The following is a 72089-nucleotide window of genomic DNA, read 5'->3' as shown; positions in this document are numbered from 1 at the left end:
TAAATGTTTCCAACATGTTAAGCAATCAAACTTGTTAAGACTTGATTAATTGAAATATGTTTCATATAGACAATTGACCACCCAAGTTGATCGGTGATTCACGAACGTTAAAACTTGTAAAAACTATATGATGACATATATATGGATATATATATATATATAGTTAACATGATACTATGATAAGAAAACATATCATAAAGTATATTAACAATGAACTACATATGTAAAAACAAGACTACTAACTTAATAATTTTTAAACGAGACATATATGTAACGATTATCGTTGTAAAGACATTTAATGTATATATATCTTATTAAGAGATATTCATACATGATAATATCATGATAATATAATAATTTAAAATCTCATTTGATATTATAAACATTGGGTTAACAACATTTAACAAGATCGTTAACCTAAAGGTTTCAAAACAACACTTACATGTAACGACTAACGATGACTTAACGACTCAGTTAAAATGTATATACATGTAGTATTTTAATATGTATTTATACACTTTTGAAAGACTTCAATACACTTATCAAAATACTTCTACTTAACAAAAATACTTACAATTACATCCTCGTTCAGTTTCATCAACAATTCTACTCGTATGCACCCGTATTCATACTCGTACAATACACAGCTTTTAGATGTATGTACTATTGGTATATACACTCCAATGATTAGCTCTTAGCAGCCCATGTGATTCACCTAACACATGTGGGAACCATCATTTGGCAACTAGCATGAAATATCTCATAAAATTACAAAAATATGAGTAATCATTCATGACTTATTTACATGAAAACAAAATTACATATCCTTTATATCTAATCCATACACCAACGACCAAAAACACCTACAAACACTTTCATTCTTCAATTTTCTTCATCTAATTGATCTCTCTCAAGTTCTATCTTCAAGTTCTAAGTGTTCTTCATAAATTCCAAAAGTTCTAGTTTCATAAAATCAAGAATACTTTCAAGTTTGCTAGCTCACTTCCAATCTTGTAAGGTGATCATCCAACCTCAAGAAATCTTTGTTTCTTACAGTAGGTTATCATTCTAATACAAGGTAATAATCATATTCAAACTTTGGTTCAATTTCTATAACTATAACAATCTTATTTCAAGTGATGATCTTACTTGAACTTGTTTTCGTGTCATGATTCTGCTTCAAGAACTTCGAGCCATCCAAGGATCCATTGAAGCTAGATCCATTTTTATCTTTTCCAGTAGGTTTATCCAAGGAAATTAAGGTAGTAATGATGTTCATAACATCATTCAATTCATACATATAAAGCTATCTTATTCGAAGGTTTAAACTTGTAATCACTAGAACATAGTTTAGTTAATTCTAAACTTGTTCGCAAACAAAAGTTAATCCTTCTAACTTGACTTTTAAAATCAACTAAACACATGTTCTATATCTATATGATATGCTAACTTAATGATTTAAAACCTGGAAACACGAAAAACACCGTAAAACCAGATTTACGCCGTCGTAGTAACACCGCGGGCTGTTTTGGGTTAGTTAATTAAAAACTATGATAAACTTTGATTTAAAAGTTGTTATTCTGAGAAAATGATTTTTATTATGAACATGAAACTATATCCAAAAATTATGGTTAAACTCAAAGTGGAAGTATGTTTTCTAAAATGGTTATCTAGACGTCGTTCTTTCGACTGAAATGACTACCTTTACAAAAACGACTTGTAACTTATTTTTCTGACTATAAACCTGTACTTTTTCTGTTTAGATTCATAAATAGAGTTCAATATGAAACCATAGCAATTTGATTCACTCAAAACGGATTTAAAATGAAGAAGTTATGGGTAAAACAAGATTGGATAATTTTTCTCATTTTAGCTACGTGAAAATTGGTAACAAATCTATTCCAACCATAACTTAATCAACTTGTATTGTATGTTATGTAATCTTGAGATACCATAGACACGTATACAATGTTTCGACCTATCATGTCGACACATCTATATATATTTCGGAACAACCATAGACACTCTATATGTGAATGTTGGAGTTAGCTATACAGGGTTGAGGTTGATTCCAAAATATATATATAGTTTGAGTTGTGATCAATACTGAGATACGTATACACTGGGTCGTGGATTGATTCAAGATAATATTTATCGATTTATTTCTGTACATCTAACTGTGGACAACTAGTTGTAGGTTACTAACGAGGACAACTGACTTAATAAACTTAAAACATCAAAATATATTAAAAGTGTTGTAAATATATTTTGAACATACTTTGATATATATTGTTATAGGTTCGTGAATCAACCAGTGGCCAAGTCTTACTTCCCGACGAAGTAAAAATCTGTGAAAGTGAGTTATAGTCCCACTTTTAAAATCTAATATTTTTGGGATGAGAATACATGCAGGTTTTATAAATGATTTACAAAATAGACACAAGTACGTGAAACTACATTCTATGGTTGAATTATCGAAATCGAATATGCCCCTTTTTATTAAGTCTGGTAATCTAAGAATTAGGGAACAGACACCCTAATTGACGCGAATCCTAAAGATAGATCTATTGGGCCTAACAAACCCCATCCAAAGTACCGGATGCTTTAGTACTTCGAAATTTATATCATATCCGAAGGGTGTCCCGGAATGATGGGGATATTCTTATATATGCATCTTGTTATTGTCGGTTACCAGGTGTTCACCATATGAATGATTTTTATCTCTATGTATGGGATGTGTATTGAAATATGAAATCTTGTGGTCTATTGTTACGATTTGATATATATAGGTTAAACCTATAACTCACCAACATTTTTGTTGACGTTTAAAGCATGTTTATTCTCAGGTGAATATTAAGAGCTTCCGCTGTTGCATACTAAAATAAGGACAAGATTTGGAGTCCATGTTTGTATGATATTGTGTAAAAACTGCATTCAAGAAACTGATTTCGATGTAACATATTTGTATTGTAAACCATTATGTAATGGTCGTGTGTAAACAGGATATTTTAGATTATCATTATTTGATAATCTATGTAAAGCTTTTTAAACCTTTATTTATGAAATAAAGGTTATGGTTTGTTTTAAAAATGAATGCAGTCTTTGAAAAACGTCTCATATAGAGGTCAAAACCTCGCAACGAAATCAATTAATATGGAACGTTTTTAATCAATAAGAACGGGACATTTCAGTTGGTATCCGAGCGTTGGTCTTAGAGAACCAGAAAATTTGCATTAGTGTGTCTTATCGAGTTTGTTAGGATGCATTAGTGAGTCTGGACTTCGACCGTGTTTTCTTTAAAAATGATTGCTTAACATTTTTGTTGGAAACTATATATTTTTAACATATGAATATTATGTGATATATTAATCTCTTAACGTGTTTGATATTATGTGATAGATGTCTACCTCTAGAACAAGTCCCATTGACTCACCTAATAATAATGAAGAGTCAAATGTAAATTGGAATGATTTGTGGACTGATTCACAAGTTCCCGAAGAGGAACTGGAAGAAGAGTCGGAACCGGAAGAAGAATCGGAACCGGAAGAAGAATCGGATCGGATGAAGAAATAGAACCGGTGGGGGAAATAATAAAACGGTTAAGTAAAAGAAAATCCTCAACCAACCGACCAAAGTTAATTATGGTCAATGGTGTTTCCGCCAAGGAAGCAAAATATTGGGAGGATTACCAATTCTCCGATGAATCGGATTCCGACGAGAATTCCGAGGATGTTATAGAAATTACCCCAACTGAATTTAAAAAGGCAAAAGAAAATAATAAGGGAAAGGGCATAAAAATAGAGAAATCTAATTCCAACCCCGATGAACTTTATATGTATCGTCAACCCCTAAAGTCCTTAAGTTGTAACAATGACCCGGGAACCTCTAAACCACCAGGTTTTTCTAAACCAATGTGGAAAACGACGGCTCGTATTAGGGGAACATCATATATCCCTAGAAACTTGGCAAAACGAACCAAAACCGAAGAAGAAGAAACGAGCGAGTCGGAATAAGATAGTTGTATTCGTGTGGTGTAATATATGTAATATAGTGTTCTTATGCTTTATGATATATGTAAAAATTGCTTGTATTAATAAGTATTTTTTTATGAATCTAACTCTTGTCTATTTTACAGTTTAAAAACACAAAATGGATAGACAACCCAATATTTTAAGAGACCTACCCGGAGACATGATTGATGAAATCTTGTCTAGAGTCGGCCAGAATTCTTCGGCACAACTATTTAAGGCGAGATCAGTTTGTAAGACATTCGAAGAACGTTCCAAGAATGTCTTGGTTTATAAGAGACTTTCGTTTGAAAGATGGGGGATATCACATTGGGAAACCCATAAGTTACGATGTGTTTACTTTGACGCATATATTGCGGGGAACCCAAATGCTATTTTACGCAACGGGTTAAGAAATTATTTTGACTCAATATATCCGAATATTGGACTTCGTGATTTAGAAAAAGCGGCTAACATGCAACATAAAGAAGCATGTTATGCTTACGGATTAGTAATGTTCGCTTCTCACCAAAGTGAGAACAAGAACATCGGGCTACAACTATTAAACAAAACGTTTCCACAAGTGACGGAGTCGGTAATTGGGGTAAGAAATGAGGTTTTTAGATTATTACGGGACTGTTGGACATTACGTAACCCTCGTCCCTTTGATGACGTTACAACACGCTGTCTTATCAACGGCCATAACGGTTATGTTGCACAAGACCAAGGATGGGAAGTAGTCCTAGTAAAACCAGAATGCATGACTTGTTTCTGGACGTATGAATTACGTGTCTTTATTGCCTTTGCCGAACGACTTGTGTACTAGCTAGAATTGTCTTCACAACTATCTTGTATCAAAGTTATTGTGTGCTATATTTCATGCTTTATGTAAAATAAGCGGTATTGTAAGTTTGTAAAATATTGTATAAAAGTTTGAACGCGAAATATTATTACAATCAGTTTTTCATATAGAATTGTAGTAGTTGAATTGTATATTAGCTACTAAGTATGAACTTAACGGGTAGGTACTACCCGAATTTAAACTTATAAAACGCTAATATGAAGAAAAAGCTTTTATAAATGAGTTCATATTATGCTACGAAATACTATTAACTACTCTTAATATTCTGTATGATTAACTTGTTCCATTTAACTATTTTGAAGGAAATGGCACCGACTACTCGACACACCGTGAATATGAATGAAGAGGAATTCCGTACTTTTCTAGCTTCAAACATAGCCGCAGTACAGGCTGCGCTACATACCAACAATAACCTTGGATCTAGCAGTACAGGAAATCGTGTAGGATGCACCTACAAAGAATTCACTGCCTGCAAACCTTTGGAATTTGATGGAACCGAAGGACCGATCGGATTGAAACGGTGGACCGAGAAGGTTGAATCGGTGTTTGCCATAAGTAAGTGTACTGAAGAGGACAAAGTGAAGTACGCTACGCATACCTTCACAGGTTCTGCGTTAACATGGTGGAATACCTATCTAGAGCAAGTGGGACAAGATGATGCGTACGCACTACCGTGGTCAGCATTCAAGCACTTGATGAACGAGAAGTACCGTCCCAGAACCGAGGTCAATAAGCTCAAGACAGAACTTAGAGGGTTACGAACCCAAGGATTTGATATTACCACGTACGAAAGACGATTCACAGAATTGTGCCTATTGTGTCCTGGAGCATTCGAAGATGAGGAAGAGAAGATCGACGCGTTTGTGAAAGGATTACCGGAAAGAATCCAAGAAGATATAAGTTCACACGAGCCCGCCTCCATACAACAGGCATGTAGAATGGCTCACAAACTAGTGAACCAGATTGAAGAAAGAATTAAAGAACAGACTGCTGAAGAGGCCAATGTGAAGCAAGTCAAAAGAAAGTGGGAGGAAAACGGTGATAAGAATCACCAATACAACAACAACAGTAATTACAACAATAATCGCAACAATCGCAACATCAATCGCAACTACAACAAACGGCCCAACAACAACAACAACAACAACAACAACAACAACAACAACAGCAACTACAACAATCATCCCAATAACAATAATAACCGCAACAACAACAACAATCAGAAGCAGCTATGCCAAAGGTGTGAAAAGAATCACTCGGGGTTCTGCACCAAATTTTGCAACAAGTGTAAAAGAAATGGTCATAGCGCGGCGAAGTGTGAGGTCTACGGACCAGGGGCTAATAGAACGAAAGGAACAAATGGTGTCGGAACGAGTAATGGCGGGGCAAGTAGTGTCGGAGCAAGTTATGCCAATGTAGTTTGTTATAAATGTGGAAAACCAGGCCACATTATTAGAAATTGCCCGAACCAGGAGAACACGAATGGACAAGGCCGTGGAAGAGTTTTCAATATTAATGCGATAGAGGCACAGGAAGACCCGGAGCTTGTTACGGGTACGTTTCTTATTGACAATAAATCTGCTTACGTTTTATTTGATTCGGGTGCGGATAGAAGCTATATGAGTAGAGATTTTTGTGCTAAATTAAGTTGTCCATTGACGCCTTTGGATAGTAAATTTTTACTCGAATTAGCAAATGGTAAATTAATTTCAGCAGATAATATATGTCGGAATCGAGAAATTAAACTGGTTAGCGAAACATTTAAGATTGATTTGATACCAGTAGAGTTAGGGAGTTTTGAGGTGATAATCGGTATGGACTGGTTGATAGAAGTGAAAGCGGAGATCGTTTGTTACAAAAATGCAATTCGTATTATACGAGAAAAAGGAAAACCCTTAATGGTGTACGGAGAAAAGGGCAACACGAAGCTACATCTTATTAGTAATTTGAAGGCACAAAAACTAATAAGAAAAGGTTGCTATGCTGTTCTAGCACACGTCGAGAAAGTACAAACTGAAGAAAAGAGCATCAATGATGTTCCCATTGCAAAAGAATTTCCCGATGTATTTCCGAAAGAATTACCGGGATTACCCCCACATCGATCCGTTGAATTTCAAATAGATCTTGTACCAGGAGCTGCACCAATAGCTCGTGCTCCTTACAGACTCGCACCCAGCGAGATGAAAGAACTGCAAAGCCAATTACAAGAACTTTTAGAGTGTGGTTTCATTCGACCAAGCACATCACCGTGGGGAGCTCCTGTTTTGTTTGTCAAGAAGAAAGATGGTACATTCAGGTTGTGTATCGACTACCGAGAGTTGAACAAACTTACCATCAAGAACCGCTACCCACTACCGAGAATCGACGACTTATTTGATCAACTACAAGGCTCGTCTGTTTATTCAAAGATTGACTTACGTTCCGGGTATCATCAAATGCGGGTGAAAGAAGATGATATTCCAAAGACTGCTTTCAGAACACGTTACGGTCATTACGAGTTTATGGTCATGCCGTTTGGTTTAACTAATGCACCAGCTGTGTTCATGGACCTTATGAACCGAGTGTGTGGACCATACCTTGACAAGTTTGTCATTGTTTTCATTGATGACATACTTATTTACTCAAAGAATGACCAAGAACACGGTGAACATTTGAGAAAGGTGTTAGAAGTATTGAGGAAGGAAGAATTGTACGCTAAGTTTTCAAAGTGTGCATTTTGGTTGGAAGAAGTTCAATTCCTCGGTCACATAGTGAACAAAGAAGGTATTAAGGTGGATCCGGCAAAGATAGAAACTGTTGAAAAGTGGGAAACCCCGAAAACTCCGAAACACATACGCCAGTTTTTAGGACTAGCTGGTTACTACAGAAGGTTCATCCAAGACTTTTCCAGAATAGCAAAACCCTTGACTGCATTAACGCATAAAGGGAAGAAATTTGAATGGAATGATGAACAAGAGAAAGCGTTTCAGTTATTGAAGAAAAAGCTAACTACGGCACCTATATTGTCATTGCCTGAAGGGAATGATGATTTTGTGATTTATTGTGACGCATCAAAGCAAGGTCTCGGTTGTGTATTAATGCAACGAACGAAGGTGATTGCTTATGCGTCTAGACAATTGAAGATTCACGAACAAAATTATACGACGCATGATTTGGAATTAGGCGCGGTTGTTTTTGCATTAAAGACTTGGAGGCACTACTTATATGGGGTCAAAAGTATTATATATACCGACCACAAAAGTCTTCAACACATATTTAATCAGAAACAACTGAATATGAGGCAGCGTAGGTGGATTGAATTATTGAATGATTACGACTTTGAGATTCGTTACCACCCGGGGAAGGCAAATGTGGTAGCCGATGCCTTGAGCAGGAAGGACAGAGAACCCATTCGAGTAAAATCTATGAATATAATGATTCATAATAACATTACTACTCAAATAAAGGAGGCGCAACAAGGAGTTTTAAAAGAGGGAAATTTAAAGGATGAAATACCCAAAGGATCGGAGAAGCATCTTAATATTCGGGAAGACGGAACCCGGTATAGGGCTGAAAGGATTTGGGTACCAAAATTTGGAGATATGAGAGAAATGGTACTTAGAGAAGCTCATAAAACCAGATACTCAATACATCCTGGAACGGGGAAGATGTACAAGGATCTCAAGAAACATTTTTGGTGGCCGGGTATGAAAGCCGATGTTGCTAAATACGTAGGAGAATGTTTGACGTGTTCTAAGGTCAAAGCTGAGCATCAGAAACCATCAGGTCTACTTCAACAACCCGAAATCCCGGAATGGAAATGGGAAAACATTACCATGGATTTCATCACTAAATTGCCAAGGACTGCAAGTAGTTTTGATACTATTTGGGTAATAGTTGATCGTCTCACCAAATCAGCACACTTCCTACCAATAAGAGAAGATGACAAGATGGAGAAGTTAGCACGACTGTATTTGAAGGAAGTCGTCTCCAGACATGGAATACCAATCTCTATTATCTCTGATAGGGATGGCAGATTTATTTCAAGATTCTGGCAGACATTACAGCAAGCATTAGGAACTCGTCTAGACATGAGTACTGCCTATCATCCACAAACTGATGGGCAGAGCGAAAGGACGATACAAACGCTTGAAGACATGCTACGAGCATGTGTTATTGATTTCGGAAACAGTTGGGATCGACATCTACCGTTAGCAGAATTTTCCTACAACAACAGCTACCATTCAAGCATTGAGATGGCGCCGTTTGAAGCACTTTATGGTAGAAAGTGCAGGTCTCCGATTTGTTGGAGTGAAGTGGGGGATAGACAGATTACGGGTCCGGAGATTATACAAGAAACTACCGAGAAGATCATCCAAATTCAACAACGGTTGAAAACCGCCCAAAGTCGACAAAAGAGCTACGCTGACATTAAAAGAAAAGATATAGAATTTGAAATTGGAGATATGGTCATGCTTAAAGTTGCACCTTGGAAAGGCGTTGTTCGATTTGGTAAACGAGGGAAATTAAATCCAAGGTATATTGGACCATTCAAGATTATTGATCGTGTCGGACCAGTAGCTTACCGACTAGAGTTACCTCAACAACTCGCGGCTGTACATAACACTTTCCACGTCTCGAATTTAAAAAATGTTTTGCTAAAGAAGATCTCACTATTCCGTTAGATGAAATCCAAATCAACGAAAAACTTCAATTCATCGAAGAACCCGTCGAAATAATGGATCGTGAGGTTAAAAGACTTAAGCAAAACAAGATACCAATTGTTAAGGTTCAATGGAATGCTCGTAGAGGACCCGAGTTCACCTGGGAGCGTGAAGATCAGATGAAGAAGAAATACCCGCATCTATTTCCAGAAGATTCGTCAACACCTTCAACAGCTTAAAATTTCGGGACGAAATTTATTTAACGGGTAGGTACTGTAGTGACCCGAACTTTTCCATGTTTATATATATTAATTGAGATTGATATTTACATGATTAAATGTTTCCAACATGTTAAGCAATCAAACTTGTTAAGACTTGATTAATTGAAATATGTTTCATATAGACAATTGACCACCCAAGTTGATCGGTGATTCACGAACGTTAAAACTTGTAAAAACTATATGATGACATATATATGGATATATATATATATAGTTAACATGATACTATGATAAGAAAACATATCATAAAGTATATTAACAATGAACTACATATGTAAAAACAAGACTACTAACTTAATAATTTTTAAACGAGACATATATGTAACGATTATCGTTGTAAAGACATTTAATGTATATATATCTTATTAAGAGATATTCATACATGATAATATCATGATAATATAATAATTTAAAATCTCATTTGATATTATAAACATTGGGTTAACAACATTTAACAAGATCGTTAACCTAAAGGTTTCAAAACAACACTTACATGTAACGACTAACGATGACTTAACGACTCAGTTAAAATGTATATACATGTAGTATTTTAATATGTATTTATACACTTTTGAAAGACTTCAATACACTTATCAAAATACTTCTACTTAACAAAAATACTTACAATTACATCCTCGTTCAGTTTCATCAACAATTCTACTCGTATGCACCCGTATTCATACTCGTACAATACACAGCTTTTAGATGTATGTACTATTGGTATATACACTCCAATGATTAGCTCTTAGCAGCCCATGTGATTCACCTAACACATGTGGGAACCATCATTTGGCAACTAGCATGAAATATCTCATAAAATTACAAAAATATGAGTAATCATTCATGACTTATTTACATGAAAACAAAATTACATATCCTTTATATCTAATCCATACACCAACGACCAAAAACACCTACAAACACTTTCATTCTTCAATTTTCTTCATCTAATTGATCTCTCTCAAGTTCTATCTTCAAGTTCTAAGTGTTCTTCATAAATTCCAAAAGTTCTAGTTTCATAAAATCAAGAATACTTTCAAGTTTGCTAGCTCACTTCCAATCTTGTAAGGTGATCATCCAACCTCAAGAAATCTTTGTTTCTTACAGTAGGTTATCATTCTAATACAAGGTAATAATCATATTCAAACTTTGGTTCAATTTCTATAACTATAACAATCTTATTTCAAGTGATGATCTTACTTGAACTTGTTTTCGTGTCATGATTCTGCTTCAAGAACTTCGAGCCATCCAAGGATCCATTGAAGCTAGATCCATTTTTATCTTTTCCAGTAGGTTTATCCAAGGAAATTAAGGTAGTAATGATGTTCATAACATCATTCAATTCATACATATAAAGCTATCTTATTCGAAGGTTTAAACTTGTAATCACTAGAACATAGTTTAGTTAATTCTAAACTTGTTCGCAAACAAAAGTTAATCCTTCTAACTTGACTTTTAAAATCAACTAAACACATGTTCTATATCTATATGATATGCTAACTTAATGATTTAAAACCTGGAAACACGAAAAACACCGTAAAACCAGATTTACGCCGTCGTAGTAACACCGCGGGCTGTTTTGGGTTAGTTAATTAAAAACTATGATAAACTTTGATTTAAAAGTTGTTATTCTGAGAAAATGATTTTTATTATGAACATGAAACTATATCCAAAAATTATGGTTAAACTCAAAGTGGAAGTATGTTTTCTAAAATGGTTATCTAGACGTCGTTCTTTCGACTGAAATGACTACCTTTACAAAAACGACTTGTAACTTATTTTTCCGACTATAAACCTGTACTTTTTCTGTTTAGATTCATAAATAGAGTTCAATATGAAACCATAGCAATTTGATTCACTCAAAACGGATTTAAAATGAAGAAGTTATGGGTAAAACAAGATTGGATAATTTTTCTCATTTTAGCTACGTGAAAATTGGTAACAAATCTATTCCAACCATAACTTAATCAACTTGTATTGTATGTTATGTAATCTTGAGATACCATAGACACGTATACAATGTTTCGACCTATCATGTCGACACATCTATATATATTTCGGAACAACCATAGACACTCTATATGTGAATGTTGGAGTTAGCTATACAGGGTTGAGGTTGATTCCAAAATATATATATAGTTTGAGTTGTGATCAATACTGAGATACGTATACACTGGGTCATGGATTGATTCAAGATAATATTTATCGATTTATTTCTGTACATCTAACTGTGGACAACTAGTTGTAGGTTACTAACGAGGACAACTGACTTAATAAACTTAAAACATCAAAATATATTAAAAGTGTTGTAAATATATTTTGAACATACTTTGATATATATTGTTATAGGTTCGTGAATCAACCAGTGGCCAAGTCTTACTTCCCGACGAAGTAAAAATCTGTGAAAGTGAGTTATAGTCCCACTTTTAAAATCTAATATTTTTGGGATGAGAATACATGCAGGTTTTATAAATGATTTACAAAATAGACACAAGTACGTGAAACTACATTCTATGGTTGAATTATCGAAATCGAATATGCCCCTTTTTATTAAGTCTGGTAATCTAAGAATTAGGGAACAGACACCCTAATTGACGCGAATCCTAAAGATAGATCTATTGGGCCTAACAAACCCCATCCAAAGTACCGGATGCTTTAGTACTTCGAAATTTATATCATATCCGAAGGGTGTCCCGGAATGATGGGGATATTCTTATATATGCATCTTGTTATTGTCGGTTACCAGGTGTTCACCATATGAATGATTTTTATCTCTATGTATGGGATGTGTATTGAAATATGAAATCTTGTGGTCTATTGTTACGATTTGATATATATAGGTTAAACCTATAACTCACCAACATTTTTGTTGACGTTTAAAGCATGTTTATTCTCAGGTGAATATTAAGAGCTTCCGCTGTTGCATACTAAAATAAGGACAAGATTTGGAGTCCATGTTTGTATGATATTGTGTAAAAACTGCATTCAAGAAACTGATTTCGATGTAACATATTTGTATTGTAAACCATTATGTAATGGTCGTGTGTAAACAGGATATTTTAGATTATCATTATTTGATAATCTATGTAAAGCTTTTTAAACCTTTATTTATGAAATAAAGGTTATGGTTTGTTTTAAAAATGAATGCAGTCTTTGAAAAACGTCTCATATAGAGGTCAAAACCTCGCAACGAAATCAATTAATATGGAACGTTTTTAATCAATAAGAACGGGACATTTCATACTGCTCGTAAATGAGTTGTGCCATACCCTGCCGACCCACAGATACGTAAGGTTCCCCATTACGTATTGACTATTCCTGGAACCGTACCACCTAGATTTAGATACGGACCACTTACATCTAGGGACGTACCGTCTACATCCGGAGCCGAACCATCTACATCAGCACCACCGGCACCACCCGCCCCACCTGCACCGCCTGCCCCACCAGCTCCCTCTAACGAGGAACTGATGAGGGAGACTGAGACTCTCCGAGCTTGAGTCACTGAGCTCGAGGAGCAGTTGGCTCGAGGAGCAGTTCACCCGCCTTCACCGTAGGACCTTGTATTTAGATTTTATGATGTAATCTAGATATAGTTTCATGTATTTCATATGTATTGTACGAACTTATTCAGATGTATGAAACTTATTATTATTAATGAATGGAACTTTGCATTATTTAATTCTTGCACGATATTCTAGTTACATTGCTGTACGATGATTCTGTGGTATTTGTACCTAGATGCATTATTTAATAACATGTGATGTTTTGATTCCATGTTGGTCACTATATACTGTATTACTACTACTTGCATACTGGATTTTGACTTGAGTCAAAATTTTTGTTTAGAATACCATGGCTAACGGAAGATCCACACCTACCGCCGCCTAGATTGAGGACATGATCAACGAACGGGTCGCTGCAGCCCTAGCAGAAAGAAATCTCGAAGCTCCACCGCCACCACCACCGGTTATTCCACCCGTTCGAAATGGGTGTACATACAGGGAATTCCAGAGCTGCAAACCGCATAACTTCAGCGGCACCGAGGGACCAGTTGGTCTCACCAGATGGTTCGAGAAACTTGAATCAGTATTCCGAGTTAGCAACTGTTCGGAGGATAATAAGACCAAGTTTGCATCTTGCACGCTATCTGACAGCGCGCTAACGTGGTGGAACACATTAGCTCAAGCGAAAGGTATCGATGAGGCGTATGCTACGCCATGGGAGGAATTCAAGGTGGCTATGATTGATGAGTATTGTCCGAGAATCGAAATTCAGAAGATGGAAATTGAATTCATGCAGTTGAAAGCCGTAGGGAACGACCTTAACAGTTACAATCGTAGGTTTTTGGAGTTAGCACTGATGTGTCCGACCATGGTCACCCCCGAATTTAAACGCTTGGAGAAATACTTCTCGGGACTTCCTAAGTCCATCAAGGGTAATGTTACCTCATCCAAACCACCGAATGTTCCCGAAGCAATGCACATGGCGCATACTCTCCTGAATCAAATCATCCTTGACGAGCCGGAGAAGGCTAAGTTTGAAGCCGGTAGTAGTGAAAAGAGGAAATGGGACAACAACCATAACAACTACAACAACCACAACAACAACAACAACAACAGGGGGAGAAACTACGATCAAACCCCCGCCAAGAGGCACAACAACGGTGGAAACCCTAATCCCAACAACAACACCAACACCAACCCGAACTACAAAGGAACCTTACCTCAATGCAAGCGATGTTACAAACACCACACTGGGTATTGCAATGTTGTCTGTGAGAAGTGCCAACGGGCTGGGCACATCGGGAAGGACTGCAAGGTCACTACTTTGAATGGGAAGCCAAACACCAATGGACCGAAGAAGTGCTACGAATGCGGACAGACGGGCCATTTCAGAAATGCGTGCCCAAACAAGCGAAAAGACGGAGGACCACCCCGTGGTAGAGCTTTTAATGTTAATGCAAGGGATGCACGCGATAACCCCGACTTGGTGATAGGTATATTCACAATCAATAATCTTTTAGCTTCTGTCTTGTTTGATACTGGTGCGGATAGAAGTTATGTATGTAGACATTTTTGCGATAAGATTAATTGGTCATTAGTCCCGTTAAAAGAAAGTATGCTTGTCGAGGTCGCCAATGGAAAACTTGAAAAGGTTGACCATATTAGTCGTGGAGCTATTATCAACATAGCTGGTGCAGATTTCGAAATTGACTTGATATCTATCAAACTGGGAAGTTTTGACGTGATCGTCGGTATGGATTGGTTGAGCAAGATAAAGGCCGATATTATCTGTGGAGATAAAGCACTTTGCATACCACAAGGAGATGGCGAACCACTGGTTATCTATGGAGAGAGATGTACCTAGAAGTTGAACCTCATTAGTTGCGTAAAAGCGCAAAAGATTATGAAGAAGGGACGTTTTGCTGTCCTAGCACATGTGAAAGCGGTAGAAACGTTCGAATTGTGAACGAATTCTCCGATGTCTTCCCAGAAGAATTGCCTGGATTACCGCCGCAGAGAGCAGTAGAGTTTCAGATTGACTTAGTGCTAGGAGCTGCACCTGTAGCTCGCGCACCTTATAGACTCGCACCTTCCGAGATGCAAGAATTACAGAGTCAACTACAAGAGCTACTTGACCGAGGATTTATCCAACCAAGTTTCTCGCCTTGGGGCGCACCTGTTCTATTTGTGAAGAAGAAGGATGGATCCTTTCATATGTGTATCGACTACCGTGAGCTCAACAAATTGACAATCAAGAATCGGTATCCTCTTCCACGAATTGATGATCTTTTTGATCAACTACAAGGATCGAGCGTTTATTCAAAGATCGATTTGCGATCCGGATATCACCAGCTGAGGGTGAAGGAAAGTGACGTGATGAAAACTGCATTCAGAACCCGCTATGGTCATTATGAGTTTCTTGTGATGCCATTCGGTTTGACAAATGCACCTGCCGTGTTCATGGACCTCATGAATCGTGTCTGCAAGCCTTACTTGGACAAGTTTGTTATCGTCTTCATAGATGATATCCTCATCTACTCTAAGAGAGAAGAAGAACATGAGCAACACCTCCGATTAGTGCTTGAACTCTTAAGACAAGAGCAACTTTACGCCAAATTCTCCAAGTGCGAATTTTGGTTGAAGGAAGTACAAATTTTGGGTCATGTTGTAAGCGACCAGGGTATCAAGGTTGATCCCGCCAAGATTGAAGCCATCAGCAAGTGGGAGACCCCCACTACTCCAACGCATATTCGCTAATTCCTAGGTCTCGCCGATTATTACCGAAGATTCATCGAAGGATTTTCTCTGATTGCGCGTCCTTTGACCGCGCTGACTCACAAGGGCAAGAAGTTCACTTGGGAACCCGCACATGAATCAGCATTTCAAACTTTGAAGAAGAAGTTAACCTCCGCACCTGAAATGTCCCGTTCTTATTGATTAAAAACGTTCCATATTAATTGATTTCGTTGCGAGGTTTTGACCTCTATATGAGACGTTTTTCAAAGACTGCATTCATTTTAAAACAAACCATAACCTTTATTTCATCAATAAAGGTTTAAAAAGCTTTACGTAGATTATCAAATAATGATAATCTAAAATATCCTGTTTACACACGACCATTACATAATGGTTTACAATACAAATATGTTACAACAAAATAAGTTTCTTGAATGCAGTTTTTACACAATATCATACAAGCATGGACTCCAAATCTCGTCCTTATTTAAGTATGCGATAGCGGAAGCTCTTAATAATCACCTGAGAATAAACATGCTTAAAACGTCAACAAAAATGTTGGTGAGTTATAGGTTTAACCTATATATATCAAATCATAATAATAGACCACAAGATTTCATATTTCAATACACATCCCATACATAGAGATAAAAATCATTCATATGGTGAACACCTGGTAAACGACATTAACAAGATGCATATATAAGAATATCCCCATCATTCCGGGACACCCTTCGGATATGATATAAATTTCGAAGTACTAAAGCATCCGGTACTTTGGATGGGGTTTGTTAGGCCCAATAGATCTATCTTTAGGATTCGCGTCAATTAGGGTGTCTGTTCTCTAATTCTTAGATTACCAGACTTAATAAAAAGGGGCATATTCGATTTCGATAATTCAACCATAGAATGTAGTTTCACGTACTTGTGTCTATTTTGTAAATCATTTATAAAACCTGCATGTATTCTCATCCCAAAAATATTAGATTTTAAAAGTGGGACTATAACTCACTTTCACAGATTTTTACTTCTTCGGGAAGTAAGACTTGGCCACTGGTTGATTCACGAACCTATAACAATATATACATATATATCAAAGTATGTTCAAAATATATTTACAACACTTTTAATATATTTTGATGTTTTAAGTTTATTAAGTCAGCTGTCCTCGTTAGTAACCTACAACTAGTTGTCCACAGTTAGATGTACAGAAATAAATCGATAAATATTATCTTGAATCAATCCACGACCCAGTGTATACGTATCTCAGTATTGATCACAACTCAAACTATATATATTTTGGAATCAACCTCAACCCTGTATAGTTAACTCCAACATTCACATATAGAGTGTCTATGGTTGTTCCGAAATATATATAGATGTGTCGACATGATAGGTCAAAACATTGTATACGTGTCTATGGTATCTCAAGATTACATAATATACAATACAAGTTGATTAAGTTATGGTTGGAATAGATTTGTTACCAATTTTCACGTAGCTAAAATGAGAAAAATTATCCAATCTTGTTTTACCCATAACTTCTTCATTTTAAATCCGTTTTGAGTGAATCAAATTGCTATGGTTTCATATTGAACTCCATTTTATGAATCTAAACAGAAAAGTATAGGTTTATAGTCGGAGAAATAAGTTACAAGTCGTTTTTGTAAAGGTAGTCATTTCAGTCGAAAGAACGACGTCTAGATGACCATTTTAGAAAACATACTTCCACTTTGAGTTTAACCATAATTTTTGGATATAGTTTCATGTTCATAATAAAAATCATTTTCTCAGAATAACAACTTTTAAATCAAAGTTTATCATAGTTTTTAATTAACTAACCCAAAACAGCCCGCGGTGTTACTACGACGGCGTAAATCCGGTTTTACGGTGTTTTTCGTGTTTTCAGGTTTTAAATCATTAAGTTAGCATATCATATAGATATAGAACATGTGTTTAGTTGATTTTAAAAGTCAAGTTAGAAGGATTAACTTTTGTTTGCGAACAGGTTTAGAATTAACTAAACTATGTTCTAGTGATTACAAGTTTAAACCTTCGAATAAGATAGCTTTATATGTATGAATCGAATGATGTTATGAACATCATTACTACCTTAAGTTCCTTGGATAAACCTACTGGAAAAGAGAAAAATGGATCTAGCTTCAACGGATCCTTGGATGGCTCGAAGTTCTTGAAGCAAAATCATGACACGAAAACAAGTTCAAGTAAGATCATCACTTGAAATAAGATTGTTATAGTTATAGAAATTGAGGTTGGATGATCACCTTACAAGATTGGAAGTGAGCTAGCAAACTTGAAAGTATTCTTGATTTTATGAAACTAGAACTTTTGGAATTTATGAAGAACACTTAGAACTTGAAGATAGAACTTGAGAGAGATCAATTAGATGAATAAAATTGAAGAATGAAAGTGTTTGTAGGTGTTTTTGGTCGTTGGTGTATGGATTAGATATAAAGGATATGTAATTTTGTTTTCATGTAAATAAGTCATGAATGATTACTCATATTTTTGTAATTTTATGAGATATTTCATGCTAGTTGCCAAATGATGGTTCCCACATGTTTTAGGTGACTCACATGGGCTGCTAAGAGCTGATCATTGGAGTGTATATACCAATAGTACATACATCTAAAAGCTGTGTATTGTACGAGTACGAATACGGGTGCATACGAGTAGAATTGTTAATGAAACTGAACGAGGATGTAATTGTAAGCATTTTTGTTAAGTAGAAGTATTTTGATAAGTGTCTTGAAGTCTTTCAAAAGTGTATGAATACATATTAAAACACTACATGTATATACATTTTAACTGAGTCGTTAAGTCATCGTTAGTCGTTACATGTAAATGTTGTTTTGAAACCTTTAGGTTAACGATCTTGTTAAATGTTGTTAACCCAATGTTTATAATATCAAAAGAGATTTTAAATTATTATATTATCATGATATTATGATGTACAAATATCTCTTAATATGATATATATACATTAAATGTCGTTACAACGATAATCGTTACATATATGTCTCGTTTCAAAATCATTAAGTTAGTAGTCTTGTTTTTACATATGTAGTTCATTGTTAATATACTTAATGATATGTTTACTTATCATAATATCATGTTAACTATATATATAACCATATATATGTCATCATATAGTTTTTACAAGTTTTAACGTTCGTGAATCCCCGGTCAACTTGGGTAGTCAATTGTCTATATGAAACCTATTTCAATTAATCAAGTCTTAACAAGTTTGATTGCTTAACATGTTGGAAACATTTAATCATGTAAATATCAATCTCAATTAATATATATATAAACATGGAAAAGTTCGGGTCACTACAGTACCTACCCGTTAAATAAATTTCGTCCCGAAATTTTATGCTGTTGAAGGTGTTGACGAATCTTCTGGAAATAGATGCGGGTATTTCTTCTTCATCTGATCTTCATGCTCCCAGGTGAACTCGGGTCCTCTACGAGCATTCCATCGAACCTTAACAATTGGTATCTTGTTTTGCTTAAGTCTTTTAACCTCACGATCCATTATTTCGACGGGTTCTTCGATGAATTGAAGTTTTTCGTTGATTTGGATTTCATCTAACGGAATAGTGAGATCTTCTTTAGCAAAACATTTCTTTAAATTCGAGACGTGGAAAGTGTTATGTACAGCTGCGAGTTGTTGAGGTAACTCTAGTCGGTAAGCTACTGGTCCGATACGATTAATAATCTTGAATGGTCCAATATACCTTGGATTTAATTTCCCTCGTTTACCAAATCGAACAACGCCTTTCCAAGGTGCAACTTTAAGCATGACCATCTCTCCAATTTCAAATTCTATATCTTTTCTTTTAATGTCAGCGTAGCTCTTTTGTCGACTTTGGGCGGTTTTCAACCGTTGTTGAATTTGGATGATCTTCTCGGTAGTTTCTTGTATAATCTCCGGACCCGTAATCTGTCTATCCCCCACTTCACTCCAACAAATCGGAGACCTGCACTTTCTACAATAAAGTGCTTCAAATGGCGCCATCTCAATGCTTGAATGGTAGCTGTTGTTGTAGGAAAATTCTGCTAACGGTAGATGTCGATCCCAACTGTTTCCAAAATCAATAACACATGCTCGTAGCATGTGTTCAAGCGTTTGTATCGTCCTTTCGCTCTGCCCATCGGTTTGTGGATGATAGGCAGTACTCATGTCTAGACGAGTTCCTAATTCTTGCTGTAATGTCTGCCAGAATCTTGAAATAAATCTGCCATCCCTATCAGAGATAATAGAGATTGGTATTCCATGTCTGGAGACGACTTCCTTCAAATACAGTCGTGCTAACTTCTCCATCTTGTCATCTTCTCTTATTGGCAGGAAGTGTGCTGATTTGGTGAGACGATCAACTATTACCCAAATAGTATCAAAACCACTTGCAGTCCTTGGCAATTTAGTGAAGAAATCCATGGTAATGTTTTCCCATTTCCATTCCGGGATTTCGGGTTGTTGAAGTAGACCTGATGGTTTCTGATGCTCAGCTTTGACCTTAGAACACGTCAAACATTCTCCTACATATTTAGCAACATCGGCTTTCATACCCGGCCACCAAAAATGTTTCTTGAGATCCTTGTACATCTTCCCCGTTCCAGGATGTATTGAGTATCTGGTTTTATGAGCTTCTCTAAGTACCATTTCTCTCATATCTCCAAATTTTGGTACCCAAATCCTTTCAGCCCTATACCGGGTTCCGTCTTCCCGAATATTAAGATGCTTCTCCGATCCTTTGGGTATTTCATCCTTTAAATTTCCCTCTTTTAAAACTCCTTGTTGCGCCTCCTTTATTTGAGTAGTAAGGTTATTATGAATCATTATATTAATAGATTTTACTCGAATGGGTTCTCTGTCCTTCCTGCTCAAGGCATCGGCTACCACATTTGCCTTCCCCGGGTGGTAACGAATCTCAAAGTCGTAATCATTCAATAATTCAATCCACCTACGCTGCCTCATATTCAGTTGTTTCTGATTAAATATGTGTTGAAGACTTTTGTGGTCAGTATATATAATACTTTTGACCCCATATAAGTAGTGCCTCCAAGTCTTTAATGCAAAAACAACCGCGCCTAATTCCAAATCATGCGTCGTATAATTTTGTTCGTGAATCTTCAATTGTCTAGACGCATAAGCAATCACCTTCGTTCGTTGCATTAATACACAACCGAGACCTTGCTTTGATGCGTCACAATAAATCACAAAATCATCATTCGCTTCAGGCAATGACAATATAGGTGCCGTAGTTAGCTTTTTCTTCAATAACTGAAACGCTTTCTCTTGTTCATCATTCCATTCAAATTTCTTCCCTTTATGCGTTAATGCAGTCAGGGGTTTTGCTATTCTGGAAAAGTCTTGGATGAACCTTCTGTAGTAACCAGCTAGTCCTAAAAACTGGCGTATGTGTTTCGGAGTTTTTGGGGTTTCCCACTTTTCAACAGTTTCTATCTTTGCTGGATCCACCTTAATACCTTCTTTGTTCACTATGTGACCGAGGAATTGAACTTCTTCCAACCAAAATGCACACTTTGAAAACTTAGCATACAATTCTTCCTTCCGCAATACTTCTAACACCTTTCTCTAATGTTCATCGTGTTCTTGGTCATTCTTTGAGTAAATAAGTATGTCATCAATGAAAACAATGACAAACTTGTCAAGGTATGGTCCACACACTCGGTTCATAAGGTCCATGAACACAGCTGGTGCATTAGTTAAACCAAACGGCATGACCATAAACTCGTAATGACCGTAACGTGTTCTGAAAGCAGTCTTTGGAATATCATCTTCTTTCACCCGCATTTGATGATACCCGGAACGTAAGTCAATCTTTGAATAAACAGACGAGCCTTGTAGTTGATCAAATAAGTCATCGATTCTCGGTAGTGGGTAGCGGTTCTTGATGGTAAGTTTGTTCAACTCTCGGTAGTCGATACACAACCTGAATGTACCATCTTTCTTCTTGACAAACAAAACAGGAGCTCCCCACGGTGATGTGCTTGGTCGAATGAAACCACGCTCTAAAAGTTCTTGTAATTGGCTTTGTAGTTCTTTCATCTCGCTGGGTGCGAGTCTGTAAGGAGCACGAGCTATTGGTGCAGCTCCTGGTACAAGATCTATTTGAAATTCAACGGATCGATGTGGGGGTAATCCCGGTAATTCTTTCGGAAATACATCAGGAAATTCTTTTGCGACGGGAACATCATTGATGCTCTTTTCTTCAGTTTGTACTTTCTCGACGTGTGCTAGAACAGCATAGCAACCTTTTCTTATTAGTTTTTGTGCCTTCAAATTACTAATAAGATGTAGCTTCGTGTTGCCCTTTTCTCTGTACACCATTAAGGGTTTTCCTTTTTCTCGTATAATGCGAATTGCATTTTTGTAACAAACGATCTCCGCTTTCACTTCTTTCAACCAGTCCATACCGATTATCACATCAAAACTCCCTAACTCTACTGGTATCAAATCAATCTTAAATGTTTCGCTAACCAGTTTAATTTCTCGATTCCGACATATATTATCTGCTGAAATTAATTTACCATTTGCTAATTCGAGTAAAAATTTACTATCCAAAGGCGTCAATGGACAACTTAATTTAGCACAAAAATCTCTACTCATATAGCTTCTATCCGCACCCGAATCAAATAAAACGTAAGCAGATTTATTGTCAATAAGAAACGTACCCGTAACAAGCTCCGGGTCTTCCTGTGCCTCTGCCGCATTAATATTGAAAACTCTTCCACGGCCTTGTCCATTCGTGTTCTCCTGGTTCGGGCAATTTCTAATAATGTGGCCCGGATTTCCACATTTATAACAAACTACATTGGCATAACTTGCTCCGACACTACTTGCTCCGCCATTACTTGTTCCGACACCATTTGTTCCTTTCGTTCTATTAACCCCTGGTCCGTAGACCTCACACTTCGTCGTGCTATGACCATTTCTTTTACACTTGTTGCAAAATTTGGTGCAGAACCCCGAGTGATTCTTTTCACACCTTTGGCATAGCTGCTTCTGATTGTTGTTGTTGTTGCGGTTATTATTGTTGTTGGGATGATTGTTGTAGTTGCTGTTGTTGTTGTTGTTGTTGTTGTTAGGCCGTTTGTTGTAGTTGCGATTGATGTTGCGATTGTTGGGATAATTGTTGCGATTATTGTTGTAATTGCTGTTGTTGTTGTATTGGTGATTCTTATCACCGTTTTCCTCCCACTTTCTTTTGACTTGCTTCACATTGGCCTCTTCAGCAGTCTGTTCTTTAATTCTTTCTTCAATTTGGTTCACGAGTTTGTGAGCCATTCTACATGCCTGTTGTATGGAGGCGGGCTCGTGTGAACTTATATCTTCTTGGATTCTTTCCGGTAATCCTTTCACAAACGCGTCGATCTTCTCTTCCTCATCTTCGAATGCTCCCGGACACAATAGGCACAATTCTGTGAATCGTCTTTCGTACGTGGTAATATCAAATCCTTGGGTTCGTAACCCTCTAAGTTCTGTCTTGAGCTTATTGACCTCGGTTCTGGGACGGTACTTCTCGTTCATCAAGTGCTTGAATGCTGACCACGGTAGTACGTACGCATCATCTTGTCCCACTTGCTCTAGATAGGTATTCCACCATGTTAACGCAGAACCTGTGAAGGTATGCGTAGCGTACTTCACTTTGTCCTCTTCAGTACACTTACTTATGACAAACACCGATTCGACCTTCTCGGTCCACCGTTTCAATCCGATCGGTCCTTCGGTTCCATCAAATTCCAAAGGTTTGCAGGCAGTGAATTCTTTGTAGGTGCATCCTACACGATTTCCTGTACTGCTAGATCCAAGGTTATTGTTGGTATGTAGCGCAGCCTGTACTGCGGCTATGTTTGAAGCTAGAAAAGTACGGAATTCCTCTTCATTCATATTCACGGTGTGTCGAGTAGTCGGTGCCATTTCCTTCAAAATAGTTAAATGGAACAAGTTAATCATACAGAATATTAAGAGTAGTTAATAGTATTTCGTAGCATAATATGAACTCATTTATAAAAGCTTTTTCTTCATATTAGCGTTTTATAAGTTTAAATTCGGGTAGTACCTACCCGTTAAGTTCATACTTAGTAGCTAATATACAATTCAACTACTACAATTCTATATGAAAAACTGATTATAATAATATTTCGCGTTCAAACTTTTATACAATATTTTACAAACTTACAATACCGCTTATTTTACATAAAGCATGAAATATAGCACACAATAACTTTGATACAAGATAGTTGTGAAGATAATTCTAGCTAGTACACAAGTCGTTCAGCAAAGGCAATAAAGACACGTAATTCATACGTCCAGAAACAAATCATGCATTCTGGTTTTACTAGGACTACTTCCCATCCTTGGTCTTGTGCAACATAACCGTTATGGCCGTTGATAAGACAGCGTGTTGTAACGTCGTCAAAGGGACGAGGGTTACGTAATGTCCAACAGTCCCGTAATAATCTAAAAACCTCATTTCTTACCCCAATTACACACTCCGTCACTTGTGGAAACGTTTTGTTTAATAGTTGTAGCCCGATGTTCTTGTTCTCACTTTGGTGAGAAGCGAACATTACTAATCCGTAAGCATAACATGCTTCTTTATGTTGCATGTTAGCCGCTTTTTCTAAATCACGAAGTCCAATATTCGGATATATTGAGTCAAAATAATTTCTTAACCCGTTGCGTAAAATAGCATTTGGGTTCCCCGCAATATATGCGTCAAAGTAAACACATCGTAACTTATGGGTTTCCCAATGTGCTATCCCCCATCTTTCAAACGAAAGTCTCTTATAAACCAAGACATTCTTGGAACGTTCTTCGAATGTCTTACAAACTGATCTCGCCTTAAATAGTTGTGCCGAGGAATTCTGGCCGACTCTAGACAAGATTTCATCAATCATGTCTCCGGGTAGGTCTCTTAAAATATTGGGTTGTCTATCCATTTTGTGTTTTTAAACTGTAAAATAGACAAGAGTTAGATTCATAAAAAAATACTTATTAATACAAGCAATTTTTACATATATCATAAAGCATAAGAACACTATATTACATATATTACACCACACGAATACAACTATCTTATTCCGACTCGCTCGTTTCTTCTTCTTCGGTTTTGGTTCGTTTTGCCAAGTTTCTAGGGATATATGATGTTCCCCTAATACGAGCCGTCGTTGTCCACATTGGTTTAGAAAAACCTGGTGGTTTAGAGGTTCCCGGGTCATTGTTACAACTTAAGGACTTCGGGGGTTGACGATACATATAAAGTTCATCGGGGTTGGAATTAGATTTCTCTATTTTTATGCCCTTTCCCTTATTATTTTCTTTTGCCTTTTTAAATTCAGTTGGGGTAATTTCTATAACATCATTGGAATTCTCGTCGGAATCCGATTCATCGGAGAATTGGTAATCCTCCCAATATTTTGCTTCCTTGGCGGAAACACCATTGACCATAATTAACCTTGGTCGGTTGGTTGAGGATTCTCTTTTACTTAACCGTTTTATTATTTCCCCCACCGGTTCCGATTCTTCTTCCGGTTCCGATTCTTCTTCCGGTTCCGATTCTTCTTCCGGTTCCGACTCTTCTTCCGGTTCCTCTTCGGGAACTTGTGAATCAGTCCACGAATCATTCCAATTTACATTTGACTCTTCATTATTATTAGGTGAGTCAATGGGACTTGTTCTAGAGGTAGACATCTATCACATAATATCAAACACGTTAAGAGATTAATATATCACATAATATTCATATGTTAAAAATATATAGTTTCCAACAAAAATATTAAGCAATCATTTTTAAAGAAAACACGGTCGAAGTCCAGAATCACTAATGCATCCTAACAAACTCGATAAGACACACTAATGCAAATTTTCTGGTTCTCTAAGACCAACGCTCGGATACCAACTGAAATGTCCCGTTCTTATTGATTAAAAATGTTCCATATTAATTGATTTCGTTGCGAGGTTTTGACCTCTATATGAGACGTTTTTCAAAGACTGCATTCATTTTAAAACAAACCATAACCTTTATTTCATCAATAAAGGTTTAAAAAGCTTTACGTAGATTATCAAATAATGATAATCTAAAATATCCTGTTTACACACGACCATTACATAATGGTTTACAATACAAATATGTTACAACAAAATAAGTTTCTTGAATGCAGTTTTTACACAATATCATACAAGCATGGACTCCAAATCTCGTCCTTATTTAAGTATGCGACAGTGGAAGCTCTTAATAATCACCTGAGAATAAACATGCTTAAAACGTCAACAAAAATGTTGGTGAGTTATAGGTTTAACCTATATATATCAAATCATAATAATAGACCACAAGATTTCATATTTCAATACACATCCCATACATAGAGATAAAAATCATTCATATGGTGAACACCTGGTAACCGACATTAACAAGATGCATATATAAGAATATCTCCATCATTCCGGGACACCCTTCGGATATGATATAAATTTCGAAGTACTAAAGCATCTGGTACTTTGGATGGGGTTTGCTAGGCCCAATAGATCTATCTTTAGGATTCGCGTCAATTAGGGTGTCTGTTCCCTAATTCTTAGATTACCAGACTTAATAAAAAGGGGCATATTCGATTTCGATAATTCAACCATAGAATGTAGTTTCACGTACTTGTGTCTATTTTGTAAATCATTTATAAAACCTGCATGTATTCTCATCCCAAAAATATTAGATTTTAAAAGTGGGACTATAACTGACTTTCACAGATTTTTACTTCGTCGGGAAGTAAGACTTGGCCACTGGTTGATTCACGAACCTATAACAATATATACATATATATATCAAAGTATGTTCAAAATATATTTACAACACTTTTAATATATTTTGATATTTTAAGTTTATTAAGTCAGCTGTCCTCGTTAGTAACCTACAACTAGTTGTCCACAGTTAGATGTACAGAAATAAATCGATAAATATTATCTTGAATCAATCCACGACCCAGTGTATACGTATCTCAGTGATCACAACTCAAACTATATATATTTTGGAATCAACCTCAACCCTGTATAGCTAACTCCAACATTCACATATAGAGTGTCTATGGTTGTTCCGAAATATATATAGATGTGTCGACATGATAGGTCAAAACATTGTATACGAGTCTATGGTATCTCAAGATTACATAATATACAATACAAGTTGATTAAGTTATGGTTGGAATAGATTTGTTACCAATTTTCACGTAGCTAAAATGAGAAAAATTATCCAATCTTGTTTTACCCATAACTTCTTCATTTTAAATCCATTTTGAGTGAATCAAATTGCTATGGTTTCATATTGAACTCCATTTTATGAATCTAAACAGAAAAGTATAGGTTTATAGTGTCGTTTTTGTAAAGGTAGTCATTTCAGTCGAAAGAACGACGTCTAGATGACCATTTTAGAAAACATACTTCCACTTTGAGTTTAACCATAATTTTTGGATATAGTTTCATGTTCATAATAAAAATCATTTTCTCAGAATAACAACTTTTAAATCAAAGTTTATCATAGTTTTTAATTAACTAACCCAAAACAGCCCGCGGTGTTACTACGACGGCGTAAATCCGTTTTTACGGTGTTTTTCGTGTTTTCAGGTTTTAAATCATTAAGTTAGCATATCATATAGATATAGAACATGTGTTTAGTTGATTTTAAAAGTCAAGTTAGAAGGATTAACTTTTGTTTGCGAACAAGTTTAGAATTAACTAAACTATGTTCTAGTGATTACAAGTTTAAACCTTCGAATAAGATAGCTTTATATGTATGAATCGAATGATGTTATGAACATCATTACTACCTTAAGTTCCTTGGATAAACCTACTGGAAAAGAGAAAAATGGATATAGCTTCAACGGATCCTTGGATGGCTCGAAGTTCTTGAAGCAAAATCATGACACGAAAACAAGTTCAAGTAAGATCATCACTTGAAATAAGATTGTTATAGTTATAGAAATTGAACCAAAGTTTGAATATGATTATTACCTTGTATTAGAATGATAACCTACTGTAAGAAACAAAGATTTCTTGAGGTTGGATGATCACCTTACAAGATTGGAAGTGAGCTAGCAAACTTGAAAGTATTCTTGATTTTATGAAACTAGAACTTTTGGAATTTATGAAGAACACTTAGAACTTGAAGATAGAACTTGAGAGAGATCAATTATATGAAGAAAATTGAAGAATGAAAGTGTTTGTAGGTGTTTTTGGTCGTTGGTGTATGGATTAGATATAAAGGATATGTAATTTTGTTTTCATGTAAATAAGTCATGAATGATTACTCATATTTTTGTAATTTTATGAGATATTTCATGCTAGTTGCCAAATGATGGTTCCCACATGTGTTAGGTGACTCACATGGGCTGCTAAGAGCTGATCATTGGAGTGTATATACCAATAGTACATACATCTAAAAGCTGTGTATTGTACGAGTACGAATACGGGTGCATACGAGTAGAATTGTTGATGAAACTGAACGAGGATGTAATTGTAAGCATTTTTGTTAAGTAGAAGTATTTTGATAAGTGTCTTGAAGTCTTTCAAAAGTGTATGAATACATATTAAAACACTACATGTATATACATTTTAACTGAGTCGTTAAGTCATCGTTAGTCGTTACATGTAAATGTTGTTTTGAAACCTTTAGGTTAACGATCTTGTTAAATGTTGTTAACCCAATGTTTATAATATCAAAAGAGATTTTAAATTATTATATTATCATGATATTATGATGTACAAATATCTCTTAATATGATATATATACATTAAATGTCGTTACAACGATAATCGTTACATATATGTCTCGTTTCAAAATCATTAAGTTAGTAGTCTTGTTTTTACATATGTAGTTCATTGTTAATATACTTAATGATATGTTTACTTATCATAATATCATGTTAACTATATATATAACCATATATATGTCATCATATAGTTTTTACAAGTTTTAACGTTCGTGAATCACCGGTCAACTTGGGTAGTCAATTGTCTATATGAAACCTATTTCAATTAATCAAGTCTTAACAAGTTTGATTGCTTAACATGTTGGAAACATTTAATCATGTAAAAATCAATCTCAATTAATATATATAAACATGGAAAAGTTCGGGTCACTACAGCACCTATCCTATCACTTCCTGAGGGCAGTGATGACTTTGTTGTTTATTGTGATGCATCGAAGAGTGGTTTTGGTTGTGTACTGATGCACCGATCAAAGGTTATTGCCTATGCCTCCAGCCAATTGAAGATTCACGAGCGGAACTACACTACGCATGATCTTGAACTTGGAGCCGTTGTCTTTGCGCTCAAATTGTGGAGACATTATTTGTATGGAACTAAGAGCACTATTTTCACCGATCACAAGAGTCTCCAGAACATCTTTGATCAGAAGCAACTGAATATGAGACAGCGTCGATGGATCGAGACGCTCAACGACTACGATTGTGAACTCCGTTATCACCCTGGCAAGGCCAATGTTGTAGCTGACGCTTTAAGCCGAAAGGAGAGGACGGCACCTCTCCGTGTTAGGGCTCTGAACATCACCATCCATTCGAACCTCAACAGCCAGATCAGAGTAGCCCAAGTTGAGGCTCTCAAGGAGGAGAATATATCTCACGAACATTTGAACATACTAGTCTCTCGATTCGAGGTTAGGGAGTCTGGACTCCGATGTTATGCCGGAAGAATTTGGGTACCTTATTATGGAGATCTACGAAACCTGATACTTTATGAAGCACACAAATCAAGATATTCAATTCACCCCGGTGCGGGCAAGATGTACCACGACCTTAAAGAACAGTATTGGTGGCCGAATCTTAAGAAGGACGTTGCAACTTATGTTGGGAAGTGTTTGACTTGTTCGAAAGTTAAGGCCGAACATCAGAGACCTTCTGGATTACTTCAGCAACCAGAGATCCCACAATGGAAGTGGGAAAGGATCACAATGGATTTTATCACCAAGCCGCCAAAGACGGTGGGCGGATACGATACCATTTGGGTTATTGTTGACCGCCTCACCAAATCTGCACACTTCCTAGCGATGAAGGAAACTGATACAATGGAAAGACTTGCTCAATTAAACATTAAGGAGGTGGTATCTCGTCATGGTGTACCTTTATCGATCATCTCCGATCGCGATCCCCGTTTTGCTTCTAGATTTTGGCGTTCTTTGCAAGAAGCCATGGGAACTCGTCTTGACATGAGTACTTCTTATCATCCTCAGACTGACGGACAAAGTGAACGAACGATTCAGACCTTTGAGGACATGCTGCGTGCATGTGTCATTGATTTTGGAAAGGCCTGGGAAAGGCATTTGCCACTCGCCGAATTCTCGTAAAACAACAGTTATCACTCTAGAATTAATGCTGCACCTTTTGAAGCATTGTATGGCCGTAAGTGCCGATCTCCTATTTGTTGGGCCGAAGTAGGCGAAAAGCAAATCACCGAACCCGAGGTGGTCCACGAAACCACATAGAAGATTGCTCAGATTCAAGCTAGACTTAAGACTGCCCGTGATCGCCAAAAGAGTTATGCCGATCTTAAGCGTAAAGACTTTGAATTCAACGTTGGTGATTGTGTAATGTTAAAGGTTGCACCTTGGAAAGGTGTGATCCGTTTTGGAAAACGTGGAAAGTTGAACCCACGATACATTGGTCCTTTCAAGATCTTGGAACGTGTTGGACCAGTTGCATACCGTTTCGATCTACCAGCACAATTGAGCTCAGTTCATCCTACCTTCCATGTGTCAAACTTGAAGAAGTGTCTTGCTGCACCTGAACTTATCATACCACTTGAGGAACTTACGATTGACGACAAACTCCACTTTGTGGAAGAACCAGTTGAGATTATGGATCGTGAGATCAAAACTTTGAAACGCAACAAGATTCTGATCATCCGAGTGCGATGGAATGCCAAACGAAAACCTGAGTTTACTTGGGAGCGAGAGGATCAAATGATGCGGAAGTATCCTCACCTTTTCCCGACTCCTCCATCTACCTCAGCTTAAATTTCGGGACGAAATTTTCTTTAACAGGTGGGTAATGTAACGACCCTGGAATTTCCAACGTTTATTTATTAATAATTATTATTATTAATACGTGTGATTAAATGAATGTATGTTATTACATTTACATATTGCTATGATTGCCCGTACTTGACTTTTAAGTGCCCGAAACGTCTTTGTGACACCCGGAACTTTCACGAATAATATTTTTAGATATTATTTACATTCATGATTAAATTTATTAATTATTTTAATTAACTAAGGTTATTAGTTAGTTACTTGGGCTTTAATTGGATTATCTTGTGAATTATTGGACTTGGGATTGTTTAAAGCTAATGGACTCTTGAACTTGGGCTTATAAGCCCACCCTACACTACTAGTGGACTTAGTTAGCCCATACTAATGTAAGTATTAGTTTCAAAGTGTAACTAGTTTGATTAAGGCTTTTAGAATCTTGTTGCACCTTGTTCCAACACCAACACCCCTTGTAACCATCTTTTTAAGGCTTTACATGCAATTAACTTGTGGACAATCCTCTCCCCCCCATGCTTGGCCAAACCGTCGACTTTCATGGGTTAGGAGGGAGTTTTTATTTCATTTATTTTGTATTACTTCTACTTGCATCCTCATTTCTCAAACACACATTCAAACTTGCAACTTCTTTCTCTCTTTTCTCTCTTGCTTTTCTCTCAAATCTAGTAAGTAGCAAGATAACTTTTCTCTCCTTTTTACTTCTAAAAACTGAATTCTACATCTTCATCATCATCATTCTTTTATTTAAATGTTACTTGTCTTTGATTTAAATCATGTTGTTGTTACTTACTTTGTAGTTTCTTGTTACTTAATTACTAGCTTTCAAGAATCAAACTTACTAGTTTGAATTCTTCATAATATCTTGTGCTTTCAAGAACAAACAAGAACTAAGCTTACTAGTTTATGTTCTACATATGTTGCATCAAAAGATTTAAGTTCATGTTTTTATAAAATCATACTTGTAAGTCATGGAAGTAAACTTAAAGTTTACTTTACTTAAAGATCAACTTTGGTTGAATCTTTAAAAAGTATGAACAACCATGAATTCTTTTCTTGTTTATTTAAGTTTACTTCTTCAATTTATGCACTTTAATTTCATGTAGTTAGTGTATTTGGTCAAGTACTACAAGTTAGTCTTGATCTCATATCTCTTGAACAAATTAAGTAACTTTGAAAGTTCAAGAACACACAAACTAGTTTTCTTTAAATATAACTTTGGATCTAGACTTTTGAATCTTGGATCTTCAAGATCAAACTAAGAACTATGTTCTACGACTTATGATCTTGATTAGTTAGTTAACTTCCAAGTTTATAGTTCATGTAAGTGCCAAACCTAAGACTTTGATGTAACTTTGGTTCATCAAACTTCATGCAACTCTTAAGTGAGTTGTGCTTCATGTCTTAGACTTGCACATGGGTTATTGATAATGCTAAAAACGAACATATATTTCATAGCATTATTCCTCAAGAAAGACAAGCTTTTAGTTGCAATTGTTCTATTTAAAAGTGATATTCGTTTAAATAATAAAAGGTGAAGACAAAAGACAGATTCGACGAATTGAAGACGCAAACGACCAAAAAGCTCAAAAGTACAAAAGACAATCAAAGAGGTTCCAATTATTGATAAGAAACGTCTCGAAATTACAAGAGTACAAGATTCAAAACGCAAAGTACAAGATATTAAATTGTACGCAAGGACGTTCGAAAATCCGGAACCGGGACCAGAGTCAACTCTCAACGCTTGACGCAACGGACTAAAAATTACAAGTCAACTATGCACATAAATATAATATAATATTTAAATAATTCTTATAATTATTTAATATATTATATTTATTTATAAAATCGTCGGTAAACAAAGAGCCAAACTTGTGTGAGCTGTAAAAGCAAACTCCGCGACTCGCGGAGTTTGAAGGCAAAATGGGCCGCGAGTCGCGGAGCCCCAAGTTTTGAAAGTCCCTAGAAAGCCAACCGAATTCTGATCATTTTTCATCCATATATCATCCATCTCTCTATCTATATCGTAATATTTATATTTATAATTTATATTTTAATTTTAATTTTAATTTTAATCCTAATAATAAGGGTATGTTAGCAAATGTTGTAAGGGTGTAAGTCGAAATTCTATCCGTGTAACGCTACGCTATTTTTAATCATTGTAAGTTATGTTCAACCTTTTTAATTTAATGTCTCGTAGCTAAGTTATTATTATGCTTATTTAATCCGAAGTAATCATGATGTTGGGCTAATTACTAAAATTGGGTAATTGGGCTTTGTACCATAATTGGGGTTTGGATAAAAGAACGACACTTGTGGAAATTAGACTATGGGTTATTAATGGGTTTTATATTAATTAAACAATACCTTGTTAATTTAATATACAAACTTATAATTCGACGTATTTATATATAACCACATACGCTTTACTGGGTACGGTGGGCGGGATATCTATAAATACCAATAATTATTCATTTTACCGGATACGGAACTGGATTAATAGTTAATAGACTTGTTGAAACAGGGGTGAATTACATTCAAGGGTAATTGGTGTAATTGTTAACAAAGTAGTAAAACCTTGGTTTACACGCAGTCGATAACCTGGTGTATTCATTAAACAAAGTATTAAAACCTTGTTACAATTCGAATCCCCAATTAGTTGGAATATTTAACTTCGGGTATAAGGATAATTTGACGAGGACACTCGCACTTTATATTTATGACTGATGGACTGTTATGGACAAAAACCAGACGGACATATTAAATAATCCAGGACAAAGGACAATTAACCCATGGGCATAAAACTAAAATCAACACGTCAAACATCATGATTACGGAAGTTTAAATAAGCATAATTCTTTTATTTCATATTTAATTTCCTTTATTTTATATTTAATTGCACTTCTAATTATCGCATTTTTATTGTTATTGTATTTAATTGCACTTTTAATTATCGTACTTTTTAATTATCGCAAGTTTATTTTATCGCACTTTTATTATTCGCAATTTCATTATTGTTATTTACTTTACGCTTTAATTTAAGTCTTGTATTTATATTTATTATTTTACATTTGGTTTTAACTGCGACTAAATTTTTAAAATCGACAAACCGGTCATTAAACGGTAAAAAAATCCCCCCCTTTATAATAATAATATTACTTATATATATATTTGTATTTTTATAAAAGTAAACTAATATAGCGTTAAGTTTTGTTTAAAAAGATTCCCTGTGGAACGAACCGGACTTACTAAAAACTACACTACTGTACGATTAAGTACACTGCCTATAAGTGTTGTAGCAAGGTATAAGTATATCCATTCTCTAAATAAATAAATATATTGTGTAAAATTGTATCGTATTTAATAGTATTTCCTGTAAAAATATAAGCTATTTTATATACTACTCTGCTAAAACATCAAGTATTTTTGGCGCCGCTGCCGGGGAACTCTTAAAAGCCGGAAGCGCAACGCTAATATAAAAAAAAAGATTTTTAGTTTACTTTTATTAAAATTCGTTTTTATAAAAATACGTTTTAAATATTCAAAAATATAAAAAGAAAAAGAAAAATATAAATATTTTTAAGATTTTGTTAAATATTTAAGTTTTATAAAGTATCTTTAGTTTGTAAAAATATAAGTTTTTATTATATATAAATTTTAGATTATAAAACAGAAAATTATAAAACAGAAAATAAAAAAAAAACAAAAAAAAAACGCGTCAATTTAAACTGTACCAGAGTTGAATTCTGGAACCCCGCGACTCGCGAGGTTTGCAACTTAGGGAACCGCGACTCGCGGAGTCGTCTGACACGAACCTGGTCCAGCAATTAATACGAGTTAGGTTTTAATTATTTATTATTATTATTATTAAACCTAATTAGGTTTTATATATAATATTATTTAGTTTAAGTTTTTAATTAATTTGTAATATTAAATTTTAATTAGTTTTATTTATATATAAAAATTAATACTATTATAAAATAATTAATATAAAAATAATATTTTTATAAAAATTGTACTTTTTACAACTTTTTGTATATTTTTATATTTTGTCACTTTTTAATCGTTTTAGCGTAATATTTGTATTTTTAGCTCATATTTAGTTTTAAACTTAGTTTTTGCCATAGTTATTCTTACTTCTAGATATTTAGGATTTGCCGAAGAATTCCTTAAGTGCTTTTTCTTTAGACTAAGATTTAGGTGCTTTAGAATTTTGCGACGCCTTTTTAAGTTTTAGTTTCTTTTTAAGTTATTTCCATTTGGGATTTAGTTTTTCCTGTAAGCTTTAATATTTTTAGACGACTTTTACCTATGTATCAATTATCATTCCAATTAGTAATCTCAATTTGTGATTATAATTTTAAGTTTGTTGTAGTAATAAGGTTAGGTTAGTCAAGTGTTTTTAAGTTTTATAAGTTTCTTTTATTTTTTTTCCGTCACCTTTTATTTTTCAACCATTTTTCTTTTTCGACCTTTTTCGACACGCTCTTTTTCTTTCTTATTTCTCGCTATCCTAGTTTTTAGGACATAGTTTTTTTTAATCTACTTCTTATCTAAATTTCTTAAAATTACGAAAATTTATTTTAAGTGGTTAAATTAATAGACATCAAAATTTTCTGGTTCGTAGTAATAGTTGGATTTGTACGTGGACCGGGTTATTGGAGCCAAACAGTCCTCAATTATATTGAGACCAAACGAATCCTGCCCCTCTGCTGCATCTTTTGGCTATTCGAAACGTGGGCAAAATCAGAAAAGTGTATTAATTGGATAACTTATTATAATTTTTCTTTCCTTTTTAAAACTAATAGGATATTCAGTGAATGCACCGAGCAAGACGTTCACCACCTTTTGTACGTTCACCACCTGTAACTAGATCAAGACATTTAGCAAATATTACTGCCGTTGATTTCTCTTTAGAATCGTCATCCAGTCGACCAAGTACTTCAGTTCAAATTTCCGATAATCCATTTTTTGAACCCGACCTCACAATTGAGAATCCGGAGAATATTCAGGAACGATTCGTAGATCCTGAACCACTAAACTTTCCTCCGGAACCACCAATCATTCAAACAGAGATTGTTGAGGAACGAACCATTAAATCAGAATCCTCTAGTGATTCCGATTCAACAAATTCAATTATGGAGAATTTAGAACCTTTAAGTATGGAAGACCGAATGAGAGCTAAACGCACTGGCCAAGGTCACGCAATTACTCATCCAGACATTAATGCGCCAGATTATAAAATCAAAGGACAAATTCTACACATGGTGACTAATCAATGCCAATTTAGTGGTGTGCCGAAGGAAGATCCAAATGAACATTTACGTACCTTTAATAGGATCTGCACACTATTTAAAATCCGAGAAGTAGAGGATGAACAGATATATCTCATGTTATTTCCCTGGACTTTAAAGGGAGAAGCCAAAGATTGGTTGGAATCGTTACCTGAAGGGACGATTGAGACATGGGATGTTTTAGTTGACAAATTTCTTAAACAATTCTTTCCTGCATCTAAAGCCGTAAGACTTCAAGCAGAAATTGTTACGTTTACGCAGAAGCCAAATGAAACTCTATATGAGGCGTGGACAAGATATGGAAAGTTATTAAGAGGATGTCCGCAACATGGTTTAGACACCTGTCAAATAGTACAAATATTCTACCAAGGATGCGACATCACTACAAGGAAAGACATAGATATAGCAGCTGGTGGTTCTATTATGAAGAAAACCGAAACTGATGCTTACAAAATTATTGATAACACTGCTTCCCACTCACATGAGTGGCACCAAGAAAAAGATATCGTTAGATCATCTAAAGCAGCTAGAGCCGATTCTAGCCATGACTTAGATTCCATTTCCGCAAAGATAGATGCTGTCGAGAGACGAATGGAAAAGATGACTAAAGATATTCACTCAATACGAATTAGTTGTGAGCAGTGTGGAGGACCACATTTGACAAAAGATTGTCTAAGTATTGAATTAACAATGGAACAAAGAGAGAATATTTCATACATAAACCAAAGGCCTGGAAATAATTATCAGAATAATTATCAACCGCAAAGACCGATTTACAATCAAAACCAGAATTATAACCGAAATATTCCATACAACAACCAACAAGGTCCTAGCAATCAACAAGTATCCAATAATACTTACAATCAGCAAAGACCTAATTTTCAAAACAAACCACCACAACAAATCGATGATAAAAAGCCGAATTTAGAAGATATGATGACGAACCTAGTTGAAACTCAAACGCAATTTTTCACATCTCAGAAACAAACTAATGAACAAAATGCTCAAGCATTTAGAAATCAACAAGCTTCTATTCAAAATCTGGAACAAGAAGTAAGTAACCTAGCAAGGTTAATAGGTGAAAGAAAACCGGGAAGTCTACCTAGTGATACAAATGCTAACCCCCGGAATAAAACAGCTAAAGCCATTACCACAAGAAGTGGTACAACACTTAAACCACCTGAAATACCTGTAACTTCTGATGAAGCTATTCCTACTCCACAAGAACCACAACCTAATCAAGATAAGGAAAAAGAACCGGTAGTTGAGAAGGTTAATGAAGATAACACAGTTAAGGCTAAACCTTATGTTAAACCATACCAACCACCACTTCCTTACCCGAGTAAAATGAAGAAAGAGAAACTTGAAGCCGAGCAATCCAAATTCTTGGATATGTTTAAACAGATAAATGTAAATCTTCCTTTCATTGATGTGATTTCAGGAATGCCTAGATATGCTAAATTCTTGAAAGATCTAATCTCAAATAGAAAGAAAATGGAAGAACTCTCGGCTGTTACTATGAATGCTAATTGTTCAGCAGTGCTTTTGAATAAGATACCAGAAAAATTATCTGATCCAGGAAGTTTCACAATTCCATGTTTTCTGGGTAGTCTTAGTTCAATAGAAGCATTGGCAGACTTAGGTGCTAGTATAAATCTAATGCCATATTCACTATACGCTAAACTAGACCTTGGAGAATTGAAACCAACCAGAATAAGCATACAACTAGCCGATAGATCAATAAAATATCCTAGAGGGATAATGGAGAACATGCTAGTTAAAGTTGGTACTTTAGTATTTCCAGTAGATTTTGTTGTTTTGGACATGGAAGAAGATTCTCAAGTTCCTCTGATATTAGGAAGACCATTCTTAAACACGGCTAAAGCAATGATAGACGTGTTCGGTAAGAAATTGACCCTAAGTATAGAGGATGAGAGTGTTACCTTTTCAGTTGATAGAGCAATGCAACAACCACAATCTGCAGATGATACATGTTATTATATTCAAACTATAGATGCACATGCAGAATTATTAGAAGAATTTCCAGAATTACAAGGAACAGGAGAATGTTCTTTAGGAGAAGGTAATGAACCAATTGATGAAGCTGAAATGTTAGCTACACTTATAGCTAATGGATATGAACCAACAACAGAAGAAATTCAAATGCTAAAAGAAGAAGACAGATATCGATACAAATCATCGATAGAAGAACCTCCGAAATTAGAGTTAAAGCCACTTCCAAACCATTTGGAATACGCTTATTTACATGGTGAATCTGAATTACCTGTAATAATATCGTCTTCTCTTACTGAAAATGAGAAATCACAACTCATTTCTGTGTTGAAAGCTCATAAACCAGCCATTGCATGGAAGATTCATGATATTAAAGGAATAAGTCCTTCGTATTGCACACATAAAATCCTTATGGAAGAAGGTCATAAAACGTATGTGCAACGCCAACGAAGACTAAATCCTAATATGCAAGATGTAGTTAAGAAAGAGATTATTAAACTGCTAGACTCAGGTCTAATTTATCCAATCTCTGATAGTCCATGGGTAAGCCCAGTTCAATGCGTGCCTAAGAAGGGTGGCATGACTGTCATTACAAATGAAAAAAATGAGCTTATTCCTACTAGGACTGTAACAGGATGGCGTGTATGTATTGATTATAGAAAATTAAATGACGCCACCAGAAAAGATCACTTTCCCTTACCTTTCATAGATCAAATGTTGGAAAGATTAGCCGGAAATAGTTACTATTGTTTTCTAGATGGATTTTCCGGATATTTTCAAATTCCAATAGCACCCGAAGATCAAGAGAAAACCACATTCACGTGCCCTTATGGTACTTTTGCTTACAAACGCATGCCATTTGGACTTTGTAACGCCCCTGCAACCTTTCAAAGGTGTATGATGGCGGTTTTTCACGACATGATAGAAGAATGCATGGAAGTTTTCATGGATGACTTTTCAGTCTTCGGTGATACATTTGAATCATGTCTCGCTAATCTTGAACGAATGCTTATTAGATGCGAACAATCAAATCTAGTACTTAATTGGGAGAAATGCCATTTTATGGTTAAAGAAGGCATCGTTCTTGGTCATAAAATTTCAAAAGAAGGAATTGAAGTGGATAGAGCTAAAGTAGATGTAATTGCTAAACTTCCACATCCCACCAATGTTAGAGGAGTTAGGAGTTTTCTAGGGCATGCCGGTTTTTACCGACGTTTCATAAAAGATTTTTCTAAAATTGCCACTCCTATGAATAAACTCCTAGAAAAGGATGCTCCATTCATCTTTTCAGATGAGTGTATCAAATCTTTTAATATTCTTAAAGAAAAACTCACTAATGCGCCGATCATGATAACACCAAATTGGAATCTACCATTTGAACTAATGTGCGATGCAAGTGATTTTGCAATGGGAGCCGTTTTAGGACAAAGGATTGAAAAACGATTTCAACCTATATATTATGCTAGTAAGACGTTACAAGGAGCACAAACGAACTATACAACTACTGAAAAAGAACTCCTTGCTATTGTCTTTGCTTTTGACAAATTTCGATCATATCTCGTTCTAGCAAAAACGGTGGTCTATACCGACCATTCTGCTCTTAGATACCTATTTTCAAAACAAGATGCTAAACCAAGATTAATCCGTTGGATCTTACTCTTACAAGAGTTTGATATTGAAATCCGAGATAAAAGAGGAGCAGAAAATCTCGCCGCTGATCATCTTTCTCGTCTTGAAAATCCTGAGTTAGAAGTTCTAAATGAATCGGCCATACAAGACAACTTTCCTGATGAATATCTATTGAAGATAGATTATAAAGAAATTCCATGGTTTGCAGATTATGCAAACTACTTAGTATGTGGATTCCTTAAAAAAGGATTATCGTACCAAAGACGAAAGAAATTCTTCAGTGATATAAAACACTATTTTTGGGAAGATCCACATCTGTTTAAAAGTTGTCCCGATGGAATAATACGCCGATGTGTATTTGGAGATGAAGCTAGTAAAATATTAAACCATTGTCACACAGGACCAACAGGAGGGCATTATGGGCCTCAACTAACAGCAAGAAAAGTTTATGATGCTGGATTCTATTGGCCTACAATTTACAAAGACGCACACCTTCTTTGCAAATCCTGTGATGCTTGTCAAAGGGCCAGAAAAATAAGTCAACGTGATGAAATGCCACAAAATGTCATCCAAGTATGTGAAGTATTTGACATTTGGGGTATTGACTTTATGGGTCCATTTCCAAAATCTCATAATAATCTATATATACTCGTAGCCATTGATTATGTATCTAAATGGGCAGAAGCACAAGCTCTCCCAACTAACGATGCACGAGTTGTAGTCAACTTTTTAAAACGTCTTTTTCCAAGGTTTGGAACACCGAAAGCTTTAATAAGTGATCGGGGAACTCATTTCTGTAATAATCAACTTGAGAAAGTTCTTAAAAGATATGGAGTAACTCATAAAATCTCCACCGCATATCATCCACAAACAAGTGGACAAGTTGAAAATACCAACCGAGCTTTAAAACGTATTCTAGAGAAAACCGTAGGATCAAATTCGAAGGAATGGTCCATTAAATTGGAGGATGCACTCTGGGCTTTTAGAACAGCCTACAAAACTCCAATTGGAACCACACCTTTTAGACTTGTTTATGGAAAAGCATGTCATCTTCCAGTAGAAATTGAACACAACGCATTTTGGGCTTTGAAGACATGTAATCTTGATTTACATGAAGCCGGACGTCTACGATTAAGTCAACTAAACGAATTAGAAGAATTAAGACATGAAGCATACGATAATTCATTAATCTATAAGGAAAGAACGAAGAAATGGCATGATAAAAGAATCAGAAGTTCAAAAGAATTTAAAGAAGGAGATAGAGTTCTTCTTTTCAATTCACGATTCAAGCTATTTCCTGGAAAATTGAAATCAAGATGGTCTGGACCATTCATAGTCAAAAGAGTTTTCCCATACGGAACGATAGAATTAATAAATTCAAATGGGATTGAATTTAAAGTTAATGGTCACAGAGTTAAACATTACATACATGGTCCAATGGAGTTGACAATGAAGTTAATCATAATTTCACCACCCAAGAAAACCTTCAAAATGAAAACATAAATATGTTATCAACAACATATGAAAAATCAAAATTGGAATATTGGGAGGATTCAAATTTGAGTGATGAAGAAGAATTCCTATACAAACCTCCCATTCCAAGAAACGAAGAAAAATGTGAACAAGAAATTCAAATAGAAATGAAAGAATCAAGGAAAGAACACCCGAAAAAAAAAAGTTTACAAACCAACTCGACTTACTAAAGCAGGAGACCCGGGCGAATTTATCATTTCTTGCTTACTTAATGATGGTGCTGTATATAATGGACTCGCAGATTTAGGAGCAAGTGCAAATATTATGCCTCTTTCCTTATACAAAAGATTAGGCATGGGTAAATTAAAACCAACCAAAATAGGTGTTCAATCATTTGACCAAACCATTAAACACCCGGTTGGAATAGCAAATAATTTACTTGTTAACGTGGGAAGTTTGACCTTTGTTGCAAACTTCATAGTGATTAATATGGAGGAAAACCTTGATGTTCCTCTAATTCTAGGTCGCCCATTTTTAGCAACCACCGAGGCATTCATTGATGTAAGAGAAGGTAGAATGACACTTAGGGATGGTGATACATCGATCACCTTTGTGAACCGAAAGTTTAGATCTCCACAAACCAAAACTGTTAGACCAATAAAAACGCATAAGGGTGGGGAAGATGAAGAAACACTTAATGATGATCCAATCACAAAGAATGCCGTTGATGATACGAAATTAAATGAACCCATTTTTAACAGTTCAACGAAGAAACTTTATAAACGGATTCACGATGCTAAGATTAAAGAAAACTTTAAGCTATATAACTGATTAATATCTAATTTATCGTCAAAAGAAAAGGCAGTGTTAGTTGAATTTGTGAAAGTTACGGAGGAAATCAACAAATGGATTGAAGTAAAAGTCAAAGATATACAAGTTGTTGATGATTCAATTGAAAATAATGTTAATCACAATTTCAACTAAGTATAGGGGGTTTATGTATTTCTGTTAGAGTTAGATTGTCTGTTTTCATGTAGTTCTCGAAAATGGAACCCGAATGGTCTTTCCCTAGCAGACCCTAAAGAACTAGTCTTCTCCCCCCATTCTGAATTTTTATTTTTTAGGTTTTTACGAAATGAAGACTGCCTGTGAACTAAACCATGGTCTAATGCTACACGCTTTGATCACTAAACGTAATAATGACACACTACCGAGTGAAATAGTATCAGTAATCAGAGAAAGAATGGACAGAGTTAGAAAAGAATCCAGATGCGAAGATAATAAGTTACAATTTGGTAAAGGAAAATCAAAATCCGCAGAGAAAAGAAGAGCACGACACCTAGAAAGATGTCACAAATGCGGAAAATGGTCACATGGAGGTAAATGTTCAAATAATCAAACCTATTCAAATACCGAATTTGTTACTTTATGCAGAGACGGACCGTTCATATGTTTAGAAGAAAAGACGCTGAATGCTCGAGGTTACGCCTATATAGCTATGGAAAACCAATTAAACCGACTATCTTATGAATGGGATAGATCATATAACTAAGAAATCTATTTCACAGGTATGTTTGTACAGTTTTTTTTTTTTTTTTAACCTTTTGATAATAAACGCTAATTTGTTCGCTATAAAGTATTAAATTGGTATTGAATAAAATTAGGTTTGGCGACCGAAATTATTGATATCATTCAAAAATTTATTATATCACTGCGAAATTTAACGTTTATTCTTAAGGTATAAATATCATTAATCAATCAACCCAAAATATTTCAAAAATTCGTCATGAGTTAAATTAGGTCTTGGAACCGAAATTACTTTACCGAAAAGAGGGGCGCATATTTTTGATAATATTTAATTGATAAAAGTGGGATAAAAAGCCAAAAAAATTTTTAATTTTATTTTTACCATGTTTTTAAAATTAATATATAAATCTTAAATTAATATTGTAAACTTTGTAAAAACAATATATTTAAAATTGTAAATATTTGAAAAATTTATATAAGTTTGGTGTGATTTTTTTATTATTTTTAAAATATGAATTTTTAATTTTATGCATTTCAAATTTTAAGTTTGGTGTGAATTTTTAATATTAATTTTGAATTTTATATTTAAATTGTGTGAATTTAAAAACAAAAATTTACTTTATCTCATTAAGTTAAAAATATGATTTTTAAAATTCGTCGTAAGTTGAAGACTAGGTCTTTAAACCGAAATTGCTTTACCCGAGGGAGGGACGAGAACTTTTATTATCATTATTTTTAATCTTATTGAATTAAAGTATGCAAAAAACATTAAAAAACCCAAAAACCTTAGCTTTTAAAACAATCGCTACAAAAAGACAAATTTTAAAATTTTGTCGAAGGACGGACTAGGACATCGATCCGAAATGACCTCGTCCTAAATAACAAGGGAAACAAAATTTTAAAATTAATTACATAATTGTTTTAATTAGTATAAGATATATATAAAAAAAAAATAAACAAACTCCGCGAGCCTTAAACCTCGCGACTCGCGGAGGATGAAAAAACCAGAAAAAAAATATACTGATCGAACAGCTCAGTCCTAACCCACAAAAACAGAAAACACTGCGAAAACACTCCGAAAAAACTCGAAAATACACCCCCAAAATCACAATTTTTAACCGTTAATCATCAAATCTTTTACTAAAATCATGTTGAGAAGGATGCTATCAAGGAATTACTCAAGAAAAACGGTAAATTTATGCACCTAAACACCAATTAATCCGAAAATTAGTGTTCTTGAGCAATTTTTTCCCCAATTTGATTTTGATGCTTTTTAGTGTAATTATGCTTAAATTGTTTATGTATTATGCTTGTATAACCTAGATTGATGCTATTTAACATGATTAGAAGCCTTAAACTTCAAATTTTGAGTAATCTAGAGTTTGTGTTCTTGAGCAAATTTGGGGCTTTTTGATATAAACAGGTTATGGCCGATTTTTGTCATGAATTGTTGCTAAATTAAGTAGTGTAACATGTTTAGGTAGTTAAATGATCCAAACTTTGAGCCTAATCAAGATTTTGAGAATTAAAGTGGACTTTTTCAAGTCTAAAAATTCATGAACTTAATTTTTGAGAGATAATGCCATTTGAAACTTGTTTAATTGCTAGTAATGATTATTTTGACATGTTATTTGAGTTAAATGCTTATAAACTTGGCGAACATTTTCGTATATGCTTATTTGAAAAAGTGTAGATTTGATGAAAATATGAAAATGAGCTTAAGTTTGATATAAATTGATCATGTCATTGTAATTATTTTGATTGATGATTTTGCTGACACTAATGCATATTTGGATGCACAAAAATTGTGTTTGATGTGTTTTGCAGACTGAAAGGGGTGAATCTTCATCCCAAGCTCGCAATGCTCCTGCTGAGAATGCGGAACAACAGGAGGTGGATAACTACTACAAGCAAGATATACCTCATCCAGTCATGACATTTTCTGATATGCACTTGGAAGATTTGTATCCAAACCTGAGATTTGACAGACTTTGGATAGATTATCCAAAGTATCAAAGGGGGTTGCATACTCTTCATTCTAAAGTTGTTGAGGTACCTAGGGTCATAGAATGGGGACCATTGGAAGCTGTAGAATTGGCCGGGCCAATTAGGGAATTACTTGCACAGAGGTATGGTAATTCTACTTTTAATGACTGGGTACGTTTATTCACCATGCGTAGACCTGTATATAAAGTATGGTGTGAAGAATTGTTATGTAGTATAGAATTAAATGATCGGGTAGCTAGTTTAACTGATCGATCTTTTATTAGATTTTTGTTAGGAGGTTCGATGCGCCATATGTCTTTACTAGACATGGCTCAGGCTTTACGTATATATACGCCTGAGGAGTTAGCATCTGCCGATTGTAGAGGGTTGATACTAAATGGTAGAAAGATAGATGAAAATTTTGATACACACGGTGTATGGAGTCAAATGACAAGCCATCACCGATTCAAAGGGGGAAATCACTCTTATTTGGATATAGATAGAGCTAAATTAAGAGTGATTCATAGGTTTTTAGCTAATTCGATTACACAAAGAGGTAAGAACAAGGAAAAGATAAATGAACAGGATTTGTTTTACCATATGTGTATTCGAGACCCACAAAGCGCTGTAAGTATACCGTATTGTGTGGGTTATTATTTATCAGCTATGGTTAGGGGGATGAGACTGCATAGCATAATAGGAGGTGGTATTTTTATTACTTTGATTGCTGAATATCTCGGTGTGGATATAAGTCGGGGGGGATTATTAGTCGAAGAACCAGAACCCCGCGATACTATAGGTTTAAATGTATACCATGGTACGAAAGTTTTGAAGAGGCGAAATAACGCCGCAGTACAATACCATGGTAGACATCCACAGATTGAGAGAAACCAACAGCAAGGTAATGTAGGAGGGGGAAATGAGATGCAAGAAATGCAAAGGTTTATAGCTTCACAGGAATACGAAAATTCTAGACAGAGAGCATTTGAAGATTGGCAAGTTCATCAAAACCAAATCATAGCTCATTGCCAACATATAGGTAGAAACTATATTCCTACCCCAAAACCCATATTCCCTCCCTGGTCTATAGAGATACAACCACCGTATCCTACGTATAACCCTGCCGAAGCATTTTATAGCACCTATGGTTATGCTTGGAACCCCTATTGGTATCAGTATCATTCCTAGTCTACTTAGTTTTATTTATTTTGTAATTTGTAATATTGATACGTTTAATACTTATGTTAATATTGTAATAGTTTTTATAATTTTCTAACTTTTATTCTTAGATTTTAATAATTTTTGAATGTGGGGTAATATACTAAACTTCAAAAATATGTATATATGTTTGCAGTTTATCTTATGTACACAACAGGGTAAGACAACGCATTTTCAAAGACTGGCATTAAGTTCAGCAAAAGCAACTAATTTTGACGACAAGATGCAAAATATATGTGAAATAACAACAAGACGGAATGAATAAATGATGTGCACCATTTATCATTCAGCAAACAAACGCCAATATATTTGGAAACTTTGGTAAAATTTAATCATTTTCACACAAATCACCCTCAATAATTTAAATTGTTACTGATTTCTTGCAAATGAGGGCATTGCAAGATCTTAAGTGTGGGAAGGGGTTAAATTCTTTCGGATTTTAAAATTTTTACTTTATACACTTGGTTACCATTAGAAATACTAGTAAAGTAGTAGTTGTATTAGCATCTAGTGGTCTCTGATAATAAAGAACAGCCCTAGTCTTATATACTGACTACCCAATTCTAGTAAAATTTTTCAAAATTTTCAATTAAATGAACTCAAAATCATGTTTATACATATTTATGAACGATAAAACTAGGTTTTAACACCGAAATTATTGTTACCTCAGAAAGGACATAAATTGAGAAACAAATCGAAATGTTAAAATTCATTTAAAATGGAACAGAGGACGATAAAAAGGAAAATAAAAGCCAAGTGTGGGAAAATTTACCAAGTTATCCAAAACATATATCACATATTTTTGTACAAATAACTGAAAATACTTTTGCTTTGGATTAAACTAAAAAGTTTTACCTGATTTACTGTAAGAAAGATGGATCTACACGATGAATCAATTCCATCATTAAAAGGAAGTAAAGTCTTCCGAAAAAGAAACGCGCTTCTTGATTTAGGTCATGAAGTTGTCGTCCAGACCAGCTGTAGGTTGACGAAAAATCTAGAAAAGTCATCACTAAAATCAGCAGGAAATCCACGGACCACAGCATTAAACAGGGTCGGCAAGTGGTCAGATTTATCCTAACCATGAGAAGGATTTATCTCGTACAATGGGGGGCACCAAGCAAATTAGCTTGATAAGACTAATGAATCAGATTCCCAGAAAGGATAATCTCCTTAAAAGATCAAAAATCAGCTTTTAAGCCTGATATAACTCAATCCTTGAGATTGACCTTAAAGATTGAGAATTACAAACTCATGGAATTCAATGATATCTAAACTCGAGCTTGAACGAGAAAATATTTTGATCAAAATTATAAACCGATTTGTTTTCTGAAAACCCTATTTTCAATGCGTTCATTACCATTGAACGTAAAATCCTAGGAATTCACCTAGAATTCATTAGGTCACCTGAACTAAATCGGGTGTCAACCGTAAGAACGGTGGTTGCATAGTGGTCAAAGACAGGACCTTGTGCCAGACCGAAAAATCATAAGGGTGAGCTTTACTATTGCTCCTACCAAGGATAGTAATTGCATCCGACACGTTATAGACCATAATTAAAAGCATGTCAGGGGACATTGCCTTAACAGTTGCTTGTTCAACGCTTTCCTTTACAACCGGACGGTAGTTTACCGAAAGGTAATATACGGGACAAGTAAACTGGACGTGTTGCTTTCCTAATACAAGGTTAGCAAGTGGGTGACACAAAACCGCAAGTTTTGAGCTAAAATTTTCAAATCTGAAACCCACCAAACCCACAAAAATATTTTGCAAACACCGGTAAAGGGTTATTCCGGAAAACTTATCTAGGGTAAAAACTAGATTTAATTTTCAAAAGATCAAATGTTTTCATAAAGATCCAATTTCCTTAATGGATCTAAATTTTTATAGTCATGTGGGACTGTAAACCATATCGTTACTACCATTGTTTATACCGCCGTATAAAAATCACTAATGTACAAAGTGTGAAGAATAAAGAAGTGATTCTAGTATCTCAGGACGATATTGCTTGAGGACAAGCAACGCTCAAGTGTGGGAATATTTGATAATGCTAAAAACGAACATATATTTCATAGCACTATTCCTCAAGAAAGACAAGCTTTTAGTTGCAATTGTTCTATTTAAAAGTGATATTCGTTTAAATAATAAAAGGTGAAGACAAAAGACAGATTCGACGAATTGAAGACGCAAACGACCAAAAAGCTCAAAAGTACAAAAGACAATCAAAGAGGTTCCAATTATTGATAAGAAACGTCTCGAAATTACAAGAGTACAAGATTCAAAACGCAAAGTATAAGATATTAAATTGTACGCAAGGACGTTCGAAAATCCGGAACCGGGACCAGAGTCAACTCTCAACGCTTGACGCAACGGACTAAAAATTACAAGTCAACTATGCACATAAATATAATATAATATTTAAATAATTCTTATAATTATTTAATATATTATATTTATTTATAAAACCGTCGGTAAACAAAGAGCCAAACTTGTGTGAGCTGTAAAAGCAAACTCCGCGACTCACGGAGTTTGAAGGGAAAATGGGCCGCGAGTCGCGGAGCCCCAAGTTTTGAAAGTCCCTATAAAGCCAACCGAATTCTGATCATTTTTCATCCATATATCATCCATCTCTCTATCTATATCGTAATATTTATATTTATAATTTATATTTTAATTTTAATTTTAATTTTAATCCTAATAATAAGGGTATGTTAGCAAATGTTGTAAGGGTGTAAGTCGAAATTCTGTCCGTGTAACGCTACGCTATTTTTAATCATTGTAAGTTATGTTCAACCTTTTTAATTTAATGTCTCGTAGCTAAGTTATTATTATGCTTATTTAATCCGAAGTAATCATGATGTTGGGCTAATTACTAAAATTGGGTAATTGGGCTTTGTACCATAATTGGGGTTTGGATAAAAGAACGACACTTGTGGAAATTAGACTATGGGTTATTAATGGGTTTTATATTAATTAAACAATACCTTGTTAATTTAATATACAAACTTATAATTCGACGTATTTATATATAACCACATACGCTTTACTGGGTACAGTGGGCGGGATATCTATAAATACCAATAATTATTCATTTTACCGGATACGGAACTGGATTAATAGTTAATAGACTTGTTGAAACAGGGGTGAATTACATTCAAGGGTAATTGGTGTAATTGTTAACAAAGTAGTAAAACCTTGGTTTACACGCAGTCGATAACCTGGTGTATTCATTAAACAAAGTATTAAAACCTTGTTACAATTCGAATCCCCAATTAGTTGGAATATTTAACTTCGGGTATAAGGATAATTTGACGAGGACACTCGCACTTTATATTTATGACTGATGGACTGTTATGGACAAAAACCAGACGGACATATTAAATAATCCAGGACAAAGGACAATTAACCCATGGGCATAAAACTAAAATCAACACGTCAAACATCATGATTACGGAAGTTTAAATAAGCATAATTCTTTTATTTCATATTTAATTTCCTTTATTTTATATTTAATTGCACTTCTAATTATTGCATTTTTATTGTTATTGTATTTAATTGCACTTTTAATTATCTTACTTTTTAATTATCGCAAGTTTATTTTATCGCACTTTTATTATTCGCAATTTCATTATTGTTATTTACTTTACGCTTTAATTTAAGTCTTGTATTTATATTTATTATTTTACATTTGGTTTTAACTGCGACTAAAGTTTTAAAATCGACAAACCAGTCATTAAACGGTAAAAAACCCCCCCTTTATAATAATAATATTACTTATATATATATTTGTATTTTTATAAAAGTAAACTAATATAGCGTTAAGCTTTGTTTAAAAAGATTCCCTGTGGAACGAACCGGACTTACTAAAAACTACACTACTGTACGATTAGGTACACTGCCTATAAGTGTTGTAGCAAGGTTTAAGTATATCCATTCTCAAAATAAATAAATATCTTGTGTAAAATTGTATCGTATTTAATAGTATTTCCTGTAAAAATATAAGCTATTTTATATACTACTCTGCTAAAACATCAGTTATGATGGTCAAGACTTGGTTAAGATGATGTAGATACATCAATGAGTTGTACACTTGAAGCTATATGCATCAAGGATGAGAACCATGATGAACATCAAGCACCAAGACCACCGGAACCCTTTTAAACTCACTGTTCTGTCCAAAACCTACTGACCTGATGCTTCTGGAACAGACTAGTAGACCTGGGCTGTTCTAACATTTATTTTTAGATATAACTTTTTGAGTAGATAACTTTTCATATAGGACTCGTCTTTATCCGAGTTACGGTTTAGGATTTATGGCCCTCCGATCATTACTATGTCCTTTAACGTTGTGCAGAAATTTCTGACCTACTCGCACTTAGACCGTCGCCACGGTCAAACCAAGATGATTTTGCTTTTGTAAATTTTACCACACTTAAGGGACTCATAGACGGAGCCATGGCCACTGGTCTCACCTTAATCCAGTAAGGGTAGAGTCCGTGGTGACTGACTGAAGTCAGACTTTGTTTTAAACTACTTTCATAAACGAAAACTACTTTACGCTTTTTGTTTAATGATGATTGATGATGACCCATAAGACCTTAAATACATACTTTTAAACCTATTAAGACGATTTACTGACTTAGTACTATTTGACTTAGGTTGAGGACTTCGGACTATTTACTTGCACACCTTTCCCGACTACTACTTTACCGCTACATATCATTGTGAGTTATAGCATTCCCTTTTTACTTTAACTTATTTTGGGAACTGAGAATACATGCGGATTTTATGTTTTACATACTAGGCACGAGTACTTAAACTTATATATGTGTGGGTTATACAACGGCATAAACATTCCCTTTAGCTCGGTAACGTTTAATCATTGGTTTTTGAACCATGAACGCGAATCTTAGATATGGATCCATAGGGTTTGACATCCCCACTCGGGCTAGTCGCGCTAGCATTTAACGAGTGTTTAATACTTCGTAGACATACGCACTTGCCAAGTGTACTTTCAGGGGGTATAAACGTTAAGTTAGTTACCAAGTGCCCACGGTTAACATATACTTTATCATACTGTTTTGAAACGCTCTTTGTAGCACTGAAATCTCGTGGCCTACCTTACATACTGTTATACTTAAACTATAGCTCACCAAACTTTGTGTTGACATTTTTAAGCATGTATTTCTCAGGTGCTTGAGGTTGCTTCCGCTGTGTACTAGTCGTGCTGTAGAACCCGCTGCTTAGAGTTGTTATCGCATGACTACTTATCTTGCATTCAAACTTATTTACTTTTGAAACTATGTTATGTAACGACCTTTGGGGTCACGTACACTTATTTATTTGCTTCTACTTAGTGAAGCATGCTTTTGAAATGTAAAACATTTGATGTCGGTTATGACATCACCTTTTTATCGTGAATGCAACTTCTTTAATTACAGCATATAGTACTTAACCTTGTAATGATCCTGTTGTTGATGATTTGTACACGATGGTTTTGTACGGGGCATCACAATATCCAAGATGTTGCGCCTCCCATTCTTACGGACCAATCTGATGTAGATCAATGGAGAGATTGTGGTGGTAATTGGATAGATTTTTCAGTTAGTGTGGTGTGGGAAACCATCCGACCTCATACGCCTACGATTCCATGGTGTAGCGTGATTTGGTTTAGCCAATGCTTTCCACGACACGCGTTTATTGTATGGCTACTTATGGGTGAACGGTTGAAAACTCTGGATAAATTAAAGACATGGGAACGTAATTTACAGTTGAATGTGAATCTGACGTGTGCGTTGTGTACGTCACAGCTGTAGCGACCCGACAAAATCGTCATTGACGGCTCCGTCTACTTAGGTCCTGTTACGTGGTCATAAGTCTTTAAAACAATGTTTGACCAAAATATGTCGCATTCATTTCAATTATAAAGATGTTTCAAAGTTTACAAAGTAGTTCAAAGTCTAAACATGTTACAACGTTTTAAGTACAATTGAAACCTATGCGACACAAATTAAGTCAAAAGAAGCTCCACGTATGCATGTATACTCGACATCCAAATGCAAGTATCAAAGTAATGAGCGGAAGCATGTATCACAAAACGTTCAAGGACCTGAGAAAAACATAGAAATCTGTCAACGAAAACGTTGGTGAAATCATAGGTTTAAGTAAGCAAGTAAGTACAAATGAACCACAAGATTTATATCATTGAAATAATAGTAAACCATTCTAAAATTTGTTATCATGAGCACCCAATTATCAAGGCATAACTTTCGATCCATAGAACCCCATCACATTAGTGTTAGAACATACACTGTTTCTCAAAAATACATTCCATCCGAAATAACGGTAGTGAACCATCCGAATGAGGGTTTGTCAAACCCGTATGGCCATACAATATAAGTTCTCGCTTACACCCGGTAAGTGTAACTAATAATAATCGAATTGAGGATTTTTGTTCAAATTCGCTGTGGAATGTTTGTTTCTTCGTACTTGTGTTCAAAGCATAACAATAAGTAGTACAAGATATAACAAAGTATATGTTTCTCAGCCCATGATTTAAAAGTATAAAAGTTATTGAAAAGGTGGGACTATGATCTCACCTTGAGCGCAAGAGTATTAAAGTACTTCACAAGTAACGTGTGCAAGAACGAGTGCTAGTCTTGACCTAAACTAGTAGGTTGTATCTGTAGTGACCCGAACTTTTCCATATTTATATATATTAAAAGAAATTATAATTTACATAATTAAGTGTTTCCAACATGTTAAGCAATCAAACTTGTTAAGACTTGATTAATTGAAATAGGTTTCATATAGACAATTGACTACCCAAGTTGACCGGTGATTCACGAACGTTAAAACTTGTAAAAACTATATGATGTCATATATATGGATATACATATAGTTAACATGATATTATGATAAGTAAACATATCATTAAGTATATTAACAATGAACTACATATGTAAAAACAAGACTACTAACTTAATGATTTCGAAACGAGACATATATGTAACGATTATCGTTGTAACGACATTTAATGTATACATATCATATTAAGATATATTAATACATCATGATATCATGATAATGTAATAATTTAACATATCATTTGATATAATAAATAATGGGTTAACAACATTTAACAAGATCGTTAACCTAAAGGTTTCAAAACAACACTTACATGTAACGACTAACGATGACTTAACGACTCAGTTAAAATGAATATACATGTAGTGCTTTAATATGTATTCATACACTTTTGAAAGACTTCAAGATACTTATCAAAGTACTTCTACTTAACAAAAATACTTACAGTTACATCCTCATTCATTTTCATCAACAACTCTACTCGTATGCACTCGTATTCATACTCGTACAATACACAGCTTTTAGATGTATGTGCTATTGGTATATATACTCCAATTATCAGCTTTTAGCAGCACATGTGAGTCACCTAACACATGTGGGAACCATTATTTGGCAACTAGCATGAAATATCTCATAAAATTACAAAAATATTAGTAATCATTCATGACTTATTTACATGTAAACAAAATTACACATCCTTTATATCTAATCCATATACCAATGACCAAAAACACCTGGAAACACTTTCATTCTTCAATTTTCTTCATATAATTGATCTCTCTCAAGTTCTATCTTTAAGTTCTAAGTGTTCTTCATAAATTCTATAAGTTCTAGTTTCATAAAATGAAGAATACTTCCAAGTTTGCTAGCTTACTTCCAATCTTGTAAAGTGATCATCCAACCTCAAGAAATCTTTCTTATTTACAGTAAGATATCTTTCTAATACAAGCTAATACTCATATTCAAACTTTGATTCAATTTCTATAACTATAACAATCTTATTTTGAGTGAAAATCTTACTTGAACTTGTTTTCGTGTCATGATTCTGCTTCAAGAACTTTCATGCCATCCAAGGATCCTTTGAAGCTATATCTATTTTTCTCATTTCCAGTAGGTTTATCTACAAAACCTTAGGTAGTAATGATGTTCATAACATCATTCGATTCATATATATAAAACTACCTTATTCAAAGGTTTAAACTTGAAATCACTAGAACATAGTTTAGTTAATTCTAAACTTGTTCGCAAACAAAAGTTAATCCTTCTAAATTGACTTTTAAAATCAACTAAACACATGTTCTATATCTATATGATATGCTAACTTAATGATTTAAAACCTGGAAACACGTAAAACACCGTAAAACCTGACTTACGCCGTCATAGTAACACCGCGGGCTGTTTTGGGTTTGATAATTAAAAACTATGATAAACTTTGATTTAAAAGTTGTCCTTCTGGGAAAATGATTTTTCTTATGACCATGAAATAATATCCAAAAATCATGGTTAAACTAAAAGTGGAAGTATGTTTTTCAAAATGGTCATCAAGACGTCGTTCTTTCGACTGAAATGACTACCTCTTACAAAAAGAACTTGTAACTTATATATCTGACTATAAACCTATACTTTTTCTATTTAGATTCATAAAATAGAGTTCAATATGAAACTATAGAAATTTGATTCACTCAAAACGGATTTAAAACGAAGTAGTTATGGGTAAAACAAGATTGGATATTTTTTGATTGTTGTAGCTACGGGAAATATTGTAACAAATCTATATTAATCATATCCTAGCTAACTCATATTGTATTATACATGTATTCTAATATATTATGTAATCTTGGGATACCATAGACACGTATGCAAATGTTTTGACATATCATATCGACCCATGTATATATATTATTTGGAACAACCATAGACACTCTATATGCAGTAATGTTGGAGTTAGCTATACAGGGTTGAGGTTGATTCCAAAAATATATACACTTTAAGTTGCGATCTAGCCTGAGACGTGTATACACTGGGTCGTGGATTGATTCAAGATAATATATATCAATTTATTTCTGTACATCTAACTTTGGAAAACTAGTTGTAGGTTAATAACGAGGACAGCTGACTTAATAAACTTAAAACATCAAAATGTATTAAAAATATTGTAATTATATTTTGAACATACTTTGATATATATGTACATATTTGTTATAGGTTCATGAATCGACCAGTGGCCAAGTCTTACTTCCCGACGAAGTAAAAATCTGTGAAAGTGAGTTATAGTCCCACTTTTAAAATCTAATATTTTTGGGATGAGAATACATGCAGCTTTATAAATATTTTACAAAATAGACACAAGTACATGAAACTACTTTCTATGGTTGAATGATCGAAGCCGAATATGCCCCTTTTACTTGGTAGCCTAAGAATTAGGGAACATCACTAATTTTGAGAATTAGTGCACGCCTAATTGACGCGAATCCTAAAGATAGATCAATTGGGCCTAACAAACCCCATCCAAAGTACCAGATGCTTTAGTACTTCGAGTTTTAATATCATGTCCGATGGATGTCCCGGAATGATGGGGATATTCTTATATGCATCTTGTTAATGTCGGTTACCAGGTGTTCACCATGTGAATGATTTTTATCTCTATGTATGGGATGTATATTGAAATATGAAATCTTGTAGTCTATTATTACGATTTGATAAATATATAGGTTAAACCTATAACTCGCCAACATTTTTGTTGACGTTTAAAGCATGTTTATTCCCAGGTGATTATTAAGAGCTTCCGCTGTTGCATACTAATATATGGACAAGATTTGGAGTCAGCATGCTTGTATAATATTGTTTAAAACTGCATTCGAAATTTACTTTGTTGTAACATATTGATATTGTAAACCAATATGTATTGGTAGTGTTTAAGTGTGATATTTTAGGTTATCATGTTTGATAATCTAGGTGGTGTCCTTTTAACCTTGTCGATAAAATAAAGGTTATGGTTTGTTTTTAAAACGAATGAAGTCTTTGAAAAACGTCTCATATAGAGGTCAAAACCTCGCAACGAAATCAATTAATATGGAACGTTTATAATCAATATGAATGGGACATTTCAGTTGGTATCCGAGCGTTGGTCTTAGAGAACTAGAAATTTGCATTAGTGTGTCTTATCGTGTTTGTTAGGATACATTAGTGAGTCTGGACTTCGACCTGTTTTCTTTAAAAAAACGATTGCTTAACATTTTTTGTTGGAAACTATATATTATTAACATGTAAATATTATGTGATATATTAATCTCTCAAAGTGTTTGATATTGTGTGATAGATGTCTTCCTCTAGTACAAATTTCATCGACTCACCTAATAATAATGAAGAGTCGAATATACTTTGGGAAGATTCACAAATTCCCGAAGAGGAACCGGAAGAAGAGGAACCGGAAGAGGAGGAATCGGAAGAAGAGGAACCGGAAGAGGAGGAATCAGAAGAGGAGGAACCGGAAGAAGAAGAGGTTCCGGAGGAAGAAATATTGATACCTACAGTAAATCGATTAAATAAAATAAAATACTAAACCAACGGACCAAAGTCAATAATGGTCAATGGTGTTTCCGCCTAGGAAGCAAAATATTGGGAAGATTACCAATTTTCCAATGAATCGGATCCCAATGAGGATTCCGATGATGTTATAGAAATTACCTCGACCCAATTTAATATAGCAAAAGAAAATAATAAGGGAAAAGGTATAAAATAGAGAAACCTGATTCCAACCCCGATGAACTTTATATGTATCGGCAACGTCCGTATTTCCTAAATTGTAACAATAACCCGGGGACCTCTAAACCACCAGGTTTTTCTAAACCATTGTGGAAAACGATGGCTCGTATTAGAGGAGCACCATATATCCCTAGAAAATTCGGAAAACGAACCAAGTCCGAAGAAGAAGAAACAAGTGATTCAGATTAGAGGGTTGTACTCATGTTGTGTATTATATGTATTGTAGTGTGCTTGTACTTTTATGTTCTATGTAAAAATTGCTTGTATTGTTTGTTAATTATCTTTTACGAATCTAATCCTTGTCTATTTTACAGTATAAAAACACAAAATGGACGTTAAGGGTAGACAACCGAATATTTTAGAAGACCTACCAGAGGATATGATTGATGAAATCTTGTCTAGAGTCGGTCAGGATTCATCAGCACAATTAGTTATGGCGAAATTAACTTGTCAAACGTTTTAAAGACATTCCAGGCATGCCTTCGTATATAAAAGGCTTTCCTTTGAAAGATGGGGTATATCACATTGGGGAGACTTTAAGTTACGCCAAGTTTTCTTTAAGGCATTTAGTGCGGGAAACCCAGATGCAATTTTACGCTACGGGTTACGAATCTATTTTGACTCAACATATCCCAACATAGGACTCCGATATTTAGAAAGAGCTTCTAACCTGCAACATAAAGAAGCATGTTATGCTTACGGGTTAATAATGTTCGCTTCTCATCAAATTGAGAAAAAGAACATTGGGTTGCAACTTTTAATTAAAATGTTTCCACAAGTGACGAACTCGGTAGTTGAGATGAGAAACAAGGTTTTTAGATTGTTGCGGGGCTGTTGGGCATTACGAAACCCTCGTCCTTTTGACGACATTACAACATGCTGCCTAGCCAATGGTCATAATGGTTACTTTCCGCAAAACCAAGGATGGGAAGTCGTCTTAGTAAAACCAGAATGCATGACTTGTTTCTGGACTTATGAATTACGTGTCTTTATTTCTTTTGCTGAACAACTTGCGTATTAACTAGAATTGCCTTTATAGCTGCCGAGTAGCAATGTTATTATGTGATATATTTCATCCTAAATGTATAATAGTGGTATTGTAAGTTGTAAATATTATATAAAGTGTGAACGCGAAATTTTATTGTAATAAGTTTTTCATATAGAAGCGTAGTAGTGAGTTGTATAGTAGCTAGTAAGTATGAACTTAACGGGTAGGTACTACCCGAATTAAAACTATAAAATGCTAATATGAAGAAAAAGCTTTTATAAATAAGTTCATATAATGCTACGAAATACTATTGACTACTCTTAAATTCTATATGATTAACTCAATTCATTTGGCTATTTTTGAAGGAAATGGCACTGGCAACTCGTCAGAACTTGAACATGAGTGAGGAAGACTTCTGTGTTTTCCTTGGTGCGAACATAGCCGCAGTACAGGCTGCGATGAAAAATAACAATAACTCTGGATCTAGCAGTGGAACTAATTCTGCAAGAAATCGTGTAGGATACTCCTACAAAGAATTCACTGCCTGCAAACCTTTGGAATTTGATGGAATCGAAGGACCAATTGGATTAAAACGGTGGACCGAGAAGGTCAAATCGGTGTTTGCCATAAGTAAGTGTACCGAAGAGGACAAAGTTAAGTACGTTATGCATACCTTCACAGGTACGCCGTTAACATGGTTGAATACCTATCTCGAGCAGGTAGGACAAGATGCTGCTTACGCACTACCATGGTCAGCATTCAAGCAATTGATGAACGAGCAGTATCGTCCCAGAAACAAGGTCAATAATGTAGTGACCCGAACTTTTCCATGTTTATATATATTAACTGAGATTGATATTTATATGATTAAATGTTTCCAACATGTTAAGCAATCAAACTTGTTAAGATTTGATTAATTGAAATAGGTTTCATATAGACAATTGACCACCCAAGTTGACCGGTGATTCACGAACGTTAAAACTTGTAAAAACTATATGATGACATATATATGGATATATATATAGTTAACATGATACTATGATAAGTAAACATATCATTAAGTATATTAACAATGAACTACATATGTAAAAACAAGACTACTAACTTAATGATTTTTAAACGAGACATATATGTAACGATTATCGTTGTAAAGACATTTAATGTATATATATCATATTAAGAGATATTCATACATGATAATATCATGATAATATAATAATTTAAAATCTCATTTGATATTATAAACATTGGGTTAACAACATTTAACAAGACCGTTAACCTAAAGGTTTAAAAACAACACTTACATGTAACGACTAACGATGACTTAACGACTCAGTTAAAATGTATATACATGTAGTGTTTTAATATGTATTTATACACTTTTGAAAGACTTCAATACACTTATCAAAATACTTCTACTTAACAAAAATTCTTACAATTACATCCTCGTTCAGTTTCATCAACAATTCTACTCGTATGCACCCGTATTCGTACTCGTACAATACACAGCTTTTAGATGTATGTACTATTGGTATATACACTCCAATGATCGGCTCTTAGCAGCCCATGTGAGTCACCTAACACATGTAGGAACCATCATTTGGCAACTAGCATGAAATATCTCATAAAATTACAAAAATATGAGTAATCATTCATGACTTATTTACATGAAAACAAAATTACATATCCTTTATATCTAATCCATACACCAACGACCAAAAACACCTACAAACACTTTCATTCTTCAATTTTCTTCATCTAATTGATCTCTCTCAAGTTCTATCTTCAAGTTCTAAGTGTTCTTCATAAATTCCAAAAGTTCTAGTTTCATAAAATCAAGAATACTTTCAAGTTTGCTAGCTCACTTCCAATCTTGTAAGGTGATCATCCAACCTCAAGAAATCTTTGTTTCTTACAGTAGGTTATCATTCTAATACAAGGTAATAATCATATTCAAACTTTGGTTCAATTTCTATAACTATAACAATCTTATTTCAAGTGATGATCTTACTTGAACTTGTTTTCGTGTCATGATTCTGCTTCAAGAACTTCGAGCCATCCAAGGATCCATTGAAGCTAGATCCATTTTTCTCTTTTCCAGTAGGTTTATCCAAGGAAATTAAGGTAGTAATGATGTTCATAACATCATTCGATTCATACATATAAAGCTATCTTATTCGAAGATTTAAACTTGTAATCACTAGAACATAGTTTAGTTAATTCTAAACTTGTTCGCAAACAAAAGTTAATCCTTCTAACTTGACTTTTAAAATCAACTAAACACATGTTCTATATCTATATGATATGCTAACTTAATGATTTAAAACCCGGAAACACGAAAAATACCGTAAAACCGGATTTACGCCGTCGTAGTAACACCGCGGGCTGTTTTGGGTTAGTTAATTAAAAACTATGATAAACTTTGATTTAAAAGTAGTTATTCTGAGAAAATGATTTTTATTATGAACATGAAACTATATCCAAAAATTATGGTTAAACTCAAAGTGGAAGTATGTTTTCTAAAATGGTCATCTAGACGTCGTTCTTTCGACTGAAATGACTACCTTTACAAAAATGACTTGTAACTTGTTTTTCCGACTATAAACCTATACTTTTTCTGTTTAGATTCATAAAATAGAGTTCAATATGAAACCATAGCAATTTGATTCACTCAAAACGGATTTAAAATGAAGAAGTTATGGGTAAAACAAGATTGGATAATTTTTCTCATTTTAGCTACGAGAAAATTGGTAACAAATCTATTCCAACCATAACTTAATCAACTTGTATTGTATATTATGTAATCTTGAGATACCATAGACACGTATACAATGTTTCGACCTATCATGTCGACACATCTATATATATTTCGGAACAACCATAGACACTCTATATGTGAATGTTGGAGTTAGCTATACAGGGTTGAGGTTGATTCTAAAATATATATAGTTTGAGTTGTGATCAATACTGAGATACGTATACACTGGGTCGTGGATTGATTCAAGATAATATTTATCGATTTATTTCTGTACATCTAACTGTGGACAACTAGTTATAGGTTACTAACGAGGACAGCTGACTTAATAAACTTAAAACATCAAAATATATTAAAAGTGTTGTAAATATATTTTGAACATACTTTAATATATATGTATATATTGTTATAGGTTCGTGAATCAACAGTGGCCAAGTCTTACTTCCCGACGAAGTAAAAATCTGTGAAAGTGAGTTATAGTCCCACTTTTAAAATCTAATATTTTTGGGATGAGAATACATGCAGGTTTTATAAATGATTTACAAAATAGACACAAGTACGTGAAACTACATTCTATGGTTGAATTATCGAAATCGAATATGCCCCATTTTATTAAGTCTGGTAATCTAAGAATTAGGGAACAGACACCCTAATTGACGCGAATCCTAAAGATAGATCTATTGGGCCTAACAAACCCCATCCAAAGTACCGGATGCTTTAGTACTTCGAAATTTATATCATATCCGAAGGGTGTCCCGGAATGATGGGGATATTCTTATATATGCATCTTGTTATTGTCGGTTACTAGGTGTTCACCATATGAATGATTTTTATCTCTATGTATGGGATGTGTATTGAAATATGAAATCTTGTGGTCTATTATTATGATTTGATATATATAGGTTAAACCTATAACTCACCAACTTTTTTGTTGACGTTTTAAGCATGTTTATTCTCAGGTGATTATTAAGAGCTTCCGCTGTCGCATACTTAAATAAGGACGAGATTTGGAGTCCATGCTTGTATGATATTGTGTAAAAACTGCATTCAAGAAACTTATTTTGTTGTAACATATTTGTATTGTAAACCATTATGTAATGGTCGTGTGTAAACAGGATATTTTAGATTATCATTATTTGATAATCTACGTAAAGCTTTTTAAACCTTTATTGATGAAATAAAGGTTATGGTTTGTTTTAAAATGAATGCAGTCTTTGAAAAACGTCTCATATAGAGGTCAAAACCTCGCAACGAAATCAATTAATATGGAACGTTTTTAATCAATAAGAACGGGACATTTCAGTTGGTATCCGAGCGTTGGTCTTAGAGAACCAGAAAATTTGCATTAGTGTGTCTTATCAAGTTTGTTAGGATGCATTAGTGAGTCTGGACTTCGACCGTGTTTTCTTTAAAAATGATTGCTTAACATTTTTGTTGGAAACTATATATTTTTAACATATGAATATTATGTGATATATTAATCTCTTAATGTGTTTGATATTATGTGATAGATGTCTACCTCTAGAACAAGTCCCATTGACTCACCTAATAATAATGAAGAGTCAAATGTAAATTGGAATGATTTGTGGACTGATTCACAAGTTCCCGAAGAGGAACCGGAAGAAGAGTCGGAACCGGAAGAAGAATCGGAACCGGAAGAAGAATCGGAACCGGATGAAGAAATAGAACCGGTGGGGGAAATAATAAAACGGTTAAGTAAAAGAAAATCCTCAACCAACCGACCAAAGTTAATTATGGTCAATGGTGTTTCCGCCAAGGAAGCAAAATATTGGGAGGATTACCAATTCTCCGATGAATCGGATTCCGACGAGAATTCCGATGATGTTATAGAAATTACCCCAACTGAATTTAAAAAGGCAAAAGAAAATAATAAGGGAAAGGGCATAAAAATAGAGAAATCTAATTCCAACCCCGATGAACTTTATATGTATCGTCAACCCCCGAAGTCCTTAAGTTGTAACAATGACCCGGGAACCTCTAAACCACCAGGTTTTTCTAAACCAATGTGGATAACGACGGCTCGTATTAGGGGAAAATCATATATCCCTAGAAACTTGGCAAAACGAACCAAAACCAAAGAAGAAGAAACAAGCGAGTCGGAATAAGATAGTTGTATTCATGTGGTGTAATATATGTAATGTAGTGTGCTTATGCTTTATGATATATGTAAAAATTGCTTGTATTAATAAGTATTTTTTTTTATGAATCTAACTCTTGTCTATTTTACAGTATAAAAACGCAAAATGGATAGACAACCCAATATTTTAAGAGACCTACCCGGAGACATGATTGATGAAATCTTGTCTAGAGTCGGTCAGAATTCCTCGGCACAACTATTTAAGGCGAGATCAGTTTGTAAGACATTCGAAGAACGTTCCAAGAATGTCTTGGTTTATAAGAGACTTTCGTTTGAAAGATGGGGGATATCACATTGGGAAACCCATAAGTTACGATGTGTTAACTTTGACGCATATATTGCGGGGAACCCAAATGCTATTTTACGCAATGGGTTAAGAAATTATTTTGACTCAATATATCCGAATATTGGACTTCGTGATTTAGAAAAAGCGGCTAACATGCAACATAAAGAAGCATGTTATGCTTACGGATTAGTAATGTTCGCTTCTCACCAAAGTGAGAACAAGAACATCGGGCTACAACTATTAAACAAAACGTTCCCACAAGTGACGGAGTCGGTAATTGGGGTAAGAAATGAGGTTTTTAGATTGTTACGGGACTGTTGGACATTACGTAACCCTCGTCCCTTTGACGACGTTACAACATGCTGTCTTATCAACGGCCATAACGGTTATGTTGCACAAGACCAAGGATGGGAAGTAGTCCTAGTAAAACCAGAATGCATGACTTGTTTCTGGACGTATGAATTACGTGTCTTTATTGCCTTTGCTGAACGACTTGTGTACTAGCTAGAATTATCTTCACAACTATCTTGTATCAAAGTTATTGTGTGCTATATTTCATGCTTTATGTAAAATAAGCGGTATTGTAAGTTTGTAAAATATTGTATAAAAGTTTGAACGCGAAATATTATTATAATCAGTTTTTCATATAGAATTGTAGTAGTTGAATTGTATATTAGCTACTAAGTATGAACTTAACGGGTAGGTACTACCCGAATTTAAACTTATAAAACGCTAATATGAAGAAAAAGCTTTTATAAATGAGTTCATATTATGCTACGAAATACTATTAACAACTCTTAATATTCTGTATGATTAACTTGTTCCATTTAACTATTTTGAAGGAAATGGCACCGACTACTCGACACACCGTGAATATGAATGAAGAGGAATTCCGTACTTTTCTAGCTTCAAACATAGCCGCAGTACAGGCTGCGCTACATACCAACAATAACCTTGGATCTAGCAGTACAGGAAATCGTGTAGGATGCACCTACAAAGAATTCACTGCCTGCAAACCTTTGGAATTTGATGGAACCGAAGGACCGATCGGATTGAAACGGTGGACCGAGAAGGTTGAATCAGTGTTTGCCATAAGTAAGTGTACTGAAGAGGACAAAGTGAAGTACGCTACGCATACCTTCACAGGTTCTGCGTTAACATGGTGGAATACCTATCTAGAGCAAGTGGGACAAGATGATGCGTACGCACTACCGTGGTCAGCATTCAAGCACTTGATGAACGAGAAGTACCGTCCCAGAACCGAGGTCAATAAGCTCAAGACAGAACTTAGAGGGTTACGAACCCAAGGATTTGATATTACCACGTACGAAAGACGATTCACAGAATTGTGCCTATTGTGTCCGGGAGCATTCGAAGATGAGGAAGAGAAGATCGACGCGTTTGTGAAGGGATTACCGGAAAGAATCCAAGAAGATATAAGTTCACACGAGCCCGCCTCCATACAACAGGCATGTAGAATGGCTCACAAACTAGTGAACCAGATTGAAGAAAGAATTAAAGAACAGACTGCTGAAGAGGCCAATGTGAAGCAAGTCAAAAGAAAGTGGGAGGAAAACGGTGATAAGAATCACCAATACAACAACAACAGCAATTACAACAATAGTCGCAACAATTATCCCAACAATCGCAACATCAATCGCAACTACAACAAACGGCCCAACAACAACAACAACAACAACAACAACAACAGCAACTACAACAATCATCCCAACAACAATAATAACCGCAACAACAACAACAATCAGAAGCAGCTATGCCAAAGGTGTGAAAAGAATCACTCGGGGTTCTGCACCAAATTTTGCAACAAGTGTAAAAGAAATGGTCATAGCGCGGTGAAGTGTGAGGTCTACGGACCAGGGGTTAATAGAACGAAAGGAACAAATGGTGTCGGAACGAGTAATGGCGGAGCAAGTAGTGTCGGAGCAAGTTATGCCAATGTAGTTTGTTATAAATGTGGAAAACCAGGCCACATTATTAGAAATTGCCCGAACCAGGAGAACACGAATGGACAAGGCCGTGGAAGAGTTTTCAATATTAATGCGGTAGAGGCACAGGAAGACCCGGAGCTTGTTACGGGTACGTTTCTTATTGACAATAAATCTGCTTACGTTTTATTTGATTCGGGTGCGGATAGAAGCTATATGAGTAGAGATTTTTGTGCTAAATTAAGTTGTCCATTGACGCCTTTGGATAGTAAATTTTTACTCGAATTAGCAAATGGTAAATTAATTTCAGCAGATAATATATGTCGGAATCGAGAAATTAAACTGGTTAGCGAAACATTTAAGATTGATTTGATACCAGTAGAGTTAGGGAGTTTTGATGTGATAATCGGTATGGACTGGTTGAAAGAAGTGAAAGCGGAGATCGTTTGTTACAAAAATGCAATTCGCATTATACGAGAAAAAGGAAAACCCTTAATGGTGTACGGAGAAAAGGGCAACACGAAGCTACATCTTATTAGTAATTTGAAGGCACAAAAACTAATAAGAAAAGGTTGCTATGCTGTTCTAGCACACGTCGAGAAAGTACAAACTGAAGAAAAGAGCATCAATGATGTTCCCATTGCAAAAGAATTTCCCGATGTATTTCCGAAAGAATTACCGGGATTACCCCCACATCGATCCGTTGAATTTCAAATAGATCTTGTACCAGGAGCTGCACCAATAGCTCGTGCTCCTTACAGACTCGCACCCAGCGAGATGAAAGAACTGCAAAGCCAATTACAAGAACTTTTAGAGCGTGGTTTCATTCGACCAAGCACATCACCGTGGGGAGCTCCTGTTTTGTTTGTCAAGAAGAAAGATGGTACATTCAGGTTGTGTATCGACTACCGAGAGTTGAACAAACTTACCATCAAGAACCGCTACCCACTACCGAGAATCGACGACTTATTTGATCAACTACAAGGCTCGTCTGTTTATTCAAAGATTGACTTACGTTCCGGGTATCATCAAATGCGGGTGAAAGAAGATGATATTCCAAAGACTGCTTTCAGAACACGTTACGGTCATTACGAGTTTATGGTCATGCCGTTTGGTTTAACTAATGCACCAGTTGTGTTCATGGACCTTATGAACCGAGTGTGTGGACCATACCTTGACAAGTTTGTCATTGTTTTCATTGATGACATACTTATTTACTCAAAGAATGACCAAGAACACGGTGAACATTTGAGAAAGGTGTTAGAAGTATTGAGGAAGGAAGAATTGTACGCTAAGTTTTCAAAGTGTGCATTTTGGTTGGAAGAAGTTCAATTCCTCGGTCACATAGTGAACAAAGAAGGTATTAAGGTGGATCCGGCAAAGATAGAAACTGTTGAAAAGTGGGAAACCCCGAAAACTCCGAAACACATACGCCAGTTTTTAGGACTAGCTGGTTACTACAGAAGGTTCATCCAAGACTTTTCCAGAATAGCAAAACCCTTGACTGCATTAACGCATAAAGGGAAGAAATTTGAATGGAATGATGAACAAGAGAAAGCGTTTCAGTTATTGAAGAAAAAGCTAACTACGGCACCTATATTGTCATTGCCTGAAGGGAATGATGATTTTGTGATTTATTGTGATGCATCAAAGCAAGGTCTCGGTTGTGTATTAATGCAACGAACGAAGGTGATTGCTTATGCGTCTAGACAATTGAAGATTCACGAACAAAATTATATGACGCATGATTTGGAATTAGGCGCGGTTGTTTTTGCATTAAAGACTTGGAGGCACTACTTATATGGGGTCAAAAGTATTATATATACCGACCACAAAAGTCTTCAACACATATTTAATCAGAAACAACTGAATATGAGGCAGCGTAGGTGGATTGAATTATTGAATGATTACGACTTTGAGATTCGTTACCACCCAGGGAAGGCAAATGTGGTAGCCGATGCCTTGAGCAGGAAGGACAGAGAACCCATTCGAGTAAAGTCTATGAATATAATGATTCATAATAACATTACTACTCAAATAAAGGAGGCGCAACAAGGAGTTTTAAAAGAGGGAAATTTAAAGGATGAAATACCCAAAGGATCAGAGAAGCATCTTAATATTCGGGAAGACGGAACCCGGTATAGGGCTGAAAGGATTTGGGTACCAAAATTTGGAGATATGAGAGAAATGGTACTTAGAGAAGCTCATAAAACCAGATACTCAATACATCCTGGAACGGGGAAGATGTACAAGGATCTCAAGAAACATTTTTGGTGGTCGGGTATAAAAGCTGATGTTGCTAAATACGTAGGAGAATGTTTGACGTGTTCTAAGGTCAAAGCTGAGCAACAGAAACCATCAGGTCTACTTCAACAACCCGAAATCCCGGAATGGAAATGGGAAAACATTACCATGGATTTCATCACTAAATTGCCAAGGACTGCAAGTGGTTTTGATACTATTTGGGTAATAGTTGATCGTCTCACCAAATCAGCACACTTCCTACCAATAAGAGAAGATGACAAGATGGAGAAGTTAGCACGACTGTATTTGAAGGAAGTCGTCTCCAGACATGGAATACCAATCTCTATTATCTCTGATAGGGATGGCAGATTTATTTCAAGATTCTGGCAAACATTACAGCAAGCATTAGGAACTCGTCTAGACCTGAGTACTGCCTATCATCCACAAACTGATGGGCAGAGCGAAAGGACGATACAAACGCTTGAAGACATGCTACGAGCATGTGTTATTGATTTCGGAAACAGTTGGGATCGACATCTACCGTTAGCAGAATTTTCCTACAACAACAGCTACCATTCAAGCATTGAGATGGCGCCGTTTGAAGCACTTTATGGTAGAAAGTGCAGGTCTCCGATTTGTTGGAGTGAAGTGGGGGATAGACAGATTACGGGTCCGGAGATTATACAAGAAACTACCGAGAAGATCATCCAAATTCAACAACGGTTGAAAACCGCCCAAAGTCGACAAAAGAGCTACGCTGACATTAAAAGAAAAGATATAGAATTTGAAATTGGAGAGATGGTCATGCTTAAAGTTGCACCTTGGAAAGGCGTTGTTCGATTTGGTAAACGAGGGAAATTAAATCCAAGGTATATTGGACCATTCAAGATTATTGATCGTGTCGGAACAGTACCTTACCGACTAGAATTACCTCAACAACTCGCGGCTGTACATAACACTTTCCACGTCTCGAATTTGAAGAAATGTTTTGCTAAAGAAGATCTCACTATTCCGTTAGATGAAATCCAAATCAACGAAAAACTTCAATTCATCGAAGAACCCGTCGAAATAATGGATCGTGAGGTTAAAAGACTTAAGCAAAACAAGATACCATTTGTTAAGGTTCGATGGAATGCTCGTAGAGGACTCGAGTTCACCTGGGAGCGTGAAGATCAGATGAAGAAGAAATACCCGCATCTATTTCCAGAAGATTCGTCAACACCTTCAACAGCTTAAAATTTCGGGACGAAATTTATTTAACGGGTAGGTACTCTAGTGACCCGAACTTTTCCATGTTTATATATATTAACTGAGATTGATATTTATATGATTAAATGTTTCCAACATGTTAAGCAATCAAACTTGTTAAGACTTGATTAATTGAAATAGGTTTCATATAGACAATTGACCACCCAAGTTGACCGGTGATTCACGAACGTTAAAACTTGTAAAAACTATATGATGACATATATATGGATATATATATAGTTAACATGATACTATGATAAGTAAACATATCATTAAGTATATTAACAATGAACTACATATGTAAAAACAAGACTACTAACTTAATGATTTTTAAACGAGACATATATGTAACGATTATCGTTGTAAAGACATTTAATGTATATATATCATATTAAGAGATATTCATACATGATAATATCATGATAATATAATAATTTAAAATCTCATTTGATATTATAAACATTGGGTTAACAACATTTAACAAGACCGTTAACCTAAAGGTTTAAAAACAACACTCACATGTAACGACTAACGATGACTTAACGACTCAGTTAAAATGTATATACATGTAGTGTTTTAATATGTATTTATACACTTTTGAAAGACTTCAATACACTTATCAAAATACTTCTACTTAACAAAAATGCTTACAATTACATCCTCGTTCAGTTTCATCAACAATTCTACTCGTATGCACCCGTATTCGTACTCGTACAATACACAGCTTTTAGATGTATGTACTATTGGTATATACACTCCAATGATCAGCTCTTAGCAGCCCATGTGAGTCACCTAACACATGTGGGAACCATCATTTGGCAACTAGCATGAAATATCTCATAAAATTACAAAAATATGAGTAATCATTCATGACTTATTTACATGAAAACAAAATTACATATCCTTTATATCTAATCCATACACCAACGACCAAAAACACCTACAAACACTTTCATTCTTCAATTTTTTTCATCTAATTGATCTCTCTCAAGTTCTATCTTCAAGTTCTAAGTGTTCTTCATAAATTCCAAAAGTTCTAGTTTCATAAAATCAAGAATACTTTCAAGTTTGCTAGCTCACTTCCAATCTTGTAAGGTGATCATCCAACCTCAAGAAATCTTTGTTTCTTACAGTAGGTTATCATTCTAATACAAGGTAATAATCATATTCAAACTTTGGTTCAATTTCTATAACTATAACAATCTTATTTCAAGTGATGATCTTACTTGAACTTGTTTTCGTGTCATGATTCTGCTTCAAGAACTTCGAGCCATCCAAGGATCCATTGAAGCTAGATCCATTTTTCTCTTTTCCAGTAGGTTTATCCAAGGAAATTAAGGTAGTAATGATGTTCATAACATCATTTGATTCATACATATAAAGCTATCTTATTCGAAGGTTTAAACTTGTAATCACTAGAACATAGTTTAGTTAATTCTAAACTTGTTCGCAAACAAAAGTTAATCCTTCTAACTTGACTTTTAAAATCAACTAAATACATGTTCTATATCTATATGATATTCTAACTTAATGATTTAAAACCTAGAAACACGAAAAACACCGTAAAACCGGATTTACGCCGTCGTAGTAACACCGCGGGCTGTTTTGGGTTAGTTAATTAAAAACTATGATAAACTTTGATTTAAAAGTTGTTATTCTGAGAAAATGATTTTTATTATGAACATGAAACTATATCCAAAAATTATGGTTAAACTCAAAGTGGAAGTATGTTTTCTAAAATGGTCATCTAGACGTCGTTCTTTCGACTGAAATGACTACCTTTACAAAAACGACTTGTAACTTATTTTTCAGACTATAAACCTATACTTTTTCTGTTTAGATTCATAAAATAGAGTTCAATATGAAACCATAGCAATTTGATTCACTCAAAACGGATTTAAAATGAAGAAGTTATGGGTAAAACAAGATTGGATAATTTTTCTCATTTTAGCTACGTGAAAATTGGTAACAAATCTATTCCAACCATAACTTAATCAACTTGTATTGTATATTATGTAATCTTGAGATACCATAGACACGTATACAATGTTTCGACCTATCATGTCGACACATCTATATATATTTCGGAACAACCATAGACACTCTATATGTGAATGTTGGAGTTAGCTATACAGGGTTGAGGTTGATTCCAAAATATATATAGTTTGAGTTGTGATCAATACTGAGATACGTATACACTGGGTCGTGGATTGATTCAAGATAATATTTATCGATTTATTTCTGTACATCTAACTGTGGACAACTAGTTATAGGTTACTAACGAGGACAGCTGACTTAATAAACTTAAAACATCAAAATATATTTAAAGTGTTGTAAATATATTTTGAACATACTTTAATATATATGTATATATTTTTATAGGTTCGTGAATCAACAGTGGCCAAGTCTTACTTCACGACGAAGTAAAAATCTGTGAAAGTGAGTTATAGTCCCACTTTTAAAATCTAATATTTTTGGGATGAGAATACATGCAGATTTTATAAATGATTTACAAAATAGACACAAGTACGTGAAACTACATTCTATGGTTGAATTATCGAAATCGAATATGCCCCTTTTTATTAAGTCTGGTAATCTAAGAATTAGGGAACAGACACCCTAATTGACGCGAATCCTAAAGATAGATCTATTGGGCCTAACAAACCCCATCCAAAGTACCGGATGCTTTAGTACTGTAGTGACCCGAACTTTTCCATGTTTATATATATTAATTGAGATTGATATTTACATGATTAAATGTTTCCAACATGTTAAGCAATCAAACTTGTTAAGACTTGATTAATTGAAATAGGTTTCATATAGACAATTGACCACCCAAGTTGACCGGTGATTCACGAACGTTAAAACTTGTAAAAACTATATGATGACATATATATGGTTATATATATAGTTAACATGATATTATGATATGTAAACATATCATTAAGTATATTAACAATGAACTACATATGTAAAAACAAGACTACTAACTTAATGATTTTGAAACGAGACATATATGTAACGATTATCGTTGTAACGACATTTAATGTATATATATCATATTAAGAGATATTCGTACATCATAATATCATGATAATATAATAATTTAAAATCTCTTTTGATATTATAAACATTGGGTTAACAACATTTAACAAGATCGTTAACCTAAAGGTTTCAAAACAACATTTACATGTAACGACTAACGATGACTTAACGACTCAGTTAAAATGTATATACATGTAGTGTTTTAATATGTATTCATACACTTTTGAAAGACTTCAAGACACTTATCAAAATACTTCTACTTAACAAAAATGCTTACAATTACATCCTCGTTCAGTTTCATCAACAATTCTACTCGTATGCACCCGTATTCGTACTCGTACAATACACAGCTTTTAGATGTATGTACTATTGGTATATACACTCCAATGATCAGCTCTTAGAAGCCCATGTGAGTCACCTAACACATGTAGGAACCATCATTTGGCAACTAGCATGAAATATCTCATAAAATTACAAAAATATGAGTAATCATTCATGACTTATTTACATGAAA

Source organism: Rutidosis leptorrhynchoides, chromosome 9 (assembly GCF_046630445.1).
Source record: "Rutidosis leptorrhynchoides isolate AG116_Rl617_1_P2 chromosome 9, CSIRO_AGI_Rlap_v1, whole genome shotgun sequence".
Lineage (NCBI taxonomy): Eukaryota > Viridiplantae > Streptophyta > Magnoliopsida > Asterales > Asteraceae > Rutidosis > Rutidosis leptorrhynchoides.
This window is presented reverse-complemented; position numbering follows the sequence as displayed.